The sequence below is a fragment of the Vigna unguiculata genome, chromosome 4 (genome assembly GCF_004118075.2).
Source record: "Vigna unguiculata cultivar IT97K-499-35 chromosome 4, ASM411807v1, whole genome shotgun sequence".
Classification (NCBI taxonomy): Eukaryota; Viridiplantae; Streptophyta; class Magnoliopsida; order Fabales; family Fabaceae; genus Vigna; species Vigna unguiculata.
Window position 1 is genome coordinate 6,477,952 of NC_040282.1, and position 72,089 is coordinate 6,550,040.

General features: G+C 33.2%; 2 protein-coding genes and 1 long non-coding RNA gene across 3 annotated transcripts; 1 reads left to right on the top strand and 2 right to left on the bottom strand.

Annotated features, from left to right (window-relative positions):
* Positions 1–2,176: 2,176 nt before the first annotated feature.
* Positions 2,177–3,471, top strand: LOC114180968. Its single transcript, XR_003603711.1, has 3 exons — positions 2,177–2,345; positions 3,142–3,208; positions 3,386–3,471. It is a non-coding gene; the product is annotated as an uncharacterized LOC114180968 (long non-coding RNA).
* A 6,205-nt stretch (positions 3,472–9,676) lies between these two features.
* Positions 9,677–12,113, bottom strand: LOC114182122 (receptor-like protein kinase FERONIA). Its single transcript, XM_028068900.1, has one exon. It carries the CDS (start codon positions 11,819–11,821, stop codon positions 9,839–9,841), a length of 1,983 nt encoding a protein of 660 aa, XP_027924701.1. The 5' UTR covers positions 11,822–12,113; the 3' UTR covers positions 9,677–9,838.
* Positions 12,114–17,390: 5,277 nt separating this feature from the next.
* On the bottom strand, positions 17,391–20,213 carry LOC114182121 (receptor-like protein kinase FERONIA). The gene has a single exon (XM_028068899.1). It carries the CDS (start codon positions 20,027–20,029, stop codon positions 17,567–17,569), a length of 2,463 nt encoding a protein of 820 aa, XP_027924700.1. The 5' UTR covers positions 20,030–20,213; the 3' UTR covers positions 17,391–17,566.
* Positions 20,214–72,089: the final 51,876 nt, after the last annotated feature.

Here is a 72,089-nt window from a genome sequence, read left to right on the forward strand (position 1 = left end):
AAAAGCCATAATTAGGTTATATGCATGAATTCCCTAATCAAACAATTCATGATTGTTTAGACTAGGGATGACAACGGGTCGGGTCGGGCACGGATAGTGCCTACCCGCAACCCGACCCGCCAAAAAAAAAATCCGCTTAAAAAATACCCGCGAATATTTTTAAAACTCACGGGTACCCGTGGATACCCGATACTCGCAAATATTTAAAAAATTATATATTTAAAAAAAATAATATAAAATTATAAAAATAAAATTTAAATTAAATTAAATTATAATTATAATTAAATTTGACATAATAAAATATACTGTTAATTTTAATTTTAGTTAAATTTAACTTAATAAAATATAAATTAAATTTTAATTTTAATTTTTTACAGGTAACAGGTATCCGCGGGTACGGATAGTATGATACCTGTACCCGACACGTTTATAAGCGGGTATTAAAATACCCGCTACCCGCGGATAATAAATACCCGCGGGTAGTAACTATCCACCGCGGATTTTATCCACAGATATCCGCGGGCGCGGATATTTTTGTCATCCCTAGTTTAGACTAACCTATGAGTAACAAAAACAACAAGTTGATCCCGAATTCCTCTAGCAACAAGCTTCTCCAATAGCACAAAACTAATCTCCCTGCAAATTTCAAAATAAACAAGTATATGAACTACAAAACAGAGAGGCGAGCCCGGATCTCTACTAGTTTTTTGGATATTGTTCTCTGTTGAGCATTAAAAATATATTGTGTTAGTACTTTAAATATTTTTTTAATATATTTTGCAACGTTAAAATTAGTGATAATCAGTGTATTATGAAGGTACAATAAAAGAACAATAAAAAAAAAAAAAAAACTCAGTAGAGAATCCAAATTCCCTCATAGTTGTAGTTGGTAAGTGAAAGGAAAGCAGTGGTATGGATGCAAGATAAATTGTCAACTGCAACCATATGTAAGGAGGAATTTAAGTATTTGATTATAGATCTATAAGTGTAAAGTCTTAGAGAATTTTAAGAGCTGTGATAGTGCTCATAATATTCTAACCAGAAACAAGAAAATATGAAACTAATAATGAAGAAAAAAAAAAAGATATAGAGCTAAAGAAACATTCTCACAACTGCTTCACTCAAATCACAGTAAATTGTTTAGATCTTCATCCACAAAATCAGTATCACCTGGTAACAGTTCATATAAGCACAACCGTTTTTATTTATTCTAAAAATTAAATTTTCTATATTATATTTTTATATAAATATAAATATACAATACTATCCTAATTTAAATAATTGACACTTACAAATTAAATTTTAATTATTAATTATAATAGAATAATATAACATATAAATATAATAATTATTTTAGATTATCTAATTAAAAATATTAATTAATCAATTAAATGCGTAAAAAATATTTATATATATATATATATATATATATATATATATATATATAAAATTGGAGCTACCCATATTTCCTTTACCCATGCATATGAAAAATGATTATATGTATAAAGAACCTTTGTTCACTCAATTGAAGTAACTTGCCATTATGTAAATTTAATATACTTGTTTTCGTTTATATAAATCAAAATTACTATTCAATGTCATAAAATTTATTCAAGGCATATTAGCATTTCTCATTTTATATTAGAAAAATGATATTTTATCAATTAAATTTTAACAATTTCATTTTACTAATTATCTTTTTAAGTGATTTTGAAATACAGATAAAATAAAAAATAAAAAATAGAAAATCATCTAAAAATGGCATATAAGAAAAAGTTATCTAGTTGTTAAAAATTTAATTTTCTTTTCATATTATTTGTTCATGGCCGAGAAGTAAGGAAGTTAATCTCTTCCATTTATGCAAATTCTAAGAAATCATAACATTTATGCTGGTTCGGTTGTTTAAATTGCACATAAGACTTCAATTACAATATCAGGTTGAACTAACTAACACTTGCTTCTTGTTCTGGTGTTTCAGTGGCCAGAGACTTTGAGGAGGAGCAAGGTCTACTTTGACAAGCTACATTAGGAGTTTCTCCTTACACTCTCAACCTTTCTCCTGTACTTCCAATTACGTTTTTCTCCCTCATAAATTTACGTGTCCTTAGTGGTTGAAAATAATGAAACCAAAATTTACTGCGTTACCGGTCCTTTAATCTGTGCTTCAGCCTGCACTCCAACTCTCCTCCCACGTTTCGTTCTCGTGATGACTGTACCGTTGCTGCAGTAACGGGGATAAGAAGAGGAGGAAGTGACACGAATGGACGATCGAGGCGGTTCCTTCGTAGCTGTGAGGAGGATTTCACAGGCTCTTGATCGAGGCAACGCGTGCCATTCAACTTCTGGTAGACTTTTCTCGTGGTTTTGTAATTTTCAACGTCTGATTCCTTGTTTTTTTTTTCGGTTTTTTGTTTTATTACTCTCGCTCACTCTCGCAATAGTCTTTGAATCGAGATTGAACTCAGGTTACCAGTGCTTTGTGAATGTAACCAAATACTCACCCATTACAAACCCTTTTCTTAGAATCTGTTAATCTGTTTTAAAATAGTTTTTCTGTTTTTATTCTGCTGTTACTTATTTTTCATTTTCTGTATACAAGGAACTTCGTTCCTCTAAAACTATAAGCTCTGTAACCATCTTTTTCATACACCAATAGAGATCTTTTTCTTACTTTATATCAAAATATAATACAAATTCTAAAAGAATCTAAAAAAAGTATTTACACAAATTGAATATCGGAGATAGAGTTATTGAAATGTAAAAAAACTTCTAAAATATCCGAGAAAAGTCTAGGATAGAAAGAAAAATCAAGAACATTCAACTATCTAGAAAACTCTAGAAGTATTTACACAAATTGAATACTAACAGTTTATGCTTTCGCTTTCTTTGGTCACCATTCTGCTATAACGATCTTCTGCCAGCACTTTGCTGTTTTCTTCCTCTTACGTTTCAGCTATGAGAATCATGCAGTCTAATATCTTTTGAGGTAGGTAATGTTGTGCAGCAAATGGACATTTCTACCAAATTAATTATAACTTTGTTAATGCTGAAAATGATTAATGTTTAATTATAACTTTGTTAATGCTGAAAATGATTAATGTTTTGTATTGATGGGATTGGTCATGTTTTCTTAAATTGCAGATAGAGTCTTTGCATCCCATGGACATGATCTCATTGTTGATTTTGAATTGGAGCTTAATTATGGAAGGTTTGTTATCCTTGCCCTTACTTGTCCACATGTGATGCATTGCATCTTTATCATCGATTGTGATTGCGGCTGCACATGTTTGTTTATGTAATTATTTTTCTAGAATCTATGCCATTTTGTTTTTTAGTTTTGTAGGCTTGCTAACTTTGTTTGAGAAATCATGGTTGATGGTTCTAGGATGATGGAGGTGATGAGTTCCTGGAACATGTTTATGAGCGATTGGATGCCTTAGACGCAGCAACTGCAGAAAAACGTGCTGCGGAAATCTTATATGGTCTTGGCATTGACAAGCAAATGCAGGCAAAAAAGTCGTGTGATTTTTCTGGTGGTTGGAGAATGAGATTTGCATTAACTCGAGCTCTATTTATGAACCCAACCATTCTTCTTTGACTGTTTTTCAGGGTGCACTTTTACTTCTTTTTTTTTTACCGTGAACAAAACTGGAAATAACTAAAGTAAGATTTGGAGATATAGGAGAAACCGTTGCGGGTAGAGGATTAGGGGGCTTCTCCCTCCACCCCCAATAATTTGTCCTGTACTCCAAAATACTTTTTAATTCCAATTTTATCCTTGCAGTAAAAAGTAAATATTAAACGGTAAATTTTTTTCTTTATACTTTCCAGTCCACCTCCTGCACCTACCCTAATCAAATGTAGGCTTTAGGATTGGAAGAAAGGACCACTAAAAATATTGACTTTACCGAATAATTTAGCATGTTATTATGGCTCATTCACTAGCTCAATGTCTTTTTGTAGTGTGATCAAACGTTCTTTTCTTTTGTTCGTGTAACATGTCAGAACTTTTTCTTCTTCCATATCTCAATTGTGATGGATCTTGCGAGAAAATTGGAGAGCTATTTGGTGTTTCATGAGAAAATATGAAACTCAAGAACAACATTGAGAATAAATTTCACTTCTTTCTTGATATGGCTTTTCCTTATGCCATTTTAACTACCCTTATCACCTTGATTTGTTTAACTAGGTGCTTCTGCTGATGATGCCAATAAGCCATAGCAATCCCTTTGTTTCCAGCTGAAACAAGGATAATAGTTCTTGGCCCATTTAGCTGAAATTCTTCAACTATTTCCGTTGAAGAGAATGCTCATAGCCTCTCTGCAGATAATACCAGAAAAATTATGATATCACTTTTACATGAAAAATATGCATACTTTTGTTCTGTACATCTCAAACAAGTGCAACTTAAATACAGAGAGCCATAGCAAAATTGACAGAGAAGCAAAAACTGGTGTCACTTTAGACCCAACAGGGTTCGTGGTGTTTCATGCTATGTGAAGACTGCTGAAGAAGATGTCATTGGCCTCAACGAGTTTTGGATCTTTGCATGCCAACCCGTTCACCAACACTGCCATAATATTCATCAAAAACCATGGTGAACATAAACTTCAAAGTAATATTATTACTATATACCTTTTTGTGGGTCTGCCACACAGAAATCTTGGAATGTACTGGTAGCAGCTGCTAGAATAACTGAAAGTGAAAGAGCCAAAACTGTCAGAAAAATATGAGGGAATAGCCATTTGAGAATAGCACAAAAGCACTATACTCGTCGAGCTCCACTTTGACGGCGAGGAGTGACTGCTGCTGCTCCGGGTAACCGCGACGCGAAGAAAGGAGGGGGAGGCGAGCAGCGTTGCCACGACGTGAAGAAAGGAGGGGCAGAAGCTAACACCACTAAGAGTGATAAGTGGCGGTGAAGGAATTGTACCTACCCAAGGGCTCAACCTCAGTTTCACAAAATTGAGAAATGGATCTCAAGATCCGTTTTAGCTTCTTTTTTTTTCGTTTTTTCTTTAAACGGATTTTGCAAATCCTTTTCACAAAAACCAAAAACGAATTTCAATTTCCGTTTTGTTGTTTTTTTTATTGTTTTTAATAAGTGTGTGTTTTCACTGAAACGGATGTTGAAATCCGTTTCAGAGAAGTGTGAAACGGATCTTGAAATCCGTTTCATTAAATTTTCAAAAATATTTAGTGAAACGGACGTCGAAATCCGTTTCACACTTCTTTGAAACGGATTTGGACATCCGTTTGGTAAAAAAAGCCATATAAAACAGAAACGAAACGGATTTCAACATCCGTTTCAGTGAAAAACCCAAAAAATGACTAAATCTGTTTCGCATTTTATTGAACATCAATCATCATCACAAAATGAAATATAACTCCATGCAACAGAGAAAGATTCCAAAAGACCATTAATAAAAAACGAATACTAACCTGGAACGTGCAAAGAACGAGGAAAGCTTTAAAAGATTTGAACCACGTGTGGATGACCTTGGAGAGTTTGGAGCACCTAAAGCAGGACCCAGTTCACACAGAATGAAACCAGGGACCACTACCACTGCAAAAGAACTTTCAAATGAAAATGAAAGAGAGAAAGCTGGGACCACTGCTCTGAGAATAATAATGAGACCGGAGGAAGGAGAAGAAAGAACACGGAGGAAGAAGAAAGAGAACGAGAAGGAAAAATACATGAATTGGAGGTGCAACACCTCGTAAATACCAATTAATCACAGTAAATTTTGTTTAATTATCTCAACCACCGAGACATGTAAAAAATTAATTAGGGATACTGAAGAATCTTTGGGGTGCAGAGAGAAGCCCCTACATTAGTCTTAATCCTCCTTATGCAAGACCTATTTACGTTTTTTGTAAATTAGTAACATTTTTTTAATGAGATATTAATTTTGCCTCAGTTGTTTGTAAGTTTACTGTATGGAATGAAATAAAGATTGGAAGTTTCTCCTAGTATATATTTATATAATTTGCATTGTAAAATCAAACATCATATTGACTCAATAAATTTATTTCTCAACATGATCCGGTGCACGCATTATGCATTTTGCTCTGTTGGAATCATATGTTATTATCACTATACACAAATCAGTTAAAATCCTTAGCCACCTTTTTTTTATATATGTGTAGAAAATTAGTTATATGCAAATTATATGCAAGGTTATAATACATAATTATCAAAAATCTAAAATCCTTTTATATATATATTTATTTTAGAATCTATATATTATTAAAAAATACAAAAGAAACAAAAAGAAACTCTTAATGAAAAATATTTAAAGTTGAGTTTAGACATAATATAGATTTCTGACAACATCCGGGTTTCAAACTCGGAGCAGTATCAAAAATTTCAAGAGAGCTTCTCCCTGCACCTCCAATAAACTCTCCTGTACCCCCAAAACCTTCTTTATTTCCAACGTTGCCCCTGGTTAAAAAAAAAGTTACTGTGTCTGTTTTCTCAATTTACTGCGTACCCCCCAAATACCCCTGCACCCCTCACACCCCTCACCACACTGCACCCCCAAAACCCCTCTACCCGCACCCCAATAAAAAAAAGCAGATTCTCTCCCTCTCCCTCTGCACGCTGCACACACTGCACACACTCTTGAGAATCTTTGACCTACCTCCCCACCCCCACAAAGCTTCCTTCTCCCCTTCTCCCCCACTGCACCCCACAAAGCATCCTTCTCCCCCACTCCCCTTCTCCCCCACTGCACCCCACAAAGCATCCTTCTCCCCCACTGCACTGATTCATTCTCCCTCTTCTCCAACAAATCATTGTCGCCGCCACGCCATCCTTTTCTCCTTTTCTCCTCCACACACCATTCTTCTCCCCACCGTCGGCAACCACCTTTGATCCTTTCCCGCGGCTTCTCATTTGCAGGTAAGTCATACTCGTTTTTTGTTTTTTAAAATTATACAGTGTATATTTTTATTTGAATGCATGTGTATATTTTTATTTGAATTGATTTTATATGTAGGTTTTTACATGTTGTTAAATCTGGAACGGTGGGTTGGGTTGATTAGTGGTGTGCATTAGAGAGGAAGGGTGTGGTGTTTTTATTTTTTTTAAGGAAACAAATTGCGGAATCCGTTTCCCCATTTTTCAATTTTTTTTTCAAAACGGATTCTGGAATCTGTTTTTATTTAATTTTTTTTTTGGAAATGGATTGTGTAATCCGTTTCCTTTTTTTTTTTTACAAAACGGATTTTGGAATCCGTTTCGTTATTTTTTTTTTAAACGGATTGTGTAATCCGTTTCAATTTTTTTTTTTAAAAAAACGGATTTTGGAATCCGTTTGACGTTTATTTTTTTTTTTTGAAACGGATTGTGTAATCCGTTTCAATTTTTTTTTTAAAAAACGGATTTTGGAATCCGTTTGACGTTTATTTTTTTTTTTGAAACGGATTGTGTAATCCGTTTCAATTTTTTTTTTTTTTTAAAAAATGGATTTTGGAATCCGTTTCACGTTTATTTTATTTTTTTTCAAAATCCGTTTCTGTTTGTTTTTTTTATGCGTTTAATGTTTTTTATATAAAAATTCGTTTGATAAAAATTCACCAATAACACAATATACACACCAACACACAAAATCAAATTATGAAACGGAATACCATGAAACGGAATAGTTATTCCGTTTCACATCTTTAACACACGGATTATGTAATCCGTTTTAGAAAAACAAAATTTTGGTTTCTATTTCATGTTCAAGTGTGTGGACTTCAAGTGTATGATGTGTTGGACAAAACATCCATACAAATAAGGAGCGGAAATTTTAACCAAATAAGTTATTCAATTCTGATACATATGCAATGATACAAAATCATAATTTATACGAAACGGAATACAGAATCCATTTCATACAGTATGAAACGGATTCTGTATTCCGTTTCATAAAATAATTTAATTTTTTTATGAAACGGAATACAAAATCCGTTTCATACAGTTTGAAACGGATTTTGTATTCCGTTTCATAAAAAAAGGTTTAGGTAAATATCTAATGCGTTCCCCGACTGGAGAAGTTATTTTTGGCGGAGAAACTATGCGTTTTTGGGATTTGCGTGCTCCTTGGTTAGAACCTCTAAGGGGTCCTAATGGTTTAGACTTGAGTAGACTGAAAAAAGATATACAGCCTTGGCAAGAACGTCGTTCTGCGGAATATATGACTCATGCTCCTTTAGGTTCATTAAATTCCGTGGGTGGCGTAGCTACAGAGATTAATGCAGTCAATTATGTTTCTCCTAGAAGTTGGTTAGCTACTTCTCATTTTGTTTTAGGATTCTTTCTATTTGTAGGCCATTTATGGCACGCGGGAAGAGCTCGCGCAGCTGCCGTAGGATTTGAAAAAGGAATTGATCGCGATTTTGAACCTGTTCTTTCCATGACTCCTCTTAATTGAGACGTGAGATCCAATGAAGTAGAAATCCCTTTTTTTTACTATAAATATTTGGTTGAGTAGAGCGAGTCGTAAAGAAGAATTTATTTTCCTATTTTCTTAGTTTCTATCGAACGGATTTTGTATTCCGTTTCATAAAAAAATTAAATTATTTTATGAAACGGAATACAGAATCCGTTTCATACTGTATGAAATGGATTCTGTATTCCGTTTCATAAAAAAAAAATTTTATGAAACGGAATACAGAATCCGTTAAATTTTTTTATGAAACGGAATACAGAATCCGTTTCATACAGTATGAAACGGATTCTGTATTCCGTTTCCCATACATTTTCAATTCCAAACAATCCTTCAAACAAACAATCCTTCAAACAAATTCAATTTACAAAGTATGAAGGCTAACCTAACGGAAATACCACTTGGAGGAGCTAATGTAGTTACTTAGAAGAACTTCCTTCAAAGAATCAACCTTCAATCACAATAATAATCACAATAATGCACTCAGTGTGTGACAGAATGAACAAAACAATAATCAAATGCATGAATAAACAAACGAGGATACAAACCTCTTTCAGGGACCACCAACGAACGAAGACACGAGGGACCACTGCAGAGAATGAAGGGCTGAAGCACTGCAAAGGGCTGAAGCATGAGAGGGACCACTGCACAGAATGAAGGTCTGAAGAAGCACGAATGAAGGGATGAAGTACGTATACTAACGTTTTGGGGATGCAGCGAGGTTGACGCAGTAAATGAAATTTACTGCGTCCGTACCACTTTCAACCATTCTCAACCATTCTCACAGAATATTAAATAAGGGCAGAAATATAAATTTTGGGATATAGGAGATTTATTGGAAGTGCAGGGAGAAGGCCCCAATTTCAAACCCTGGGTAGTACCAGAATTTTGTAAATCGCCAGTCAGTTGCGATATTTTAGGAATTACTAAAAATTTTAGATAATCTATTAACTATTAACGACGCTATTCTTTTAAGAAAATAACAAACCGTGAAAAATATCCGAAACTAAAAGCCATAAACACCAAGTATAATCATAGCTAAAAATAATTATTTTTATAATGCGAGATATTTATAATATTGCAAATTCAATTTACAATACATCTTATCAAGCATTTATATGTTGTATTATTAAATATGTGGATAAGTATACAACACTTAATCCAATTTGTTTTCTTTTAAATACGACATGTTTAAACTATGAACATAGAGACAAAAATGCTCAAGTCTAACTTTAGTACGCAGGTCCTTTTAAAGAAATGATAAGTTTTTTTACTACTTTCATATAATACAAGTTAATTTAAATTACAAATTATTTTTAAGGTGGTAAAAAAAAGTGTTCTCTCAACCTATCATTTCTCTGGTTTTTATTGTCCTTCTGGTGAGGTGCGTTAATTTGATTGGGTCAACGCGGCTTTGGATCAATAATTTCGGAGAAAGGAGTCCAAGACGACACCGTATCATTACTATAGCTATTGTCTTCACTGGTCGAAGTCGTAGTAGTCACGTTCAAGTCAGTAGTAGAAAAGCTATCCTCACTAATTTTCTCTCCTTTTTCAATTGCCGGTTGCTCTGCACTTTCTTGTAGCCGGAGCGTAAACTCCAGCATTGCAACCACATCCTTCATGCGCGGCCTCTGCGTTCCATCTTCCAACAAACAATTCATCCCAATCTCACAAAACTTCTTCAGGCACTCAGGCGCAATCTTTGTCTTTATCGTGGGATCCACAATCTCTGCTATGCTCCCATTTCGATCACAATGTTTCACCCAATTAGAAAGCGACACCTGTTGCGTCTCCGCACTGTGAATCAAAGCTGGACGACCACACAGTATCTCAAAGAGCACAACCCCGAACGAGAAAACATCAGACTTTTCCGTTAAGCGAAATCGTTTGTAATACTCGGGATCTATGTAGCCAAAGCTTCCCTTCACATGGGTACTCACGTGGGACTTGTCTGTGTCTGTAGGCCCAATTCTTGAAAGACCAAAGTCTGAAACCTTCGCCATCCACTTATCATCTAACAAGATGTTCGTCGTTTTGACATCGCGGTGGATGATCGTGTGCTTCCCGCCTGTGTGGAGATAGTGCAGCCCACGCGCGGCGCCGATGCATATCTGCAAGCGCTGCTTCCACGAGAGAGGGGGGTTATCGGTGTTGTAGAGATGATCGCGTAGGGTGCCACGCGCCATGAAATCGTAGACCAGTATCATCTCGTTCATCTCGTTGCAGTATCCGATTAGGGAAACTAGATGAAGATGGCGGAGCTGCGATAACATCTCGATCTCGTTCAAGAACTCGTGCACACCCTGCTGAGAACCCGGTTTCAGGCGCTTGATTGCGACCGGGGTGAAACCGTCGTCGATGTAACCCTTGTACACGTGACCGAATCCCCCGACGCCAACGATGAAGACATCGTCGAAGTTATTGGTGGCAGCTTCGATCTCATCCAGGGAGAAGTGGCGGCAGAGATCGGACGGTAGGAAAACCTTCTGTGTGGCTGTGATCGACTTGGATTTGTAATCCTTGGAATTCCTTTCGGTGACTCTCTTGCATCTCAAGACAACAACCAAAATCACAAGGGAGATAAAAACGACCCCGATTCCAACCCCTACGACGACATCAATTATCGTCGTTCTGCTTTCTCTGCCGGGCTTTCCGGGGATGCTGTTCTCTGGAGTCTGGACCGGGTCCGGGTTGGGTCCGGCGAGGTTGTTTGTATTGATTTTGAAGATCTCGAGACCGTTCAGGAAGGCGTCTGCGTATTTCGAATCGACACTGCTTCCGTAAGGGTGCATTTGAAGCGAGAGATTAAACTTTTTCTGAGTCCCATTGTTGGGAATCAAAACTGCGTAGTTTCTGAGCACAGCTAGACCTTTTTGTTTCTGACTCCATTTCATTACATCTGCACGGTCGTCAGCCAACATGCTTGCTATGTAAATGTGGAACTGCCTGTTACCGATGTCATTAATATTGGGATCAAGCTCGCAGAAGTGGAGCCTGAGAACGTAAGTGAAGCCAGCATCAACGGGGAACTCCCAAGTGAGGTTGCTCATTTTGTTCAGAGTGGCGTTTCTGCCCATGCTACGCGCTGTTCTGAACAGTTCCTTTGGTGCCAAGTAATCGGGATTCACTGTTATGTTCATTTTCCCATCCAAGTCAGCTGGTAGATCATCATTCCTTGGATTGTGTTTGATAAAATAGCCTTGTTCGTCAGCCCAACCCCTGAACAAACCGGTGTCGTTTTGTGGTGGGATTTCTTGTCCTCCGGCTTTAATACGATACACTGTTTCCATGGCAGTGCTGCTTTGGACGCTGAATTGCGTACCATGTCCCACGAGCGTGAATCCTACATCATCTAGTGGCGTGTAATATAAATCGGTTGGCATGGAAAGCACCTCGATTCCATTGATGAAAGCGTAGGAGTTTGGATGGGAGGGAGTGAAGGTAAGGATAAGACTCTCGCCGTCTTTGACGTTGACCACATATTCTTTGAAGATATTGTCGGTGGCTTGAGCGTCGGCGTTAAGGGAGGCGTTGAAAGCTTGAAGAAGAGTGAATTGGTTGGATTGAACGGTGAAAGATGCGTGGGTGCGTGGAAAGGAAGGGTAATCGGCAGGGTAGAAGAAGAGGCGAAGGAATTTGGCGCCTGCGGAGACTGGAAAGGAGTAATTGAATTGGGAACGGGACAAGCGTGCAGTGGAGAAAGGGATTTGATTGGTGGAAGAAGACTGTGTAGTTGCCTTGCCTGAAACGGTGGAGACTTGGGGAGAGATGTATTTTGTGTCTGCGTCGCCGGTCCACGTTCTTTGACCGTCGGAGAACTTCCCGGTGGAACCGCAATTGATAGTGAAAATTTCCTCCGGGGTATAAGCATGGAGGTAGGTGAATAAGTGTTGAAGGAAGAAGAGTAGTGTGAAGGAGGAGGTGAAAGTGAAGAACGTCATGGTTTGCGGTTAACAAGGGAGTGGAGTTATGAGATGGCTTAGTACTGTAGTACTATAGAATGATTGGTGCTGTAATTGGGAAGCAGAGGAAGAAAGGATCATAAATTGTTTGTTAGTGATAGACTTGAACCAGTCAAAGCACAATATATGTGGAGTTGAAAGAATTACATATTTCTAACAAAAATGATTTTATCGACAAAATTGTCAAAATTACTGAATATAATAATTTTTTATTTTTTATATGAAGGTTACAAACATAAAATAATAAAATTTTAAGATTTTTTTTTATCAAAAACAGTTATTTATTAAAGTTTATAAAAAAAAAAAACTTTGTCATATCATTTTCCTATTTCTAATTTCTACAGAATATTCTACTACTGACTTGTAAAATATGAGATTATATTACCTCCTTATATCTTTAAAATAAAACCAAATTGTATTTCCAAGCAAAACATATGATGTTATCATGCTAATGGTTAAAAATTCTTGACCCATGAAATAAAGTACACATTTATCTACTTTTGAAAATGAATATTAAGGATTAACAATATCAATTTGAAATTTAGGAAGAATACAGTTTGAAAATTGATAGAAACTACAGTTAAAATTTACGAATATTATGAGAACTACAATAGTATTTTCAAATTTTTAATAGCAAAAAAAAAAAGTTATAAACGCTGGTGTAGAATTTTATGGGAATTTTTCTGTGAATTTTTTATTAAAAATTGGGAAAATCAGTGAATGTTTTTGTGAATTTTAATCTACAGATAATTTGTCCATTATCCATGGATAATAAATTTGACAGAACTTTCAAATTTGCAATAAATCTCCTGTATAAATTATCTGTCAAAGAATTTTGTAAAAATATTTCCTATAAAATATTCTGTTCAAAATGTACAATATCATTTTTTTTCAAAATTTTAGATATGCAGGTAAGTTTTCAACAAATCTTAAACCCATAAGTAAATTTTTTGTAAATTTTAAAGTTAAATTCATAATTTGTAGATGTACCGTCCAGAGAATGGCTGACCCCAACATGTTCATTTGTATTCCGACTCGATAAATATTTATCATAAAATAACGAGTTTCAGTCACAGGCCTAGGTGACAAGCATTTGGGCCGAGGTGGCCGAAGTGACAAGCAAATATCCCTGGATTTTAGGAATAACCACCCCCATGCGAGATTTCAGGAGAGTATAGTGGAAAAGTGGGTAGGTTGGTTGGCTAAAGATCTGGCAGTAAGATAGCAGTTTTAAGACTCAAAGACCCTATATATACATGAAGGACGGGTGAAAGGGAGGAGAGATTCTTGGACGGCAGAGTTGATTCTCAGTTCTGGTTCGGTCCTTAATTCAGACCGGATCAGTAGATAATTTGATGCTAATTTAGTATGCAAAACAGTCGCCAAGAAAATTGTGCAAATTAAAAAAATTAACAAATAAATTATATTTGACAATTTATCTATACAAATTTAATTAATTAAAAAGTATTAATAAATTTACATTTATTTAAAAAATAAGTTTTTAAACTACAAATTCTTTTTAAAAAAATTTTATAACGACCAAAAATGGATGAAAATCTATCCATAGGGTCCGTATATTTTATGATTAAAGTTGTAAATTTGGTCCACCCACTAGAATTCGGTCTTGACTTTCGGACAAAAAAATTCACAAGAACAAAAAGTCTCTAATTAAAAAAAGGTGATAAGGTTAAAAAGTTTTGTAAGTCAGATCATATCCCATGAGCTTCTTTTTTAAACATGAAAATATATTATATTTTTTATATATATTATTAAACTTTCGGTTTAAGTCGCATGTCTAGACTATAGACCTTAGACCATCTATATAGTCAATCGGCCCAATCCGACAAATATCGGTCATCGGATTGGCCTATCTTGGCTGCCAGCCAGTATTAGTCAACGCTCGGGCCTGTCGATCTCTTTAGAAGACCCGTCTTTACCACCGACCGTGGCCGATCCAACTATGTCGTCTGCCCGGGACAACAAGTCTTGATCATAAGCTAGGACTAGGCCATCTTGGTTGTCGGCCCGACCCAAATTGTCTTAGTCATCGGCCTAGGCCGACCCGTAATGGTCGTGGGCTCGTCTTAACCGTTAGTCCAAACTGTTTCAATCATTAGTTTGAGACAGGCTTTAGCCCGTCTCGATCATCGGCATGGGTTGACCCGTATCTACTTGTCTCATCTGTCGGGTTCGATCAACCCGTCTCATCCATCAGCCCTAGTTGGCCTATGTTAGTTGTCGTCATTGATCAGCCTATCTCAATCGTGGGTCTAGGTTGACCTGTCTCGTCCATCGATCTTGGTTGGCCCATTTTTTCATCACCCCGATCGAGACAACCCATTTTAGCGTTCATCCTAGGGCAGCCCGTCTTGGTCCTTTCTTTGGCCTGGTCCGATCATCTAGTCTCAACCTTCGATCCAGGTTGGCCCGAAAAGGCTTAACCCTATCTTTGTCTCAAGCTCAAATATTATTTTTAAGAATTAGTTAAAGTATTTTAGTGGACCAAACCCATCTTGGCCCTGGGCGTAACCCACTTTATAGGAGGCTTTGGGGACTAAGACTTTTTTCAGACCCCTTATTTGGGGGCCCCCTCAAAGGGGAGCTTAACAAGGAGTGGACTACAGTAAATAAATATCATAATTTTACCTTCCTAGACCAAGGACGTCGTTAGTTTACCAAGGTATGTGAAAAAACTATCATACAAGGATGTCTCCTTAGGATCGACACCTCCCCTCGTGTAGTGGTTGGAGCGGAGAAGAACGGTGCAGTGTTCAGAAAATTACTTCGTGGCACAATGGCGAAAGGGCGAAGACCCAACGGTTGATGCTTATGGCCACGGCGAATGAGGGTTTCGACGCCCAAAAACGAGCTCCAGACAGACATCGTAAATGTTGCTATGGAAGGGGATTCATGTTGACGATGACAGGTCTCGAAAGCAGTGGAATAAGGATGGCTAGGACAGATTGGATGGTGTTGGGGAAAGCTTATGGTCCACATGCTTATGATCAGTTTGCATTTTGGAGTGGCAATTTGGGGTTCGCTGGCGCGTTTTGTGGCGGCGTGGGGAGGTGATGCAAATCTGCTTTCATGGTTGACGATGTTGCAGCATTCCCTGGTGATGGGTTTGGGTGGAACGTCCTCTTGAGCGTGATTGGTGTGATTTTCCACCTCTAGATCAAGGTTTCTCACCATCGTGTGGTCACTTTGTTTATTGACAGGCCTAGGAATTTGTTTTACCGAGAGCTCATGGTCGACACTAATTGTTCCGGCAAAAAATTGAATATCTTTTATCTATCGAAAACAAAATTTTAAGAATTTTTTTGACTTAACTTGAACTAAGAGCACACTAAGGCCAGAAAAAATAGTTTCCCCAGGCCTTGAGGGTTAATCTCTTATTTATAGGCTAAACAGTAACAAATATCATAACCGACTAACTAAAATATCTCATATAAAACATATCTTAATAAAATATCAACTAAGCCCAAACTCCTAAGCCCATAGACTTTCATGAATCGGGTCGGGCCTTGGACGACCATCATGGTACACTTATTATTTTATTTTATTTAAACTAGTAATATTCGGCCAGGATGTTACATATCATTCTCTTGAAATATCAGCGGATGATGACGTTGTAGAAATCATTAATTGTAAGCGGTGGAAATACTTAGTCTTCTACAACCAACTCCCTTATCCTCTTCCACAATCCCAAACCCTATCCCACATTCACCAGCAAAGTTATATATAAAGGACTTTATAGACAGGCAAGAATCACAGATAGCCTATATGGTTTGGGCTATACTTTAGATCAAACGCTAGTGTTACCATGTTAATCCCCACAATTTCACCTTCAATGAGCTTTTACAAAAAATAACCCAGAGAATACATTATGGGGACCGTTTCGTAGTAACTCATATTGACTACCTTCGTCCCATCAAGGTAGGGTAGTTAACAACAAACTTATTTGTGAAACGTTTGAAATCAAAACAGATGATAATATTACATAAATAATCAAGCGATGGAAAGAAGTTCAACATATGAACTCATCTATGGAACATCTTGACACTTGACAATATATTGAATTGTTCATCAAGATAAGTTATACACGTCCACCTCATGTATATGAAATAAGACAATATTTGAATCTTTGATTAAATACAGATCCATGAATACAAAATTTAAATATCCATTTTGGTTATAGACAATTCATTTTATTTTTAATTATGTACGTAATATGACTTTCATTCAAAAAAAATATATTTCCTATTCATGTATACTTTATAAATTTCAATTCTACATATTCTATACATTCTATAATTATTAAATATAATGCAAAAAAGTAAACCACAAACAAACAAATTAATACAAACTATATTTAGTTTTTCATATATTACTTAAAAATATTCACTTGTACACTTTTCAATTCTTAATTTTTATTTTCATGTTCTATTATATAATTAATCAAACTAAAATTCATTAATCATTAATTATACAATAGGATATGAGAATAAAAATTAAAAAAATATATAAGTCAATATTTTAAAATAATATATTATTTTAGAATCTATTATTTATTAGTATTTTCAAAACACAATTTTTAACTGTAATTTCAAGTTATAAAAAAAGTAATTTATATCAAAATATTGATAAACATTATTCGATATTTAATTATTTCCAAAAAAATCTATATTAACTTTAACTTGTTATAAAAGAATCAAATTAGAGAAATAAATCAATTGTTTATTTCTTTATTTTCAAAATACAAATTTTGATAATCTATACATCCAAAAATGTTTTAAAATAAATCAATTTTAAAAACCCAACTCAGAATTCAGTTTTCAGGCAAAAAAAATAAAATTAGAAATGCACGGAAACCGAATTCTGCCCTTAAAAAAAACTGTACAAAATTTGTAAATATAAACTTCAGTACGCTATGGTATTATTTTTCGAAAAGTATCCTAAAGTGCAAAACAAAAAAAAAAGTCTGTAATAGTAATATTAGGAAGAATGTACGGAGTATTATTGAGTGGAAGGCATTAGACTATTTAATAGCCCATACACAGCTAAGAAAAACAAGAAAAAAAAAAAAAGCCTATAATTAAGGAGTAGACTTATACCCTAATAAAATGTGATTTGATTGGTCCACCCCCTGACAATTATTGGGTTACTTCAACGAGGCTTCGTGTCGACGATCTCAGAAAAAAGCTCCAACATAAACTTATCGTTGTCCTTGTAACTATTGCGGTGCTCTCCGGCATCAAACACACGGTCAATATCTTCCTCTGTTTCGTATTCGTCGGCACTCTCTTGCAGTTTCAGTACAGACTCCAGCATCAAAACGACATCGTTCATGGAAGGCCTCTGCATCCCCTCTTGTGACAAACAACACACCCCAATCTCACAGAATTTGGTTAAACAATCGGGAGCGATCTTCCCCTTTAATATGGGATCCACAATCTCCGCCACTATCCCATTTTGGCAGCAATATCTGGCCCAATTAGCTAGTGACACCTGTTCGGTTTCTTCGCTATGGATCAGAGGAGAACGGGCACAGAGTACCTCAAATAACACCACCCCAAAAGAGTACACGTCAGATTTTTCCGTCAACCGCTGCCGAATGTAATACTCCGGATCCAAATACCCAAAGCTGCCTTTCACGGCGGTGCTCACGTGGGCCTTCGACATTTCATTCGGCCCCATTTTGGATAGCCCAAAATCTGAAACCTTCGCCACCCACTTCTCATCCAACAAGATGTTCGTTGTTTTCACGTCACGGTGGATAATCATGTGCTTGGCGCCACTGTGAAGATAGCTTAGCCCGCGCGCGGCGCCAATGCAAATCTTCAAGCGCTGCTTCCACGACAGACAGGGATTATCTGTGCCGTAGAGATGTTCGCGGAGGTTTCCACGTCCCATGAACTCGTAAACGAGGATCATCTCTTTGTTGTCGCAGCAGTATCCGATGAGAGAGACGAGATGGCGGTGTCGGAGCTGCGAGAGCATCTGGATCTCGTTCACGAACTCGCTAGCCCCCTGCTGGGAACCCTGTCTAAGGCGCTTGATAGCCACGGGGACTGAGTTGTCGTCGATGTAGCCCTTGTACACGTGTCCAAATCCTCCGTCGCCGACGATGAAGGCGTTGTCGAAGTTTTTGGTGGCGGCTTTGATCTCGACGAAGGAAAACCGACGGCATTGATCAGATGGCAGAGAAAAATTGTGGTATTTGGTTGACTTGGTCATTGGGAACAACAGTGCACTCCACTTAAAATTGGTCGACAAGAGGACAAAGGAAACGACAAGCGATATGAAAACGACACCGGATACTGTCCCCGCCGTGATACCAATTATCCGCCCTCTGTTTCTTCTATTTCCCTTTTCCTGTGGAGTCTCAATCGGGTTAGGTCCGGCGAGGTTGTTAGACCTAGGGTCGCTGATTTTAAAAATCTCGAGACCGTTCAAAAAGGCGGAGCTGTATTTCGTCTCATCACCGTAAGGATGCATTTGGAGGGAGAGATTAACCTTTTTCTGATAATCATTCTTGGAAATGAAAACGGCGTAGTCTTTATACACACCGAAACCTTTCCGTTTCTCGCTCCACATCATAACATCTGCGCGTCTCTCCGCTAACTGGCTTGCTATGTAAATGAAGAAGACCCTGTCACCCACCTCCTTAATATCGGGCTCAAACTCGCAGAAGTGGAGTCTGAGGAGGTAAGTGAAGCCAGAATCAACGGGAAACTCCCATGTGAGGTTGCTGATTTGGTTCAGAGTGGCGTTTGTGCCCATGCTACGCGATGTTCTGTACAGTGCCTCCGGTGCCACGTAGTCAGGACTCACTGTTATGTTCATCTTAGTATCCGCCACTGCTGATAGACCAGGATTTTGTTTAACGAAATAAGTTTCGTCGTCACCGGCCCATTTTCTGAACAAACCGGTGTCGTTTTGTGGTGATATTTCTTGTCCTCCCACTTCGATTCTGTACTCGGTCTGCATAGCAAAGCCGGTTGCAAGGACGTAGGGCGTGGTATTTCCCACGTTGGTGAAGCCCGTGTCATTTGCTGAGGTGTAATATAAATTGTTTGGCATGGAGAGTACCTCGATTCCGTTGATGAAAGCGTAGGAGTTTGACTGCGAGGGAGTGAAGATGAGGATAAGACTCTGACCCTCCTCCACGAAGACTATGTATTCTTTGAAGATGACTTCCTTGTTCTCAGCGTCGGCGTTGAGAGAGGCGTTGAAATCTTGGAGGAGGATGAATTGGTTTGAGTGAACAGAGAAGGATGCGTGAGTGCGTGGAAAGGAAGGGTAAGAAGCGGGGAAGAAGAAGAGGCGAAGGAATTTTGGGCCTCCGGTGGAGAAAGAGAATGAGTAACTGAATTGGGAATGAGAAAGGCGAGCTGTGGCGTAGGGGACCTGGTTGGTCGAAGGAGATTGCGTTGTTGTGGCTTTGGCTGAAACGGTGGCGTCTTCGTTTGTTAAGAGCACTGAACCTGTGTCCCCGGTCCATGTCCTTTGGCCATCGTAGGATGTTCCGGAGGAACCGCAACTGATGGTGAAATTGTCCACTGGGGTGTACGCTTGGAGGTGTGAGAATAAGTGGAGAAGGAAGAAGATGACTGCTTTGAACCTCATGGTTTGCGGTGAGAGTGACAGAACCCAGACTTATTATCATCCTTGATAAGTTGCAGTTGCTTGGAAGCTCGCCTGAAAGAAAGTTCACAGTCAAAGATGACTACTCTACTGCTACCTAGCACAGGTTGTAAAGAAAAATTATAATCATATATCTTTCAATTTTTTACATTTTTTAATATTTAATAAAAAAAATCTTCATTTGTCGCAATTTATGTATATTTTAAAATAAAAATATTTTTTAATGTTCATAATTGTAAAATAAAAAATATCAAATTAGTGTACCATCCATAACAAAAATATTAGATCTTACATACCGTCATAATTAAAATTAATGTTTTATTGTTTGTTATACGGTACATGTATATAAAATTATATTCTTCTACAAATTGATACAAAAAGGTCATTTGAAAAGCCAACAGATGTCTCTCTGGTCAAAAAATTAATTTAACATAAGTCAAACAAATACTACACTTGTTATTTTATATTTTTTTATGTAATATTTATCAAAGATATATTTACGATATATATATATATATATATATATATATAATATATATATATATATATATATATATATATATATATATATAAAAAGTACTAATGAAAATTTAGTGTATACATTAAATTTATTTGTTGTATTATCTCAATAACCTGTAATAACTTATTTTATTAATTATATAATTCAACCATTACAAACTACTTGTTTCATTCTAGGATAGGAAGTCGCTTCTATATTTAAGTTTTTAAATACGTAGTAGTATATAAAAAATATTGGCTATATTGAAATTTATTATGATTTTTTTCTTTTTATGAAATTAATGTAAGATGTCTTTATAATATTTTTTGCAAGAAAAAAAAATCCTTATCTCAACAATACTTTGTTTGGAGGTAGTTACTCTTCAATTTTCTTGTTGTGTTTATTTAACCTTTGTTGAGTGTACTGCATCTAGGCGGCCTAACACAACTATACGGTCAGACCCGCCTACATAAAGCCCCGCAAGCATTCAAGCAGTTATCAAATAAATCAAGCAGACAAGAGTAAGCGGCCTAAGCCGCCTACTTCAGAAGACAAAACATGACCTAATGACCCTTACAGACTTAAAGTAGTACTAACAAAGCCCCTAAGGCCAACAATGATCGAACTAGGGGGCCTGGGCTAGGCCCAAGCCCACTTGCAGCCCAAACAAGGGCCTAGTCCATGACGTGGCCATACATAATTAATAAACTATAAATATGTGTGGACCCTAACAATTTAAAGGTATACATTCATTAATCCCTTAATCACGAGATTTGACTTTCTGAGAATCTTTTGGCTGACTTATCGTCGGAGTCTTCTTCGTAGGTAACCCCTCATGGGTCCAAGCCGTGATACCAGCAGATGACAAATGCGAGCCGAGAAGAAGCCAAATAGAGAGGTTACAGATTAAGGTAAGGTGATATTCGTGTCTAACTTCTCTTGTTCTTCGCAGGAACATTGAGTTTTTAACGAACATTAGTATTCTTACCAAAATTTAATCGAGCTTGATTTGACGTGAGTTGAGGTTAGTTTATGAGTATTTGAGTTTTTATTATCAAAAGGGTTTTTTTTTTTAAAAAAAAAGGTTCCTTTGATGTTAAATTTGTAAAATAGGTTCATTTGATGCAAAATTTGTAAAATAGGGTTCTTTGAATTTTTTTTTTTTTGTAAAACATGGTCCATTTAATGATAAATTTGTAAAATAGGGTCCGTTGAAATTTTTTTTGCCAAATAGGATCAAGTTATCAAGGTGGAGGACGACATTACAAGTGAAGTCGTCCTCCACCCAACCGATTTTTATTTATTTTTTTCAAAAAAGCAAAGTCGTCCTCATACATGACGACTTCACTTTTCCTTTTTTTGTACAGTTTCATTTTTTTCAATTTTTTCTCTGTTCGTGATTCTTATTGTACACATATGAATCATAGTCATAAATCCAAGAAATGTGTCATTCTTCCCCATTTGAGAGAAGAAAAAGCAATAAAAAAATCTATGTCCTCTTTGGGGACTTGAATATCTCATTTCTTCATTCCAGTTGTTAACGTTGATACTATTGATGAATTTACAATGAAGGATCATGAGTATCATTGCTCTGTAATTATTTGCTAATGCAAATGTGTTATTTTAATGGATTATACACAAACATGATTTCATTTTATGAAATCCAACAAACAATTGAATCGGTATATGGTTGAATTCTTCCCTCCATTTTGAGAGCCTAACTTGTTATATGTACAATGAATAATTCAGAAACTCGGGAGCCAAGTGTGAAGATCCTTAGCCTTGCAATTAAGGTTGCTGATAGACCTAATGTTTACGTAAAAAAAAAAGAAGGAAAGGTGAACTCTTCATGTATGAGGACGACTTCACTTTCCATGTAATCAGAAATTGTTCTCACATAGGACGACTTTGCTTTTTTGAAAAGGAAAACAAAAACAATATGTTTTGGATCCCAATGCTTATTGAGCTGATTTGGACTTAACAACAACAATATGTTTTGGATCGGGTAGGTATAGTTAGTGTTGTATTTGTATTCGTGCATGTATTGTAGCCAATAAAAGAAGTGAAAAAAAATTGTATGCATGTGGACCTATGCATGTAATTCTCTCATAAGCCCAACATAGAAAGAGAATCATATATCCTCCAATATTATTTTGGCTGAGGTGAATGTCGTGATCTAGGCCACGATACAGATATGCTAAAATAGCAAAACTCCAATTATAATTTGCAACAATATTCAAGTCAGCTAGCTTCAATAAGTACATCACATACACCATACCTAATTTCATTTCAAACATATGTCGTAGGGCACTGGGAAGACCTTCAACTACTCTTATCAACGATGAATGGATCAACCCACTCCTAATAAATAAAATAAATGTTCATATTGTAGAAATGAAGGACATCACATGGGCAATTGTCCCTTCATCAGTAGTTTTTGCTATATCTAGTTTTTCAATATGTTATATTATGAAATTCCCATCTTGCTTGTAATTTTCCATTATTTAATATAATGATCTTAATATTTATACTTTTATGAAAAATATCCCAAATTTTTATTTCTAACAAACTCCGACTACAATTTATAAATTTCCATAAATTATTTGCTAAGTTTATATTTTACCTGCACCTCTCAATATATTAAAAAAAATTAACTAAAACTAAATAAAATTCAACATAACTAAAGTCGTTGCTAGTTAGGACGACTTCAGTTCAACCAATATTACAAAGAAATTGTCATGATGTGTGACGACTTTCTCTTTTTCAAAAATTACAAAGAAACTATTCATATACCTAATCAACTTAAATTTAGAAGTCGTCCTCCTTCTTACCGACTTTATCTATATTTGTAATTTAAGGGTCAACTAACCCTTTCTTGTAATTTAAGGCTGAAAGAAACCCATATTTAAAGAAACCCATATTTACCAAGCTTTCACACTTATTTTCAAACTGTCAAACTAAATCTTTGTTATCGTTTCATTGCAAACTTAGAGTAGACTATAGATTATTAATTTATCAAACCAAATCCATGTGGATACGAACTTGTTGTGCTACAATCAAACTGATGCACTTGCTGGATAAGTTACATCCTCAATCGGGAGTCAACAACTCTCTCAACCATAGGAGAATTTTTGGATTTGAATACTAAATTATTTGAATGCTTTAACTCTCACCCATTTTGTTCTACTTATGGGTAACATTTAACCTAAGAAACAAGTTTTATCTCCTACAAGATATAAGACACAAAATACTATGATAAACTAATTAAAATTTACTAACAAATCACCACTTATCTTGCCGAAATAATTTATCATAAAGTTAACTATATTATATCTATATACATATAATAATATATATCTATATTCTCATAATATATTATATATTAGCTCTATACTATATAGATATTTGTACCATCCCAATCGTTCAAAATTTAACTCGATACTCAAAGATGGAAGAGACATCCAAAAACTGACCTAAAATATATGGATGTAGGAATTGAGTCTAAGTTCGTCTTGTGACTAATTAAGATTTTATTAATAAATATCATTGTATAAGAGATATTTGATATTTATTTATTGTCTTTCTATTTTGTTATTATTTTTTGTATTTAAAATATTCTCTTATTATAAAGAGGATAGACGATTTGTAGCCGTTTTGTTTAAAAATAGCAAGAGACAAAACTATTTTAACTTAAAGTAATTATTAATTTTAACTTAAAGTAATTATTAACTTTGACTTAGGAAGTTCACTTTATTTTTGTTCTTCGATTTAAGATACTAGATTTTTAGCAAAACAATATCATTAAAGTATTATTTTATAATATTTCAGAAATCTAAATTTTGAATATTTAGAAAAATAAGCACATATTTTAACAATATTTCTAATTTTAATCTATTATATATATATATATATATATTATATATATTAGTAATCAAATTTTATTTCCTTATTTATATAAATAATATAATAAATTAAATAATAAAAGAATAAATATTTTCTATTATTTTTATTTAATTATTACATTCATCTTTACGGATAAAATGGTAATTACCTAAATTTGTATATTAAGACATTTTTTTAAAATTTATCTTCACACCTCATTATACACAAACTCTCACAAAGTTTTCTTCAAATATCTTTGTCCATCCTTCAAATCTCTTAATCCAAACAGGATCACAATCTCCTTTGATCCTCTCAAATTCATCATAAGCTTTATTAATTTATTCTTGTAACTTCCATAAAAAAATAAAATAAAAAATTATACTTTGACAGAGTTTTGTTTGACAAACTTTAACAAACAACCATATTTAATAAAAAATAACTCTTAAAACTTTATTACTTTATTTTTAACTTCCATACAAAAATAAAAAGAAAATACTCTATTCAGTAATTTTGTCAACTTTATCACCAAAGTGTTTGTCAAAAAATTAATTTTAAAAAATAAAATAGTATTCTATTTAATAACTTTGTCAATCTTATCAACAAAATATTTGTCAAAAAATATTTTTGTTTTAGAAGCAAGGGAGATAGACGAGAAAATTAGAGAAGTTAACTATTTTTACTTTTTGACTACTAAATTTTGACAACTTTTTCTTACCACTCTAAGTGTCATCTTCTTAGTGATTTTCCATTTTTTCTTTTTCTTATTTTTAATATTCAAAAAGCATTTAAAAGATGACATGTGTTGTAAGAGAAAATTATCAAAATTTAATAGTCAAAAATATCATTGTTCTTTTACTATCTCTCCCGGTCTTAGCATGAATAGTTTTAAATTTACACATAATTATTTTTCTAGTATTAAGAAAATTGTAGAAGTTAATTCTTACAAATATAATTATTCTTTTAAAGATGTAAACTTATGAGAGAATATCTAACCGGCTCTGCCAGATTTATATTCTCATAATCTTACATATCTTCTGCTTCCAATAGAGAATATCTAACCATGATGTAAACTTATGAGAGAATATCTAACCGGCTCTGCCAGATTTATATATAATCTTACATATCTTCTTCTTCCATGATGTAAACTTATGAGAGAATATCTAACCATGATGTAAACTTATGAGAAAATATCTAACCGACTCTGCCAGATTTATATTCTCATAATCTTACTCATAATCTTACATATCTTCTTCTTCCATGATGTAAACTTATGAGAGAATATCTAACCATGATGTAAACTTATGAGAGAATATCTAACCGGCTCTGCCAGATTTATATTCTCATAATCTTACATATCTTCTGCTTCCATGGTATCAGAGCGAGAAATCCTTGGATACCTTCTGAATATTTGTGTAATTGAAGTGGCTTGTATTCGCTAGGATACCCTTTGTAGATCGGGCAGGTTATGGCCAGAAGAGCCAACAGAGCCATAAGTCCCATCTGATCTGTCTCTGAGGGTTGAGGAATACTTTGCATATTGCGACACTCTATAGGATAAATCTCACCTATAATGTCTCCATAAAAGAGGTCTACAACCTCGGATGTCACTATAGGGCAACCAAATGTCCTACCCAAATCTTTGTGGGTCTCATCTCTCCAGGTTTAATGGCTAAAAGACGCGACAATTACACTCCCCTAGGTTACTTCAATCTCTGACATCCTAACACCTATTTATGAAGTCTCATTGTCGCTTCGCTCCTAAAGGTAGGGGGACTACTATACCTGTAAGGATGAGGTGGCAAAAGAACATACATTTTCTTTGCATATCATATAGGTATTGTTGACATCTTGAAGACTCTGTTATAACATCGAGTTCGGGGCTATTGTACTATATATATAACCGAGACCATATTGAATGCCTAAACCGAGATCATCTATACCTATATTGTTATAAACGCACAACTCAATATTCATATTTGGAAAAAAACCAAGAGGGGAGTGAATTAGTTTATTAATAAAAATTGTACTTTTAAAAAGTTTTCCATTTTTAATATCAAAGTTTAATTAAAATCCTTTCATTTTTCATAACAACAGATAATTAAAGAGAGTATGGAAAGAGAAGATTGCACAAGGTATTTTATATTGGTTCGGATCAAAAGACCCTACATGTAGTTGTTAATTTCTTTAAAGAGGGATTAACTCAAACAATAAATAAACCGTACTTACAATCACAGAAGAAAAATTTTAAGGATTAGAAAACACCTCTCGAAGACAAAAAAGATGAAAGACACCTTCCTTGATTCACACAAGGAATGAACCACTTTTGAGTTGCACAAAGGATAAACAACTTTTTCCAGCAACAAAAGAACCACTTAATCCCTAAAGACCCCACTTGGTGAAAATTATCGTTCGACCTATAATAGGTTTTTCAAAGTTCGTTTTCACAAACATAGAGAGTTTCCCTAGCAGTCACAACTTTAAACCTCTAAATGAAAAAGTTATTTTCGAAATAGGTTTTTCTAAACATATATAGAATTTCTCTTTCAAAAATTAGGTCAAGAACCTGAAGAGTCAAGTTACAATTGCTATTGATAATCAATTGTTTCAAGAGAAAATCAATTATCACATAAGTTTTTTTAAAAAGATTTTCTCATTGTGATAATCGATTATTAGGAGTGGATAATCTATTATTATAGAATCATTTTTGAAAATCTTAAATTTATTTGGATAATCGATTATCATTAGTATTAATCAATTATCATAGAGCTTTTATGAAAAATAAAGTCTTCCTTGAGTTGATCTTTATGCATGTTGCTTTGTGACTCTTTATGCTAAGTCCTATGCACAAATTTTCACTAATATGGAACTTATTTCAAAGGCATAATATAAAATACAAGTCTTCCAATATTTATGGTCATCACTTGAAGTCTTTGGACTTGCTTTTATCATCATCAAAATTTTCTCCAAAAGAATGTTCTCCTTCATCTTCTTCTTTTACCAACAATCTCCCTTTTGTGATGATGATCAAAATTTGTTTTTAAAGCCTTTAGTAATAACCTACATATACACAACTTCACAAAGAAAACATTAAATAGTTCTATGCTTTAAACTTTTCTCCCCCTTTTTTATCCTAAACAAAAACTGAACTCATGAGATAGTCTCTGTAAATAAAATAAAATAATATAATTGAACTCCCCCTTAATTTGACAACCTTTAGAATTCAAAGTTCCTATCATCATTTTCATCACCAAAATAATTATCAAATTTCTATTCTACGTGAGAAATCTAGTGTCTAAATTCCTAATTAAATTACACACTTCTTCATGCCTAGAACCTTGAAGAGTGTGCATTTCTTCCATCCTTCTACACACATTAGCATTATTTTCTTCCATGGAGAAGGAAGACCCAACAACAACACTGGAATAACCAATAATAGGAGCAACCTCTGGCATTTTTTGGTCATCCTCAAAGTCTTCAGTTGGCCCATCTCCTTTGGAAATGTAACTATCTCCATGAGGAATAAATCCCATTTGTTTGATAGCGCTTTTTCCAATTTTGTTTAATTCAAGAGTGTGTTGAATAAGTTATCCAGTAGTACTTATATATTTGTATTCACAGATTCTTGAATAAGAAATGAATAGTGGAGAGGGTATGCAAGATTTTTCAATTGAGCATTGTATTAACTATAAGACTTGACCAATCAATAATGATATGATTTTAGTAGTTCATAGATGATTAGAATATCTACTTCAATGCACTGTGCATGATTTGCAGCTCTTGGGCATAAAATCCAAATAATTAAGTAATGCATAAGCCTTTCATCTAACTTTAATCCTCCTACCAAGAGTTATTTTTTAACTTGCTGCTGAGGATTTTTCAAAAAAGATCTAAATGGTGGCAACATGTTGAATCCTTCAATTCCAATGAGCAGATTAATAACATCTTCTCTGATGGAAAGCTTTGCAACATTTTCTCAAATGTCATTGTCAACTAAATAAAAAAAATGATTTTGAAAAGATTTTAATTTTTTTGAAGGTGAACCTGACAAGGACTTGGTCTTGCTTCTACGTATTTCCATTCAAAATGGAAAATCAAGGATCACGTAGTTCTAGATGAAAACAATATTGTAAAAGATGTGATTTTTGGAAGGTAAACCCGACAAGGATTGATCTTGCTCCTACGTATCTCCAATTAGAATGGAGAATCAGGGATCACGTAATTCTAGATGAAAAAAAAATATTGTAAAAGATGTGATTTTGGGAAGGTGAATCCGACAAGGATTGACCTTGCTCCTATGTATCTCCAATCGGAATAGAGAATCAGGGATCACGTAGTTCTAGATGAAAAGAACTATTTAAAAGAGATGGAAGGGTTTGTAAGCATGTAGAGTTTGTAAATTTGTAAATTTTTAGAGAAATTTTGTATGTTGTATAAAGTAGTTATCAAGCAAGTCCAGGACCCAAAAAGATAATTAAAAGTATAAAAACTAATGATTATCAAGCGAGTACGAGACCCGACATGATAATTAATGTTATGAAAAATAATGATTATCAAGCGAGTTTGAAACTCCACATGATAATTAATGTTATGAAAATAATGGTTATCAAGCGAGTCCGAGACTCGACAAGATAATTAAAGTTATGAAAATTAATTATTATCAAGCAAGTCTAAGACTCAACATGATAATTAAATTATGAAATAATTTTTATCAAGCGAGTTCGGTACTTGACATGATATTTAAAGTTATGAAAAATAATGATTATCAAGCGAGTTTGGGACTCAACAAGATAATTAAAATTATGAAAAATGATTATCAAGCAAGTTCAGAACTCAACATGATAATTAAAATTATGAAAAATAATGATTATCAAGCGAGTCTGGGACTCGACATGATAATTAAAGTTGTGAAAAATGATTATCAAGCAAGTCCGGAACTCGACATGATAATTAAAATTATGAAAAATAATTATTATCAAGTGAGTCTGGGACTCGACATGATAATTAAAGTTATGAAAAATAATGATTATCAAGCGAGTCTGAGACTCGACATGATAATTAAAGTTATAAAAAATAATTATCAAGTAAGTCTGGGACTCAACATGATAATTAAAATTATGAAAAAAAATATTATCAAGCGAGTCTGAGACTTGACATGATAATTAAAGTTATGAAAAATAATGATTATCAAGCGAGTCTGAGACTCGACATGATAATTAAAGTTATGAAAATTATGATTTATCAATCAAGGTTGAGACTCGACATGATAATCAAACTTTATTTAAGAAAAACATTTATCTATCAAGCAAATTCGAGAGTAGACATAATACATTAAGTGTTTTCAAAATTTTAATTTGTAACATTTTACTTTGTAATTTTGATATAAAATAAAGATACTTATTCATATGTAAAAACAAAACGAAACAAAACAAAACATGGAGTATTGAACAACAATAATAGGGGTATAAACGAGCAGCCAACCGAGTAAAGGTGTAACATGGAGGTGCATAAAGTAAATTGACTTAATCAAACTACAAAAGCAAGTGGTAAAAGGATGCAAATCTAAAATTGGACCCATAACGAAATTTTAGTTTCAATTTGTATCTGTTGTTATTTTACTTTACATATCTTTTTATTATTTTCATTTATTATTATTTTTTTAACCTAATAACATTAAAAGAACGCAAGAAGTCCTTCCTCTCTGAATCTTTATGCCAATGAAACCTTAACCTATGAAACCTTAAGAATGGTCTTATTCATATAATGGAATGTGAATGCCTAGACTAATCTCCTGCACTGCAAATTATGAAATTAAACTCATGCCATCGTGATCCACCCAACTTCTTTCACAGCCCTTTCTTATGCAAGCAGTACCAATTTTTGATCATCAATCCGAATATCAATCCAAATAAATTATAATCCAATAATTCACATATCAAGAACAATCCATGACTCTCGCAAACATCAACCGAAACACCAACACAATGATCAGTGCATTCAAACCCTCCCTATCAAGAACAAATTAAACCAAAAACGCACTAATCATCACAATCCTTCAACATAAAATTTCCAATATCAATACCAACAAGTTAATCAATAACCTCAATATCCACTCGAGTTTCAACAGATAATACCCAATCAGACTCAAACCCTAATCATTACAATATTGAATCAAAACAAATAACAACAAAAACAAGAGAACACAATAGGCAAAAAGAGATATAGGGTATTTACGCGGTTGACGCGCGGTGGAGATTCACCAGAAATGGCCGTGGCTACTTAGAGCAGAAATCTCACCAATGAGAAACAGTTGGCGTTTAGCAGCGGCGCGACAAATGCTGGACTCGTTCTCTCCAAAAAAAGGTTTTTCAGGTGGTCTCTTTTTGTGTTTGGTACCGTGTTGTGTGGTCCCTTAGTGTGAGTTGGTCTAGGATGATAGTTAACGAAGGGTGATGAGAGTGAGATCCAAAAATGATATTTTTGACCTGAAAAATGATTAGTTAACTACTTTTTCTTACTACTTCTCTTACCACCTAACGTGGATTGAACTTTTGCATTTTAATTTTAAATTTTAACTTACTTTTAAGCTGTAGAAGTGTCAGAGGAAATAAAAAAAGTCTATTCCGTGCGTGAGTAATCTTTTGGGCAGAAAATTTCCATTCTCTTAGAACCCATTTTTCTTCGTTGAACATTGCCATTCTGCAAGTTGTCATTTTTGGGACCTCATTTTTTCGCACCCACCAAGTCTCATAGAACCCATTTTTTCATTCTTCGCTGAACATTGCCAACCATAAGGTAAGAAAACGAAACCCCTTCCCTACTCTGCACATTGCAACCCATAAAGCTAGTGAATGAAGCCCCTCCCATTTTTGAACGAAGGAGATTTTGCACATAATAAAGTTGACAAATTTTGGAAGTCATGAGAACACACAATTCTCTCCCTTACAAAAAGGGTGAACCTTAGTTGTGCACACCAATACCAAACCTAATCCCACTTCTTCTAAACCAGGTGTAAGTTCATTTGAAAAAAAAACTAACCTGCAACATTTTTAAACTTATCTTGCAACCCAAGTGCAATTATGATGTAACCCATGAAGGAGTTTTTGCATAAAAAAAAGTTGACAAATATTGGAAGTGCATAAGAACACACAAATCTCTCCCCTACTAAAAGGGTGGACTTCAACTGTGCACACAAATACCAGACCCCATCCCACTTATTATAAACCAAGTGTAAGTTCCTTTGGGAAAAAAATAGTCTGCAACATTCTTAAATTTATCTATAACCCAAAAGCAATTAAGGTGTAACCCACGAAGGAGTTTTTGCATAAAGTAAAATTGACAGATTTTGGAAGTGTATGAGAACACACAATTTTCTCCCTTACTAAAAGGACGGACACCAGTTGTGCACACCAATACCAGACTCCATCCCACTTCTTCTAAACCATGTGTAAGTTCATTTAGGGAAAAACTAGCCTGCAACATTTTTAAACTTATGTTGCAATCCAAGAATAATTAAGGTGTAACCTACGAATGAGTTTTTGCACAAAATAAAATTGACAGATTTTGAAAGTGCATGAGAACACATAATTTTTTTTCCCTTACTAAAAGGGTGGACCCCAATTGTGCATACCAATACTAGACCCCATTCCACTTCTTCTAAACCAAGTGTAAGTTCATTTAAGGAAAAACTAGTCTGCAACATTTTTAAACTTATCTTGCAACCCAAGAGCAATTAAGGTGTAACCCACAAAGGAGTTTTTGCACAAAGTAAAATTGACAGATTTTGGAAGTGCATAAGAACACACAATTTTCTCCCTTACTAAAAGGGTGGACACCAATTGTGCACACCAATACTAGACTCTATCCCACTTCTTCTAAACTAGGTGTAAGTTCATTTAGGGAAAAAAACTAGTCTGCAACATTTTTAAACTTATGTTGCAACCTAAGAGCAATTAAGGTGTAACCTACAAAGGAGTTTTTGCACAAAATAAAATTGACAAATTCTGGAAGTGCATGAGAACACACAATTCTCTCTCTTACTAAAAGAGTTGACCCGAGCTGTGCACACAAATGCCAGACCCCATCCCATTTCTTCAAAACTGGGTGTAAGTTCATTTGGGTAAAAACTAGCCTGCAACATTTTTAAATTTATCTTGCAACCCAAGAGCAATTAAGATGTAACCCACGAAAGAGTTTTTGTACAAATTACAATTGATAGATTTTGGAATTACATAAGAACACACAATTCTCTCCCTTACTAAAAGGTTGGACCCCAACTATGCACACCAATACCAGACCCCATCCCATCTGTTCTAAACCAAGTGTAAGTTCATTTGGGGAAAAATTAGCTTGTAACATTTTAAAACTTATCTTACAACCTAAGCTTAGGTGACAAAGTAAATCAATAACAACATTCATCTCCGCAAAACCCTCAATGTCCTGTGCATTGGATGGACAAAAGTTACGACCAAAACCCTTCGTTTAGGGCTTGCAAAATTCAGTCCAAAGAAAAAAAAGGGAGAAAAGGCTAGAAAGGGTTATGGTTTGCAATGTAACGAGTACAACAAAAAGGGTTTCGTTCGCTAGCTTTATGGGTTGCAATGTTCAGATTAGAAGGGAAGGGGCTTTATTTTCTTACCTTATGGGTGACAATGTTCAAAGAAGAAGGGAAAAATGGGTTCTATGTGAAGCTTCTAGGAAACTTGGTGGGTGCAAAGAAATGGGTTCCGAAAATGGCAGCTTCTAGAAAGCCTAATATAATGGGGATTTTTTGTCCAAAAGATCACCCACGCGCGGAATGCACTTTTTTATTTCCTTTGTCACTTCAATAGCTTAAAAGTATATTAAAAGTTAAAATTAAAATGCATAAGATGAATCCACGTAAGGTGGTAAGAAAAAAGTAGTTAACTAATCATTTTCCTTTTGACCTTGGGAAAAGATGATCGTGGATAAAGGAGAAAATGTCTATGTATTGTGTGAAAACCTTCTCTTTAATGAAGTGGAGAAAGAAAGAAAAACTCGAGGAACGTGCCTAAGACTATGAGATTTTGAGACCTTTTTTTTAGCATTGTTTAAAATATTAACTGTGTGTGGAGGTTGAGAGAAACATGGAGATAATCTAGATTTTGAGAGTATTAGTAGGATGTAGTTGAGTAATGATAACATATAACCACTTATTTTGAAGTTTTCTTACTTTTTCTAATGTTAATTTTACTTCTTTCTTTAGTAAAAACTATATATGTCTTTTTATTATTCTTTTATTTTTTATTACTTTGTTTTATATACTTATTAGGCTAATATATTTTTTTTTAAACAATATTTTTATAGTTTTTTTTACTTTTACCTTTTTTTCATTTTTTTATAAATTCAAATATATTTTATAAAACTATTTTGATTATTTAAAAACTATTTTTCTATTTTTAATTTATTATTATTTTTTTATTATAAAACTTTTTTTTAATTCTTATTCTTAATCATTATTTTTATGTTTTTTTATTATCTTTTAAAAACTTATTTTCATTATAAAAGTTTTTCTTTTGTTATTTTCTATTTAGTTTATTTTTCTATTTTAAAACTTTTGGTTAGTTTACTACATATTTAAATTAGTTTTCTAGGAAATAAGAAAAGTAAGATTATTATTTGCTTCTCCGGAGAACAAGTAAGAAATATTAGGGAACACAAATAATGCCTTACCTCAATCCTTGACCTCTCGAGTCGACTCCTTCTTGGCGTGTACATGTCATCTTCCATCGTAGACGGTCTGGACCCTTAGGGGGTTACTTGCAGAGAAGGCTCCGACGATCAAGTCAGTAAAGAGTTTTTCAGAAGTCAAATCTTAGATTAGGAAATTAATGAAAGTGTACCTCTTAATTGCTGGAGTCCACGCGTATTTATAAAGTTATTAATTATGTTTTGCCATCTTTGTGGGTTGAGCCAATGTTTGGATCCTAGATGGGCTTGGGCTTGGCCCAAGCCCTGCATTAGCGTTTGTTGATACTAGGGGCCCTGTTTGTGACATTCTAAGTTTGGAGTCATCGACTTATTATGTTTTGTTCTTTGCAGTAGGCGGCCTGGGCCGCTATATGGTTCTGCTTGATTGGTTACTTGCTTACTAATTTTTATTTGTGGGGCTATGTCTAGGTGGGCTTGTCCATGTAGTTGCCTTAGTCCGCTAAGGTATAGTACATGAGTCCCCCAACCTTTGTCGGGACAGGTGTGGCGTTAAAGGCTTAGGGGTGTATGAGTCTTGTGTAAGCGACGAGTGGTGTTATTAGTTGTGGTATCCTTCTACAGTGGTGAATTCAGGAGACGTAGGTTACCGCGGTGATATGGCTATTGGTTCGTGTAGTTCTCGGCAAGAAAAATTACTTCTTGGTGAGGTGTGGTATGGTAGTCCCCCAGTCTTTAAGTGTTATGAATAGCGTTAAGACTAAGGCATAAGAAGCGATGATAGGTGAAGGGGTGCCAGATGTCAGAGGTCTAATCAGAGGGATTTGCACCGCCATTTTGAGTGTTATGACGTTTCACATTCATTATGACGCTTCATATGATCATTGGTTCTGGTGGGAAAAGTGACAACGGTTCAGATGTTGGTTATAAATACATTGGCTGAGAAAGATTTATCCACCTTGGTTCATTTGCAAGAAGTTTGAGAGAAGTCATTTGTGTGCATGAAAGTTGTTCGATATGTTCCTTATTTCTACCGTCATCTTGATATCTGAAAAAGGTATGTCAAGTGTTAGTGATAGTGTGTCATTGTCTAGTTAGGGTAGTGGGAGTGATCGTTCAGGGAGAGACGGGAGTAGTCAGTTAGGGAGTGGGAGTAGGGGTCAGTTGGTTGGGGAGTGAAGGATCCCAATGGAGACGACTACTGAAAAAAGAGAGGATCTACCAGAGGAGGTAGCAGAAAGTAATTGACCGACAAATACGGGGTACGTGTGGGTGCCCGAGGATGTGCAGACGCAACATTCTTTATTCAGATGGTCACGGAGTTAGTGTTATTGAGTGTGTGTGCCATGGTCAACAAAAGGCTTCTGAGAAATTTTTTTATATGTACATGTGCCACTTCTTGCAATTATACGTGAGGTTGTCATTCGATGACTTCACTATAGGGGTGCTACGTTTGCTGAATGTTGCTCCTACTCAGCTGCATCCGAATAGTTGGGCATATCTTAAAGCTTTCCGGGTGCTGTGCTAGTCTTTGTATATACAGTCATCCCCTCAATCATTTCTATATTTCTACGATACTCGGCCCAAGAGTCCAACAACATGGCTGTCGCTAATAAGTCGGCCAGAGATAAGCAGGTTGGATGCATTTACCCAGTCGTTTAAGAATTTTAAAGATGGTTTCTTCAAGGTGGTGGTGAAGGAGCCTGAGCGTTCATATTTCTATACTGATGATGGGAACACTAAGTTCCCCTTCAGTTGGACCGACAACCCTTGGCGATATAAGGATATGAAGAGGGAAAAGTTGTCACTAGCAGATGGGGAGGTGGTGGATACTCTGATAAAGTTTAATGATAAAATGCCCACTAAGGGCTTAGTTAGGGTTTATAATTCGATACACCCAATTGTTGATATAAAAGGTATCTTTTGTGTTTTAAATGGTATGATGTGTTTGAGTTAACTAGTCGGCGTTGTTGTTATTGTTATAGGTCATATGGCACATGTCGGCAAGAAAAATTTGAGTCTTTTTCAAGCACTTCGTAAGGAGAAAGCGGCGAAGGCCAGAAGTGCTGGGAATACTAAAGTTCCCAATCTAAAAGATCCATTGGTGGAAATTCACGTGCATGGCGGGTCCAAGAGGAAGGCGGAGGTTCCCGCCAAGCAGGATGGAGGTAAGGACGTGAAGAGGGTTATGGTCACCTTGTTGGGACTGGAATCCTCATCTGGTGCGAAGAAACCCAAGGTTGGGCTTATCGAGTTGCTAGAGACTACTGTTCGACGAGATATTGAGATTAACTTGTCGGAGTCTCTGGTTAATTCTATCGACAACATCGAGCCGAATGCCATGATCAAGGCTAGTTAGAGTTTAACAGCAAAGCCTTGATTTTCGGACGCAGAGTGGGTACTTTGTATCAGAGAGAATTGAAGGAGGGTAACCGGTCCAAGGTGAGGAGCTGTAAGTACAAGTTGATAAGCATGCCGAAGAGAAAGCGGCTTGGAAGAAGGAGAGAGGGGAAAGGGAAAGATTGGGGACTTGGAAAGTGCAATGTTTAGAATCTGAGAAAAAGACGAAGGAGAAGATTATGAATCTCGAGGCCGATTATAACGAACTTAAGGAGAAATATGCCGATCTCGAGACCGAGTTGGAAGATCTTAAAGGCTGCATTATCCAGGAGGACATCAATGGTTTCCATAAGGGCTTACGGCAGGCGATCTTCTTTCACAAAGATATTGATGCATCTGATGCTAGATTTGACGTGAACAAAGATGTGATTGATGGTCAACATATAAGTGAAGCAAAATCTAGCCCTAAGGAATAGGTAGAGAATATCGTAGCGGAATTGGATGCAAATCCTGATGAGGTCGTGGTGGCGAAGGTGGATGTCAATCAAACAACAACTTAGGATTATTGTTTTATATTTTCAATTTGATATTAATCCTAAGTTTGTAATAATTCTTACACTTTTTACTTCGTTCGTTAATATGATGAATTAGGGTTGCCATTCAATATCGATAGTATGTGTTGTAGGAGCACGTTTGTTGAATGATTATGTTGTTGCGAATTCGTTATAATTTGTTTGATATTTGCATCATAGACCGCTTACTTTGGTAAGTGGTATGGAAGTTTTTAGAAAATAACTTAAGGATTTTTATGCAAACGACGTAATAGTTATGGTGGTCGACTCAGGCCGCTTACTTGTTGTAATTGGTGGGGAATTTAAGAAATTTTACCAGATAAATAGTGTTCGACCCAAGCCGCTTACTTATGGTAAGTGGTGGGGAACTTAAGAATTTAACAAGATAAATAATGTTCGACCCAGGCCGCTTACTTGTGGTAAGTGGTGGGGAACTTAAATTTTTTTACTAGATAAATAGTGTTCGACCTAGGCCGCTTACTTATGGTAAGTGATGGGAAACTTAAGAATTTAACAAGATAAATAATGTTCAACCGAGGCCACTTACTTGTGGTAAGTGGTGGGGAACTTAAGAAATTAACAAGATAAATAGTGTTCGACCCAGACCACTTACTTGTGGTAAGTGGTGGGGAACTTAAGAAATTATCAAGTATATTTGTTGAGTATAGGATAAAGAACCCTTTGTTTTATTTATGAAGTTTGAGGTGCCTCGTTAAAAACTCCCTGGCCAAAACCCTCCGTAGGGAAAAAATGACAGGTGAGGAAAAAGAGTACACCTAGGGTTACAAGTGTTCATTACATTGATCAGGCTAACTAAAGTAAAATTTTAGATGAGATACATTCTACTTGTTCGGTATCTTTTCTCCTGATAGTTGCTCAAGCTTGTAAACGCCACCTCCTGCATCGACTCGTATCCGATATGGTCCGTCCAAGTTGGCTGAGAATTTGTTGTTCTTCTTTCTTGCATTACTGGCCATCTCCAGACTAGGTTGCCTCTTACGAATGACTGTGGACACAAGTTCGAGTTGTATTTCCTGGCCACCCTTTGTTTAACCGTTATGTTACGAATTTGCACTTTGTCTCTTAACTCAGTTAATAGATCTAGGTGGGTGCATAGATTCTATTGGTTCTTGTTTGGATCATATACTTGACAGCGTAGAAAGGTTCACCAATTTCAACCGGTATCATTGCTTTTGCACAATAGACCAAGCTAAAGGGAAATTCGTTAGTGGCGGATTGTGGGGTGCATCTGTAGGCCCATAATACTTCCAACAAATCTTCTGGCCAGCGACCTTTGATTCCATCTAATCATTTTTGCAACTCAATTAGTATTACCTTGTTGGCAGCTTCAGCTTGGCCAATGGTTTGTGGGTGTTCTACGAAGTTGGTGATGTGTTTGATTCCAAGACTGGTGTAAAATTTAGCGAGCTCTTTATCTATGAATTGTCGGTCATTATCGGTTATGATAGTATGCGATACTTCATAGTGGCATATAATGTCCTTCCATACGAACTGTTGGACCTGGTTTGCTGTGATTGTGACCAATGGCTTAGCTTTTATCCATTTCTTAAAGTAGTCGATGCGTACAATGAGGAATTTCACCAGTCCTTTTCCCGGGGTGAAGGGTCCTAGGATGTTCATTCCCCACTTCGCAAATGGCCATGGGGAGAGTATGGAATGCAGTTGTTCCTTTTTTGGTGAATTAGGTTACCATGTTTCTAACATGGTATGCATTTCTTGACTGCAGAGAACAAGTAAGAAATATTAGGGAACACAAATAATGTCTTACCTCAATCCTTGACTTCTCGAGCCAACTTCTTCTTGGATTGTACATGTCATCTTCCAACGTAGACGATCTGGACCCTTAGGGGATTACCTGTGGAGAGGGCTCCAACGATCAAGTCAGCAAAGAGTTCTTCAGAAGTCAAATCTTAGATTAGGGAATTAATGAAAGCGTACCTCTTAATTGTTGGGGGCCACGCGTATTTATAGAGTTATTAATTATGTCTTGCCATCTTTGTAGGCTAGGCCAATGTTTGGATCCTAGATGGGCCTGGGCTTGGCATAAGCCATGCATTGGCGTTTGTTGATACTAGGGGCCCTGTTTGTGACAATCCAAATTTGGAGTCATCGACTTATTATGTATTGTTCTTTGCAGTAGGCGGTCTGGGCCGCTATATGGTTCTGCTTGATTGGTTACCTGTGTACTATTTTTTATTTGTGGGGCTATGTCTAGGCGGGCTTGTCCGTGTAGTTGCCTTAGTCCGCCTAGGTATAGTACATTATTATTAAAAATTATTTTTATTTTATTTTATTTATTATTTAGTCACTCGGACGAAATTGGATGTTGACAATTGCCCCTCTTTACTTAACTTTTACGTGATGATATGAAAATATTTATTTTAATAGTGTCACAGTAAAAGATAAGGAAAGATAGAAACATAAATTTCATTCGGATTTAAGAAAAGAAAAACATAAAAGCTAGGTGTAACAACCTAAACAAAGTGTGGAAACCTTGACTTATAATGTAAGAGAGAGAGAGAGAGAGAAAGTGTAGAAATGACAGTCAGATGCTAGACTTTTAATGCAGGTGCCAGTGGGATTCTGGACTTTAGCAGAAAATAAACATGTTGGTGCTAGTCGGATGCTGGACTTTTAATGTAGATATCAGTCGGATGTTGAACTTTAACAGAAAATAAACATGTAGGTGCTAGTCGGATGCTAAGCTTTTAATGCAGATGTCAGTCGGATGTTGGACTTTTAATGTGGGTGTTAGTCCGATGTTGGACTTTAGAAGAAAATAAACATGTTGGTGTCAGTTCGATGTTGGACTTTTAATGTCAATGCTAGTCTGATGCTGGACTTTAGCATAAAATAAACATGCTGGTGCCAGTCGGATGTTGAGCTTTCATAGGGGGTGCTAGTCGGATGCTGGACTTTAGCAGAAAATAAACATGTTGGTGTCAGTCGAATGCTGTGCTTTTAATGTAGGTGCCAGTCGGATGTTGTGCTTTTAATGTAGGTGCCAGTCGGATGTTGGACTTTTAAAGCTGGTGTCAGTCAAATGCTGGACTTTAAATGCAAGTGCTAGTCGGATGCTGGACTTTAAATGCAAGTGTCAGTCGAATGCTGGACTTTAAATGCAGGTGCCAGTCGGATGCTGGACTTTTAAAGCTGAAGCCAGTCGGATGCTGAACTTTTAAAGCTAATGTCAGTTAGATGCTGGACTTTTAAAGTTGAAGCCAGTCGGATGTTGAACCTTTAAAGCTAATGTTAGTCGAATGATGGACTTTAAATGCAGGTGCCAATTGGATGCTAGACTTTTAAATGTAGGTAAAATTGTATAGACCAACACAAGCTAGGCTTTAACTGATAGTGAAAGTATGAATGCCAATAGAAGTTGAGGTTTAGCGAAAAGGTCAACTAAAAACTAGAGTTTAATAGAGAAATAAACATGAGTGACAATATATATATATATATATATATATATATATATATATATATATATATATATATATATATATATATATATATATATGAGACATGCTATGCATAAATGCATGAAATGAAAGGAGAAAATAAGATTATTTGTCCTATTTCATCTGGTTCCTTAGTTTTCTTTTTCTTATGTACAAAGGCATGTATTTTGGATCAATTATTTTCCATACAAACATCAAATTCGTGTAAGCTCATCATTTAAAAAAAAAACTCAATTGATCATTTTGAGAATAGAACACGGGAATATCATGATTCTTTTTTTTTAGCTAGTGCAATGATTGAGGCGTCATTAAATTGACTATTTTTTTCAAAAAGCTTAATTCACATGCATGCTCGAGTTGGCATTTTTGGAAACATAAGTAGTTAGATTGTGTGTGAATTGGTTCAAATGATTGCTTGGCTTTCGGGATAAAAACTTGAACTTTGTGGTATATTCATCAATGATCCCAAAAAAATGTAGTCACAAGAATATGAGAAAAATTTAGCCAAATACTCCTCAAAACTAGGGTAGATTCAATTTTTAAACAAGATCAAATTAATCAAACAAACATAAATCAATTATTAACAATCTTTCACGTCTTCAAAAACCTATGTTTAATATATCCATTTTCTTACCTCTAGAATTAAGCAAACAAAAAGATTGTTAAGATTAAACAAATTAACAAGAATTCCAATTAAAGAACAATATTTAATTACCAACACACATTCGAAAAAAATTCTCAGAGCATAGATTAGAACTAATAAAACAAACGATATAGCTGCACTTTGTCATCGAAAATAAAGAACAAACTTGAATTGCGCAAAATCTCATAATTCATTGTGAATTCAGAAAATCAACTAAAAATATTTACCCTTCCATGTGTAAGACAAAAAGAAGGGTGAAGTATGTTTTTAGCCCTTGAACTTTGATGTAAAAATGGAATTCATTCATATCCGAAACTTAGATACATTTTGGTCCACAAAACTCTATAAATGAATGAACATACCCTTTTAACTTAATTACGTTAAATATTTTTTACCTGTCAAACATGTTTTAATTGACATTGAAGTGAGAATGACACAACCTAATTATATCTACAAAAATCTAAAACATACCAATCTTTGGATGATTTCAGCAAGCTTTTTAACCCTATCAGCCTGTCTAAATAAATTGTAAAATGCTTGAGATAGTTTGTCCCATTTTTTTCTTAAGTCTTGTAGATTTAGAAGAAAGATATGAGAAAGGAATCATAATACTTTTCCTGACTTCAAAAATGGAAGAAAAAGTCTATAATGATGACATGGGAATTAAAATTGTTACTGAACAAAATCACGCTTGATTTGATGGAATGATGACATGGGAATGGTAATCAAATTTTTATTTCTATGTTTTGTTTGCTATGAAAAGAAATAAAACAATGACTTCATTCCTTCTTTTATGTTTCATATGCAATAGACTTTAAGAAAATTTAAAGTTTAAAACATAAAATAGCAACAAATCATAAAATTTATGTATTAAGTTTCTTTCTAATCATCATATTCTTCTTCAACTCGAACATAAATTATCTTCAATGTCATCATCCAATGGGGTATATCCCTCCTCCTCTTCCTCTTCTGAGAGACTCTTGTCAAAGTTAAATAATCTTTCAAACTCGGAATCAAAGTTATCATGCAATTCATTTTGAACTTGAATTTGAGTCCTCTCTTTACCCTTCTTAGGTTGTGTTGGAGTTGGAGTTGAAGTTGCACCTGAACCTTTCTTAGAAGCATGGGAAGATCCAATAACAATACCATCACTTGATGGTTGCTTTCTTTTATTAGTTGTTTGTCTCCTTGTATAAACTATTGGTTCTCCAATGCTTGAAGCTTCATAAACAATTGCCCAATTAAGAGTGGGATCATCATGAAAAACCAAATCATTAACCCCCTTCTTCATTATTGTTGTCATCATCAACTTCTCCCACTAACCACTAATTACATTCATCAATGTCATTCAATAGAATAGGGTCTATTTCATCCCTAATATTGTATCTTTGAGCAAGTTGTTGATTATACTTTATGTAAACCAAATCATGCAACCTTTTGTGGTTCAATCTATTCCTTTTCTTTGAATGAATCTACAATGTGAATAAGTAATATCTAAATTAATTTCTTTCTACAATTTACAAACTAAGATAATAATGAAATGAGTCATGTCTTATTACTTGCTCAAAAACACTCTAATTGCGCTCACATCTCGATGAACTACATGTCAAACTTAAAATCTTGATTGCTAGCTTTGGTAAGTTGGGAGTTGCATGCCCATAATTCTTCCACCATTGAGCTACACAAGCAACGAAAGTAGCTTAGAATGTAACCATTATATCTTAGAGCGATTTAAAAAGTGTTTACGTGTCTCACTTGGGGTTATGGTTTTCCTTGATTCTTTGACAAAATCATCACCAAAGAGTCCATTTGCACTCTTATAAAGAGGCAACTCAGTTAAATTTTTTTGCTACACATCTTTACTTGGCACCAACCTCCTAATGCAATCATATAATCCATTTGTAACTTCCAAATCATATTCCATGTCTGGGTTGGAATAAAAGAACTCTAGGTTCAAAAAGTGACTAGTAGCATCAATAATTGTAAATACATCATTGTATTTACTTTCATCGTTGTTGAATGACTTCATTATTGTTTCCTTGGCTTTCTCCATTGCTTCATATATATAACCCATAACTACTTTTCTTTCCCCATCCACTAGACGAAGCACATGAACAAGAGGAGCCATGTCTTTGAGAGTAAATACTACTTGATTCCAAAATGAAAGCATAAGAACAATTTTTGTAGCCTCCCTCCCCTTGGCTTCTTTAGATAGCTTGTCATTGCTCCATTCATTAGAGGTGAACATTTTTCTCAAATTTCCCTTCTCTTGATGCAACCTTTGTGATGATAAATAAGAGGTAGCAAACCTTGTAACGACGTATCTTACTAATTCCCTCTTGTTTGTAAATTGTCTCAACAAACTCAAGGTACTAGAATGACTATAGATAAAGCCAACAAGACTAACTCCTCTTTAATTGTCTTCTTTATCAAAGGAAGCTTTCCAATGTCTTCAAACATCAAATCTATACAATAGGCAGCACAAGGAGTCTAATGGAGATGGAGTCTTTTCTCTTCTAACAACTTACTAGCCAACACATAATTGCTCCCATTATCTGTTTTAATTTGAACAACATTTTCTTCCCCAATCTCCTCCACAAAGGAATCAAGCATCTCAAATAGTTTTTCTCTTGTCTTCAAAAAGTTTGAACCATCAATGGACTTGACAAACATTGTCCCTGTAGGGGAGCTCACCAAAAAGTAAATCAAGCATCGTTGCTTCGATCAGTCCATGCATCTGACATAATAGAACAACCATGTTTGCTCCATTGCAATTTATGATCTTGCAACAACTTTTCAGTGTACTCAACTTCCTTGTTAAGAAGTGGAACTTTGATTTCATGATAACTAGGAGCGTGTAAATTAGGTCCATAAGCATCTATGGCATCAATCATATCTTGAAAACTTTTCAACTTCACAACGTTAAATGACAAGCTCGCTTGGTACCAAAATCGAGCAATATATTGATGAACCGAGGCCTTTATATTGTTGTCACATGCCTCTTTGATGTTAGCTTGCCTTAGTTTTTCCTTTTTTTTCTCTTCTCTATTGCAACAGTTGGATTTCTACAAAACATATCCATTGCTCATTTTCTTCCACCGCTATTTCTCCCTTTATCATTACTAGTCGTGGAAATTTCAACCTCATCTTCACTCTCATGGTTATCATTGGTTGCAGTATATCTTGGATTGACAAAGGAGCTGTTTGTTTTTTCTTTGTATAATTTCCAAAGTTCTTCTCTCACTTTTTTTAGAGTTTTGGTGCAAGCAGCAACATTGCCCTTCTTTGCCATGAGATGTTATTTTGCTCTAGTAACTCCTCCTTTCATAAATTTTCCACAATAATTGCAAATAGTTGTATTTAAATTTGATTCATCCATCGGATGACAATGTTTCCATCCTTCCTATGAGATGTTCTTGAACGCTCATTATTATTGGCCATTATTGTTGCTGAAAAATAGGTCTATAAAATAATTATAGTGAAAGTAGACAAATGAAAAAAATAAATAAGAAAAATTGAAAAAAGCACAAAGTTGGCGGTGGCGGCCAACGACGGTTGACGGTGGGTGGCGGCAGGTGGCAGTGGCTAGTAGGGATGTTTTAGAAGCTTTTGCTTACAAAATTAAAAGAATAATAGATGTTGGTTTTGAATAAAATAATGGTTCTGAATAAAGTAACAGAGAATGAAGAAAGTTTTGCATATAGGTTAGGTTAACTATGTGTTTAGTGGGTCAGACTTGGGTTTTAAAGAATAAAAATGGTAATTAAAATTAGGGTAAAAAAGTAAAATAACAAGATAATAGCATTTTGCACACTATGTTAGATGGTTGAAGTTAAGGTAAAATAGTAAAGTAAGAGGGGAAAAATTTTTGCACGTTAGGGAAGTTGGCTAGGCCCAATTTTAAATGCATCAGACTATGCAATTAGATTTTGGAAGTCATCTTCTTCCTCCCACCAACATACGCTACCATTGTTGTTTTCTTTCTTCTCTTTTCATGTTGCTTTCTTTCTTCTCTTCTCCTCCATTTTTTTTATTCCGCCCGAGTTTTTCTCCACAACCGCTCTGCCACCGCCATCCGCCATGCCCAAAGCGGCCGCCATGGGTCGCCACGAAAAACACAATTCGCCCCTGCCTTGTTATGGCGGCTGGCTGAAAAACCGCTACCGGTTTCCGCCATGGCGGTGCCATGACCGATATTCAACAACACTGAAATGCCTACAAACCGAGACATTTGCCCTTAACATATTTCATAAGTAATTTTTTCAATAATTAAACTATTTGAATTCATAAGATCATAAAGAGATTAAAAGAGTAAAATGGTTTTATTAATAATTATTTACTCAACAAGAAACAAAAAGAGTGCACAAAACAACAACTAATAGAAAGCCAAAAAACAAATAAATATCTAATTGAAGAACAAATCTAGAAGCTAACGAAATTTTCATGTTCTTCTAAACTATAAATGCCATAAATAATCTGGATAAAAAAGTACAACATAAGCACAATGCAAGGAAATAATCTTATAACATAAGTTCAAACCAAAACTCCAATTCCACCTAAAGTTTTCTTTTCCTCTGTCATTCCTCCTAAAAATAAAATCTTTTTGCGTCAAAGAAAAAAAAATGGTAACATTGTTGAGGTTCCTCAAATCAATAAAAAACACTTCATAATTTATACGTTAACCAGTTTATATGTTGTTGCTAGAAAACTTCTTTACCAAATGTTAAAATCACTAGTTGATTCTCTATGATTGCAATTACTCAAATGCTCACTCAACTAACTTTACACTAGAACGCCAACACCCAAGGAATAATGCTTAATGATATTGGTAATTTAGTATTACAAGTATTGTTTCTAGAATACACTACTGTTAGAAAAACACACCCACTAGTAACACATTGAATACACTTTGCATTTGTTTATCAAATCAACAAAATCAACAATACAATGGATCCCAAGTTCCTCCACACGAAGACTGTAAGAGTCATTTCAGCAAATCCTTTCCAAATACCGTTTTTTAATTCGTAATTAAGCATAACATAATGTCTCCAATCAAAGCTTAGATATATAAATATTTCTCCATATCTAAAAGAGTGATAAATATAAATAGAGAGATGAAATCGAAAGAACGATGACACACTAAAAGTAGAGAACGAAATCGAAAGCAGATAGAGAAATGACGAAATCAAAAGATTGTGTTTATTACCTGATTTCAGGGGAAATGCTTGATGAAATCGAAAGAACGAACGTCTTCCTCTCAGAGCACGAGCCACAACTGCTTCAGGGAGATAAATGTAGAGGGAACAAAATGAAATCGAAAATCACTAAGATGATGAAATGAGGGAGATGATAGGTATGTGGTTTACCACGAGGAGGTAGTAAAACGAAAATGAAATTGAAGACCCAGATAATGAATGGAGCGAGATGAGAGGTAACACATAAGAAAACCCCAAAGTCCTGCTTCTTCTTCTTGATCCTGAATTTTCTAGCCAACGAGAATAGTAAGACACGAGAAACCCAAAATTTTAAAAAAATATAAAAGAGAAAATAAAAAAATTAGGTGAAAATAATTTTACTAGGATTTGTTAAAACAAAACCCTTATTTAAGGAGGGTTTTTAAAAACCCTACTATGTATATTTTTTATTAAAGGTTATTATATGCCCAAGTAATATACCCCAAGTAAATTCATATGTTTCATATATTTTTGTAGTGTTATATATAAATTAAATTCTTATAAACAAACTTTATACATTTAATAGTAATTGTTTACCTTTTTTGGGACCGGAAAATGTGAAGACCAAATTTCACTTATGAATTATTTGGATTTTTTTATTTTTAATTTATCCTATAATACTAGCTAGTATTAATATTTTATTTTCTATTAATTGTATTAAAGGAATTTCATGTGAATATTTTTTTTTTTATTCGAATTAGTTATGAATTTCCGAAGTTACTTTTGCTTTAGCGAAAAATGTGATTGTTTATTGAAGCTTGATTGGATATGTACTGGTGAATTATTATAAATATAAGTATGATTGTGTAATTACAAATAAGTATGGCTCTACGAGAAAGTATGCATTTAACAAGTGAAAGTCTATGTTAAATAATTGTTAGCGTTGAATTTGTATGAATGCTTTATGTGACTTTTTAAAATCATTAACACTAATACTTTAACATCAACTTTTAATATTGACTCTAACTAACATGAAGGTTATTATACTAAATTTAAAATTGATTTATTTATATTAAAATAATTTAACATCGGTTAAACCTACACTAACATATTTTTATTTTAAAATTTATTTAATTTAGCATTGACTTGGTGCTAATGACAATAGATTAAAAAGAATTCTCATATACTACTTTCATATTTCACACAAACAAACTAAAACAATAGAAAAGATATGTAAAGTGTTAAGAGATGAATGTGAATTGATGAAATTCGTATGAAGAAAAGAGATAAAGAGAAGAATGTGGATAAAGCAAAAGGAGAATAATATGAATGAAGAAAATAAGGAAAAAAATGTAGATAAATGTGTGTGGAGGAAAAAGATGAGTGTGGATGAAGGAGATGAATGTAAGTGAGGACGGAGTGTAGATAAAAAATACATGAGTGTGAGAATATTTATGAATGTGGATGAAGAAGATGAGTTTGATGAAATTTATATAGAAAATAAGGGAAAAAAATAATGGGTGAGGAGATTTGTCATCTTTAAATCAAAACCATTAAATTAAAAGTAATATACAATCCATATTTAATATAATGAACTCCTACATATTCCAAATAGATAAAACTTAAAATAAATATAAATATTAAAAATAAATGAGTTTTGTTATTTTTAAATCTGGACCATTAGATTAAAAATAATATGGTTCATATTTAGTATAAACAACTCGTACCAATTCAAAATATATAAATTGACAATAACTTAAAATATATATAAATATTAAAAATAAATAAGTTTTGTCATCTTTAAATTTTTAGACCATTAAATTAAAATAGTCTACCATATTCGATATAAAGAACTCATACTAATTCAAAATATATAAACATAAAAAAATATTAAACACAAATAAAGTTAGTATCTTATGCTCAAATTGACTTTATTTATTTTAGTTATTTTTTATAATTAGTATCGACCGAGCTGTATTAACTTAAATAAATAAAATGTTAAAATAAATAATATTAGCATTCACTAAATCAACATTAATTTTATTTTTTATATTTAATTTTCACTTAATCAACACTAACTCAAATAAATAAAATATTAAAATCAAAATAAGGTTAACGCTAAGCCGACACTAATAACCTTGTAAAAAAGTTAAATTTATGTGTTCTTGGAGTATGAATATTGTTATAATATTGTAATTGGGTTTAGTAGTCCGAGACAAAAGTGCCCACAAATTACAAAATATTCCAGGGTGCGCACTGCACTAGTGCATTAGATGTGTTCAATAAATCCGCTGAAAACTCGACAAGCACCGAGATGAGTTTAATAATTTATTATAATTAATTAAAATTTATTACATTAATCATTTACCGGCTTTGGCAGTTGAAGCTGTGGCAATTTTGTCTTTATGTTTTAAAAAAAGTTAAAGATGTGTAATTAAATTTATTACGCATGAATACGATACATGAGTATGACATGATATGTATCTAATATATTTATAATAAACAAACATATAACTATTTTTAAAAATATAATAAATATATAATTATTATTATCTGAATTTAAATTATTATCATTACAAAAATAATTAGTTATTTTAGTGATAAGTATAAAAAAAATATTTTAAAGCATTCCATGTAGAAACATTTGATGCATCATAAAATTAGATATTTTTTCACTTAGGCTTACGATGGAAATGGTTGACCTGCATAATTTGTAATTTTCTTTTATCATATTTTAATTTTTAAGGTAGACAACACTATTTTATTTCATTTTGTTATTCTTTTACTCTATGTTTCAATTCTAAGCTAATTTTCTTACTTGAATTTAATATTGATTAGGCCATAATTTTTATGAGAGAGACGAGACCACAAAAACTAGTCGATAATTTTCGGTAAGTGGACCAAAACCAAAACGGAGATCATCTTCTTGTCATCTACTTTTATTTCGACTAAGAGATATTGAACATTTCATAATCTAATTATTTATTATTACATTTTTCAATTTCCATACATTTTATCAATTAAAATTCTAAATATGCAACAAAAAATCAGTAAAATATAAAACAAGAAAAAATATTAAAAAAAAGTATAAATAAAATAACTATTTTTCTCTATTTTTCCAATAATCAATTTTATATATCCATCCCTTCCTTCAATACCAAAGCGTGAGACATTGTAAGTGTAGAATCCACAAAATTTAATTAATTAAATAAATAATTAATTAGTAAATGCGGGTAGGTAGAGTATTTATGACATTAAATATTGATAGGTATGATATGGAAAAGTACTAACTCAAATGATTAAAAGTATTTTGGTTATGTGAGAGGACTTGGGTTTAAGTCCTAGGTGTGCCAAATTGTGTGTTATTTAATTATTATTGTTTTAATAATATGTTGAAGCATGTTTAGTAAGATATGATATTTGAATTGTGTGAGTTAGCAAGAAACATGAGTTGATATTTGGTATTTCTCCTAGCAGGGGCTGAAAAACAATAATAATGGTCCTTGAATAGAAATAAAACCAATTTTGTTTTTTTTCATTAAACCCCTTTAAGACACCTTTAAAAGGCAATTTTAATAATATGTTGAAGCATGTTTAGTAAGATATGATATTTGAATTGTGTGAGTTAGCAAGAAACATGAGATGATATTTGGTATTTCTCCTAGCAGAAGGGTATTTGGTATTTCTCCTAGCAGAAGGGGCTGAAAAACAATAGTAATGGTCCTTGAATAGAAATAAAACCAGTTTCGTTTTTTTTCATTAAACCCCTTTAAGACACCTTTAAAAGGCAATTTTAATAATATGTTGAAGCATGTTTAGTAAGATATGATATTTGAATTGTGTGAGTTAGCAAGAAACATGAGTTGATATTTGGTATTTCTCCTAGCAGAAGGGGCTGAAAAACAATAGTAATGGTCCTTGAATAGAAATAAAACCAGTTTTGTTTTTTTTTCATTAAACCCCTTTAAGACACCTTTAAAAGGCAATTTTAGAGAGAGGAGAGAGGTTTCAGAGAGGAGAAATTGAAGTGGTGATAAGGCAAGTCATTGGAGATCAAAGGAACCTCCCAAATTCAAGTTTTAAACAAGGAAATTTCAGGTTAGGGGAGCTGAACCTGTAAAATTGTATAATTGGTTAATGTTGCATGATTGTGATGTTGTTCTGCCATGAATTTCATGCTTCACATGTGGTGAATTAGGGATTTCGGGTTTTGGTACTGTTTTATTGAATTTTTGGTCTAAATGCATGAATAGAATGGGGTTATGCACTGTATGTACTATGATTAAGCTAAGTTAGGCTTTTGGAGGCCTATTTTCGTGTCTAATTATACTCATATGCCAGATGAAATTTTTTTGAATGAATGGTATGAATTGGAGTGTATTTTGGGTTCAATTGTTGTTGTTGTGTGCGTAAAACAGTGCCAAAGTCTGCAATTCTCGCTCAAGCGAGCCAGACTCGCCTAGGCGAGAGTTGCAGGGACTCAGTTTCAGGTTCTGCTCGTACATCTCGCTTAGGCGGGGTAATTTGGTCTTGGGCGACAGGCCATCTCGCTTAGGCGAGTGTGCCTCGCCCAAGCTAGAATTTGTGGGTGTTTTGTGTGGTTTGGTTGCACATCTCGCGCAGGCGAGATTTATTGTTTTGAGCGAAAGTGTGTCTCGCTCAGGCGAGAGTCTCTCGCCTAAGCGAGATCTTAAGGGAAGGTTCGTGGTTTTGTTGAACTCGTCGCCTAGACGAGGCATTTTAATCCTGGGCGAGTTAGGGTCTCGCCCAAGCGAGAAGGAGCTCGCTTAAGCGAGACTTCATAGGATGCAGAGGTTCTAGAGGCTCGCTCAAGCTAGTGGGTCTAGCTTAAGCGAGATAGTCTGGAATGGTGGAATAAAGGCTTTTAGCCTAAGTGAACTATGGTGTTGTTAGGCGTTCAAAGCCAGTAATACTGTTGTACTAAATGGATGATATGGAAATTGTGAGGTGTGGTCTACAAGAAACGTATCTTTGAGTTGTGGCTCAGGATAGGGGTTAAGCACGTGGCATTCTATGGGTTGTGGCCCGGAATGACTTCCCTTGAGTTGTGGCTTGGGATAGCGGATGAACATGAGGAACCTTTGAGTTGTGGCTCAGGTTGGCGAGTGTTTTCGGTGTGAGTGTGTTGGTTGTGGCCAGTACGAATGGGTCCAGATGGATTGCCCTCCTTAGTGATTTGCTGACGAGTTTGGTAGTCCTGGGACGTTACGGACTATGTTCGTATTTGGGAACTCCACCCGGCGTTACGGTGTGTGATCCATAGCATGGTTCCCGCACGTGCTCTATCAGTTGTGGCCGATAGGTGTGGCAACAAGGCGCCTTGAGGTACTCACTAGAAGATGTAGAACACTGCTAGCATGGTTGTGGCCATGTGAAAGAACTGGAACAAGTCTCCTTGATCTGCACTGATATTACATGGTTGTGGCCATGTGGAAGAAAGGGAACAAGTCTTCCTTGATATGCAGTCATATTACAGGGTTGTGGCCATGTAATAGAAAAGGAGGAGGTTCTTTGGTGGTGAAATGATAATATACGTGGTTGTGGCGATGAGGAATTAAAAGAGAGGATTTTTCTTTTGATGAATTTCCTGTATATATATATATATATATATATATATTATTGTTTTATATATTCATGTGTCATTATAGCTTACCCTATCTACTTGTGTTTGGCGATGATCATGTACGCGATACACGTGAGCAGATGATGTTGCAAGTGTAGCTGGTGAGACTTAGCCGCGGAATGGGGGAAAGCCTGGGAGTTTTATATTATTTTTTATTTAAAATATTTTGTAAACTCTGATGAGAGGCTTTATTATGATGTTAGTTTTATACACTATGGATTATTGCTTTTATTGTACATTAATAAAAGATTTAATTTCCCGTGTTTTTGGGAAATGAGGTATTATTTTTTGAGTCTCTTTTTGAGATCTAAAATAATTATTACTAAAATAAAATTTTGAAACATAAGCAACTTCAACACTTTAAGATTAATAACTTATCTGATAGAGCAATACGTTGAGAAGTCACGACAATACAATAACATTATACAAGGCTCTTGTGTGTAATACAATTTTTAACATATATCTTATGTACTCTCTTTTCTCTTTCACATGCCTTTTTTCTTTTATGTAATTCCAATATCTCTATTTTCTGCATTGTCTTTATTTGCTAACTTTAATATTCTCCAACTTAATTATCATGCAACCACCTATTAGTTGCTTGAACACACAAAATTGTAAAATACATTTTCTTTCATCCATTTATTCCATCGTACCAAAAATAAAATTGTCCAATATATATTATAATTGTATCAATATAAAAGTGGGTTTATTAATATTTTACATTCATAATGTCCAAGTAACCATAATTAAATATTAATGTTGGATTGCCAAACAAGTAAGAATCCATATTAATAATTAATAAATAGTAAGATGTGGAAGTGATTGATTTGATTATTTGATGTGTATAAAAGGGAAGTGTATTGAATTGTGAAGTGTATTAAAAGTTAAATGGGGAGTGAGTGTAAGAAATGGATGATTTTTACTTTTGTGATTGCTATTTCTTTCTCAATTATCATGGAAGGAGCACTCGCAGCACGCCATCTCATGCAATCACCATTTGACATCAACAACTTCGTCTCAATATTCACTACACCACCACCAGGTTTAGCCACCAATGCCCCCTAACTTAAGGGATGCTTATGTCCTAATCTCCCATTCATCTCTCCTTCACGTCATCTCCTTTTTTTATGTTCAATAAATGATTAGGACAATCTAATAAATAATATATATTTCACCTATATCTTAATTATATGCTCTCTCTTATCTAATTCAAGTAATACATTGTCTTCATATGCTAACTTTAACATTCTCCAACTTTATTATCATGCAACCACTTATCAATACCCTCAACACACAAAATTCTAAAATGCATTAAAATCGTCTTATATATATTAAAATTGTATGCAATATAAAAATGGACTACTAATATTTTACATTTATAACATTAAACTAACAATAATTAAGAAAAACAATGCATATCTAGAATTTTAACAATGTATTATATTTTATATTACATAATTTTAGAATAACATATAAAATATTTAAAATATTCCCATATACATATATTTATATATTTTATATTATTATATGCATCTTATATTTAGTACATTATATTTTCTACACTAGGAGAAGTATTATTTATTTAACAAAAAAAATATGGTAGAGTTTTTGGTTTTGGAGTGTGATGCCCAATTTTTTTCCACTATTTCTCTATTATACTTATAAAATTTTAAATATTATTATAATAATAATTGTTATTATTATTATATTTCACTATTATATATTATTACTATTAGTATTATTAACATTATTAGTGGTAAAGTTATTACTCTTATTTGTAATATATAATATTATTATTATTATATATTTTTGTTAGTAATTACGTCTCAATTTTTATTAGGTTATGATAAATTATTTTTTTGTCTTAAACTTAAAAAAAAAAGGTATATTGATAAATATATGATTAGTTTAATGTCATTGTTGATGTTCATACCCATTCAAATTTGAAGGATTTGTCCACCATTATTGAATTATGTCAATCTTTGATAAAAACAAACAAATTAAAGATATTTTACTTGATTGATTGTCTAATTCATTTTATTTAACTCTTAATGTTTCATTTTCTACAACGAAGATTATCAAAACAAAATTTGGAATAAGATGAAAGATGAATTTCTTGAACACAATATGGTTATTTACATTCAAAAAGGAATAAATGGAGAATTTTATTCTGAATAAATTATTGATGAGTTCAAAATTTTTTACTATAAATTATTTTGGCTCCTCCAAAATTATTGGTCAAGATCCGTCACGGGTTATTATTAACTATAATTAATAATCATTATTACTATCAACTATAAATATTATTATCATTATTATTAGTTATAATTATTTTTATTATTATATTACTATTATTATTATTATTAATAAGAACTATAATTATTATAATAGTTATTATTATTATTATTGTTGTTTTTATTATTATTGTTAGATACACATCTTACTTTTACTTATTATGTAGGAATCATGTTTCGTTTACTTGTCATTTTTATTTGTTTTGTTGTTCCTTTATCTTTCAATTTGAACAATTATTTCAATTTAAAAAAAAAATTGATACTAAAATTAGTAAAATAATAAAACTGAAAAATAATTCTTTTATTATAAATAATTATTTAAATTTAAAATTTAATAATTAAGAGGATAAAATTGATAAAATAAAAAAGACATCAAAGATGTTTATCTCTTTATATATTAATTGTATTAATATTAATATTATTATTAGTAGTAGTAGTAGTATTAGTATTATTTTTTTTATCACTACACGATATTATTATTATTATTATAACTAGACACATATTTTACTTTTATTTACTACGAGATCATATTTTAATTACTTATTTTTTGTATTTGTTTTCTTATTCATTTTATCTCTATATCTTGGTATTTCTTGAATTGAAAAAAATAGTTACTAAAATTAGTAGAATGATATATATATATATATATATATATATATATATATATATATATATTAGTAAAAAACATTTTAGTCAAATTTTTTCTAAGTTGCACATCTTATCTTCTGTCTTCATTCTTCAAACTTCAAGTATTGGTACGTTATCTTCTTCCAAGTACACGCATTGACATTCTTCTCTTTCCTTTATTTGATATTTGAAATTGGGCATATACATCAAATCCTAGATAAATAATGACGTTTATGGTATGCTTGTTGTCAGATGATGAAATCAAAATAAGAATACTTGACACGTGGCAATTGAGGTTTATTATTTGTTTATTTTGATGGACTTTTTGATCAAGACACTAATTAAAGAATTTTAATTGTGTTGAATGTCATTTTATATTTACTTTTATAATTATTTGTACTTGTGTGAACTTGAGTTTATTTGAACTTTATTTAAAATTTATGACATTGATATATTTTATTTTATTTTATTTTATTTGAATTTATGATTAAATATTTGTTTTTTAAATAATTTTGTAAATACTCGCGGGTACCCGTGGATACCCGCGGATATGAAAAAAATAGGCGGATACCCGCATAATGGATACCCAACGGATATGGATACGGGTACGGGGCATATATTTATCTAGCTGGTAGGGTACGGGAGAGTTACTACATGTACCTTACCCACCTCGTTGACATCCCTAATCACTACCGCATATGTGTGTAGTCACTTTTTAAGTATATATGATATTAAGTGATGATATTATAATATTAATAAATTAATATATATATATATATATATATATATATATATATAAAGTAAATTTATATGTATTAAAAATAGGGTTAAATATGTTTTTGGTCTCTTAAGTTTAAGTAAATTTTTGAATTAGTTCTTCTTCAAAATTTTATATTAATTTAGTCCTTCATCTTTAGAAATGCGTGAATTTAGTCATTCTTACAAAATTTTGTTAAGTTTATTTGACATTTTAAACACATTTTATGATAATATTTGAGTTAACATTGAAGCTAAAATGTGTCATGGTGTAAACAATTCAAATACTATCATTAAATGCGTTGAAATGTCATATAAACTTAACAAAATTTGATTAAAAGAATTAAATTCACGCATTTTTAAAGTTAAAGGACTAAATTGATCAAACATTTTGAAAAGAGACTAATTCCAAATTTCACTAAAACTTGAGGGACTAAAAACATATTTAACCCTTAAAAATCAAGTGAAATAAACGAGTAAAAATAGATAAAATAACTATTAATGATTGAAGGAGAACGAAAATAACGGTTAAACTAGTTTTATAAAAAAAACATGTAAAAATAATTATTCTTCTTTAAATAAATAATTATTGTAAATTAGGAATAAGTAGATGTGTACAAAAAAGAGAAAATCTTCTTTATATATAACTAGTCTAAGCACAAGAGCTATCGTATCGGTGTGTATGCATTTTTTTTTAAATATATATGATATTATATTAGTAGATGATGATATTCTAATGATATTAAGTTAATATATAAACCAAATTTATATTTATTAAAACAAAGTGAAAAAAAGATGAAAAAATAACTGTCGATGAATAAGAAAAAAAGAAGAAGATATAAGATAGACAATTTGATAAAGAACATGTAAAAGTAATGGGTTAATGTTTAAAAATTTAACAAAATAATTATGTTGTAAAAGATAAAATTGAAATTATGAAATATAGATACAAAAGATGGAATCATGTTTATAAATTACTAGCGTAAACACACGTGCGAGTGTACACAATTTTTAAATATGAATCATATTATATTAGTAAGTTATCAACAAAATAAATTTATATTTATTAAAAATAAAGTGAAATGAATGAAAAAAAGATGAAAAAAATAATTGTTGAATAGGAAAAAAAGAGAAAGAAGATAGACAGTTGTATAGAAGACATGTAAAAATACAGTTGTATAGAAGACATATAAAAATAACTGTCAATTTTTAAAATTTAATAAATAATAATATAAAAAGGGTAAAATTGAAATTATGAAATGTGAACAAAAAAGAGACAATCATCTTTATATATGATTATAGATTATAGATATATAATTATAGATTATAGATAATAAAATAGTAATATATATATATATATATAAAAGAAAATTTGGTGTCATTTTCTTTTTCACTTTTACTTTTTAAATTACTGTTTTATTTAAATTTAACTAATTTTTTAAATTTAAGTATTTTTTTTTAAATTTAACTACTTTTTAAAATTAAATAAATAAAAATAAAAATTCATTTACTAAATAAATAAAAATCAATTGTAAAACAAATAAAAATATTTATAGTTAAATTGTAAAAGTTAGTTATATGTTTTTATAATTAGAATTTTATTATTTTTTGTTACAAAAAGGTGAACATACATGTGTGCATGTAATAGTCTATTACATCTATTACATATTAAGAAAAGAAGATACCACAAAAATTACTACATTACTCATTTGTTTTTATTGACACATGTCAAAAAAATTAGTTTTTTCGTCATTTTAAAACTCTGGTACAAAAGGACCCGGGTTCAAATCCTACAAAAGTCAATTTGTTTTTATTTTTTCATTTATTTATGATTTCAGCTATAATATTAATTATGTTATGAAATAAAGCGAATAACATAGAACATAGAGAATGACGACGACAAATAATAGAGAAGAGAAGAAACAAGAGAGAATAAAGAATGATAGAATAGGGAGCAACTCATGTGTGTATTATTATTGATAGGAAGAGTCATATTTATAGATACAACATGTAATCCATAAAGGAAACAAATCAACCAAGTTAATACAAATATTTACATAAAGAGTAATGAATCATATGAGTATCAATCATATGAAATCATATGAGTAAGTGTATCAAATCAATGGACAATCATTAATTCATAACAAATTATAAATAATATTATTATTTGTAATATTTTTATAAGTATTAGTATTTCTAATTATTAATAATATTATTATTATAAATATTATTTATAGTGATAGTAGTAAATTATAACAAATCTATTACATATTAAGAAAAGAAGATACCACCAAAATTACTACATTACTCATTTTCTTTTATTGACACGTGTCAAAAAAATCAGTTTTTTCGTCATTTTAAAACTCTGGTACAAAAGGACTGGGTTCAAATCCTACAAAAGTCAATTTGTTTTTATTTTTCATTTATTTATGATTTCAGCTATAATATTAATTATAACTAATATTATTATTTGTAATATTTTTATAAGTATTAGTATTTCTAATTATTAATAATATTATTATTATAAATATTATTTATAGTGATAGTAGTAAATTATAACAAATATTACATATAATTTTACAATAACATATAAAATACTTAAAATATTCACATATACATATATTTATATATTTTACACTACTATATGCATCTTATGTTTACATCATTTGGTACATTATATATTCTACACTAGAAGATGAAGAAGTATTATTTATTTACAGTTTTTCCCTCGTATATTGATCTTTAAACATTGCAGAAAAATGTTATGGATAGAGAATTCACTTGGACTATTGGGGTAAATAAAAAGTGACTTCAATCTGTTCTTCAAAGATAACCGGTGCATTTGGAGCATTTAGGAAGGTGATAGTGGAATTTCTTGTTCCCTGAAATGTCACATAATTATTTACTGCATTTATTTGCCAAGCATTTCCCGGAAAGACCGCCACAATGTCGGCGAAGAAATGGTCAGGCATGTTAGGGGCAACATCTACGATTAGATTATAAGATTTTGTTTTTCATACACAATAATAAAATAGGAAAGTGAGACAACTATCATATGAGAATATAACATATCTTAAAAAAATAAAATAAAATGAAAATTCTTTCAAATTCATAAAACTTGGATCTTTATATTACTTTATATAGATTTTGATTAATTTTGTAGTAACTAATCAAGGTAATTGAGTCTCATCATGACCAACAAAGTAACTGAAGAACATCTCATATTGAGTACTAACTACTCATTTAAATCCCCAAGGTCATACCTCCGACTACAATAATCAATATTTTATTTATTAAAGTTTTATTTTGATATTAAATCATATAATTGTATAAATAAATAAATAGGATCAGTGCATAATTCAAAATAAAGATGACCTCTTGAAAAAAAAATCAATTTTTTTACTCTTTAACATAATTTTTCTAATATGAATTTGTCACCTCTCACCTATTTAGGAAAATAAAAAATTATGAATACCACAACCTACTTCTCAAAACCAAAACTCAATATTTTAAGCAAATTAACAACTTCTAAATGATTATCTTCCCTTACCTTAAATAGATTCCTATTATTACTCTTTCCCCACACAAGCTCTTCCCTTACACAACTTCAAAACCTAAAATAACTCCATCAACACAAAGAAATTAGATCATGATTTTATTATCTGTAACAAATAAAGATCTGCCTATAATGTAGAAAAACCACATACAAGAGGAAAATATAGTGGTTCAAACAAAAAAAGATTAAAAAAAAATCAACTTACTCAAAAGAAAAAAATTTTCGGTCCAAAATGTTCCATAGCTCCTTAATTTCTTTTTGGTGCAATTTGATTTTGAAAAAGATGAGAGATTGAGGGTGAAAATTAAGATAGAAAGAAGATGTGAGAAAGAGATGTATAGAGAAGAGAGAAACCAAATAAAAGAGAACAAAAAATAATAAAAGAGAAAAAAAACATAGTTTTCAAATTAAAAAAATTAAACAAAATTAATATAAATAAGAAAATAATATATAAATATAATTTTAACATATATATAAATTTTTTAAACAAAAACATTGGGGTAGTCGTGACTGCAAGTCTATGATTATAACATTTTAATTTTTTAATTTTTTAAAGGATTAAGTATGTTTTTGGCTTTGAATTTTGATTTGAAATTCGAATTCGTCTATGTTTGAAACTTTAATAAATTTTGGTTCCCAAACTTAAAAAATGAGTGGATATATGTACTCCTTTTAACCTAATTACATTTAATTCTTTTGTCATGTCAAACATATTTCATGTTAGTATTTGAGTTATTTATATGTTAGCTAGAAAATGAGTTTGAATGTAAAAAAAAATAAAATAATGTAATCAGGTTAAAAGGAGTACACTCATTCATTTTTAATGTTTGGGGACCAAAATGTATCAAAATTTCGGATAAAGATAGCTAATTGTTCTTTCTAAAAAAATTCTTTGTACTTTGAGAGTTTAAACTATTAAGTCATTCATTTTGCTAATTGTTCTAGCTAAACAAGTGTAACTACTTACTCATTTCAATTATGTGTAATTATTTACTCAATTTTATGATTATTGTACATTTTTTAATTGTTATTTCACACTATTTTGAAAGTTATGGAATTATAATTTCTTCTTTGGAATTTAATATTAAAGAAAAAAATGTGTGTCCTTTTGACATTAAATCATTAATAATATCATGTTTTCTTTACTATGATTTTCATTTTTTATAAGAAAAGTATTTAATTAATTGATATTTGGGGATAATGCAAGTGTGAATATGGACATCGATACATATATACCTATTAGTCGATGGGGATAAGGATGTGAAACAAATTTCATAGTTAGTAAGGATGAGTATAAACATTTATTTTGAGGATAGGGATAAGTATAGTCAAACTCACACTTGATCCGGCTTACTATCCTTACAAGTTGGTATAAGAATTATTAGATAGTGAAATACATTGTTGGTTGAGTAAAGTGGGGAATATTAGTAAGTTAGGGTATATGTAGGGATCTATTATGTGATAGTATTGTGAAATTTGAGTATTGATATGAAATTTAAAAAAGGATTCATAATCAATTTTAGTGTATAAAGGGTATTAAAGATAGTTAAAATGAAGTGTAAAATAGTCATCATTGTCGTTTTCAATCAAATTAAAAGAGTAGATCGTCCAATATGTGGTTCTTGATCGACTATTACATAAAAAGTCAATAAAATGTAGATATAGATAAGGTTTGTCAAGCCAAAGTTATCTTCTAGCAAATTCGATTACAATTTGAGTAAACTAGGGTTAGCAAAAACATATATTAGAAAGAAGAGTAAAGTAGAAATAAAACAATTGTTGTTTTAAAAGATGTTCAAAGAATGAAAATGAAATAATTAAAGAAGGATCACTACAAGAATGCGCTTGATTAGAGTCAAAAATACTGTGTGGGTTTATCGTCGGATGTTATTTGAGTTGGTTAAAACGACGTTAGACCGACGAGAAAAATTATATAAATGCTATCGTCGGTCTAGCCGACGCAAAGGTAAACATTTTTCATAAAAAGAAATAATAAATGTTGTTAAAGTCTATCAGAGAGAGAAGATACTATCGTTATATCAAATTTTATAGTAAAAATGCAATACGCAACTTAAATATAAAAATGAAAAAAACAATAAAATATTATGAAGACTAAATAAAAACTAAAAAATAATATTATATCTTACGCTAAAGAAAAAAAAAATCAATATCATGACAAAATTTTTAAAGGAGATTACTTTAATTTTTCCCTTCTCTTAGCGACCCTTTTCACTTTACCCTTTTTCGTTCAAACCCTCTCCCTCCCATTTTCTCAACCCTCTTCTTCAATCAAGCCTAGATCTAGTCACAACTCAACTTTTTTTTTTATCGATTTGTGGAGTCATAAACAAGTTCCAAGCAATGCCCTGTTGATTGAGCCTTAGATGGCGACTTTTTCTTCTCGATTGGCTTTGTGTGTTGCTGCTTTGGATTGGAGGAGTCACTAATAACAATGGTGGTGGCGGTGGGCGTCAATAATGGAGTAACTCAATTGTTTGAGATGGCGATATTGACGACAAGAGCGGGAGATGGCTCATTTTCTTCTTCGACGTCTTCGTCGTCCTGGATATCTGCATCCTAATGCTCTGTGTGGTGGAGTTATTGCGACATCAACGTCAATTTCGTTGTGTATGCCCTGCATACGTCTTGTTATATATCCACCGTTGGGGATGATTCTCAAGCACTAATTTGGGATTTTGAGATTCTTAGAGTTTGATTATTCCTCTTCTCTTGTTATATGTTCTCTTGTGATTTGGGATTTTTAAATTTAGGGTTTGATTCTATCTCTGTGTCTTTATTGTTGAAATTGATTTTATCTTTGAAACTACCAAATCTGCCCCAGTTTTGACTTACCATGGTGAACTATAAGATTAAAGAATGGTGCACGAATATGAATTTTTCTAACTTAAGGGTAACATGATGTACAAGGACGAAGCCCTTGTTGGACAAACTACAATGGATATAACAACATGAGTGCAATGGTGGAACGAACACAAAAAAATGCCCCAGTTTTGACTCATTGAGGGTGAGGTTTCATGTTAAGGATTCCTTATTTTTAGAGGTGGCATAATGCGAAGGCATAAAAAATTGCCCCAACATGAGATTTTGTTTTAGTAATGACACAAAAAAATCGACAAGGAAGATTCTTTTGTTTTAGGAGATGAAGAAGGCTAAAGGATTTCAGGAGACATGCATGTGATTATTTGGAAGAAAACATCACGCTCTTTCTCCTCAATTAAAACATTAGGCTAAGAAGAAACATGACATTCCAAGACATTATTCTTTTTTTAACTTATCTATATTTTTTATTTTTTTTATAATGAATTTGATGATTTAAGATATAGAATTAACCCAACATACAATTTTTATTATTCTTTATTTTATTTTATTTTATGTACCTTTGTGACACCCTTCAGAACTCGATTCGACCAAGATCTTGTAGATCTCATTTCTATGAAAAATAAAGCTCCGAGAAGTCAAAATATATGACGTGAAATGTGTTCTATGAGACACGAGATTGATGGTATATATTGACCAATATACATTGGTATGATAGAAAGAAAGGCAACATATAACCACTTGGCTATGAAGCAAATTCAAGCAAATCCTGAGAATCAGGGACTTCTTTCAAGCGTTGTATTTCTTGACCACATCAGAATTGATTGGAAAAGGTAATTCTTCTCCGTTCATTTTGGCAAGAATCAAAGCTCCCCCAGAAAATGACTTCTTTACCACAAAAGGCCCTTTACAATTTGGAGTCAACTTTCCTCTATGATTGTTTTGAATAGGCGAGACTAAATCTCCCTTGTGAAAACCTTGAGAACAACCTTCGCTTTCTATGGCTCTCGATCTCTCTTCTAAGATCTCTAGCTTACTTATTGTATTGGAATCTTTAGTTGTTATCCATTGTACAAGAATATGAGATGTTGGTTTCACTTTAGAATCCTCTATTGTGGTTATATGCAAAGCCTTTTCCTTCCTAGTAGCTTGAGTTGCTTCAAGCTTATTTCCTTCTCCCTCACTAATTAAAGACATCTTGTCGGATGTGTGAACATGAATCTGAGTATGATCTTGAGCATTGACTTGGAAAATGGCCTTATTAGCATGATGAGCGGTAGGTATAGCTTGATTTTTACTACAATAACATGGAGGAAGACCATGTAAGGTAAAGGGTTGCACTTGGATTCCTCGTCGTTGTTGGTGTATGCTATGTTTCGCTATACATACCAAAAGGTTAGCATGAGTTCTAGGATAGAATCTTGGAGGATAAGAAAAGGTTTGCTCTTTGGTTTGAGAGGGGAAAGTATCATTCGTGGTCCTTAAATTTTTTAAGATCTCTAAAATTTGATTCACTTGGTCCTTTAATTGGTTTATATGAGCCTTCATTGCTGCTTGATCCTTTTTCCAATCTTCCATGATCCTTTGGTTAGCATGAGTCCTGTAAGGGTGTCGTAGTGGTTTTGCCATTATTTCAGTTTTTATTTTTATATTAGAATATGAAGGGAAAAAAAGATGATTTTGCCGTTATTTTTCTGTTTTTATTTTTATCTTAGGATATGAAGAGGAAAAAAATGAATGCAAGATGTTATGAACTTGAAAAACTACCTATATGCATGTGTACAGTGGATAAATATTAGGCATTATGTAAGAAAACATGAGAATGCAAGATGCTATTATGAATTTAGAAATTATGCCAATTCAAAGGGCCACCCATATGAATGCATGGTAGACATTATGGAATGTTAAATGTGAAAGCAAGGTGTTATAAATATGAAAAGGTATGTACGAAGTATCATTCATGAATGAAGACAAAATGTGTAATGCATGTTTGTGCCTCAAGAGGCACTTATTCACCTAATGTTGATGTAAATGTGACACATTTTAAAAGTGGTTTGCATGACATGCAATTAACTGATGCAATTATTTACATGATATGTTACTAAAATTGTGATACACTAAAAAAATGCATGGAATTTAATTATTTGATGTAATGAGGTGCTTGTCTACACCTCAAGAGGTGTATTTATTCACATGATGTGATGGTAAAATGGTCATGCACTCAATAAAAAACAAGAATGATATGCAACGTAAATGACATGCCTAAGTCAAATGTAAAATGCAATGGATGCTTGCACCTCAAAAGGTGTTTATTCATACAATATGTTGATACAAGCATGACGAATTTGAAAATTAATTATATGGTATCATGAATATACAAGAATAAAACGTTCTCCCATTGTGTCCTACAATAATGTAGATAAAACTTATGTTCTGGTCTATGGGCTTCTTAATTCCATAGGTAGCTCTAAATAATCTCACAAGCCTCTAGAGCTGAAGTCAACCTCAGGACATAATCCACAACGATAGGTGACCTAACAGATGTGACATGTTAAGAGGAAGCAAACTCTAGATGAAGTCTTCACAATAACCAAGTAGATACGAGATTTAACATGACAATCATTAGACCTCCACTCCCTATGACTCACTCAAACCTAGGTATAGGGCCCCAATATCACAACAATAGAACTAGCCTAAAAAGTGTAGTGTGTGAAGGGAGCAGCCTAAAACTACCAAATCCCCCACCTACAAAACAACCAGAAAACTTCCCAAGCATATATAGACAAATATAGAAATTTTCATCTACGCTAGGGTTCAATAATTTCAAAATATAATAAATCACGACATTAAAGCATATATAAATCACATCAAGCCAAATGAAGATAAATGTACATAAAGGAGAATAAAATAAAAAGGGGGAAACAAATATGTATAAACATATATTTTGCACGCTTAATTAATTAGGATTGACTGTCTAGAACAATCATAGTGGAGTTGCCATCTATCGTAACCGAGGTCACGACGAGACGGTGAAAAAATATTTTAAAATACAGAGGATTCGCCACCATAGTTTATTAAGGAAAACGATAGAAAAACCTTAAAAAGAATAGTCTTTGAAACCAAGTTTGTGTTCGAAAGTCAGTTACGTGTGGGGAAGATATTAGCACCTTACAACGTCCGTCCAAAGACGGTTCCCTTTATTAAGTGTGCAAAATTAATGTAATTTTTAAAATATTAGTTTTCCTCCAAAAAATCAAACAGACAAACAAATACAAATTGGTAAAAAAAATATTGTTTAAAATTTTAGTTGGCCCCGACAAGGATTGACCTTACTCCTACATATCTCCATTCACAATGGAGAAGCAGGGTTATGTAGTTTTTAAAAACTATTTGGAAATATATCTTAAAAACATTTCAAATTTTTGGGAGGTGAACCCGACAAGGACTTGGCCTCGCTCCTACGTATTTCCATTCAAAATGGAAAATTAGGGATCACGTAGTTCTAAATAAAAAAAATGATTTTGAAAAGATTTTAATTTTTTTGAAGGTGAACCCGACAAGGACTTAGCCTTGCTCGTACGTATTCCCATTCAAAACGGAAAATCAGGAATCACATAGTTCTAGATGAAAAAAAATATTGTAAAAGATGTGAATTTTGGAAGGTGAACCTGACAAGGATTGACCTTACTCCTACGTATCTCCAATCAGAATGGAGAATCAGGGATCACAAAGTTCTAGATGAAAATAAATATTGTAAAAGATGTGAATTTTGGAAGCTGAACCCGACAAGGATTGACCTTGCTCCTACGTATCTCCAATCAGAATGAAGAATCAAGGATCATGTAGTTCTAGATGAAAAGAACTATTTAAAAAAGATGGAAGGGTTTGTAAGCATGCAAGGTTTGTAAATTTGCAAATTTTTAGAGAAATTTTGTATGTTGTATAAAGTAGTTATCAAGTAAGTCCGAGACCCAAAAAGATAATTAAAAAATATAAAAACTAATGATTATCAAATGAGTACGAGACTTGACATGATAATTAATGTTATGAAAAATAATGATTATCAAGCGAGTTTGAAACTTCACATGATAATTAATGTTATGAAAATAATGGTTATCAAGCAAGTCCGAGAGTTGACATGATAATTAAAGTTATGAAAATTAATTATTATCAAGCGAGTATGAGACTCGACAAGATAATTAAAGTTATGAAAAATAATTATTATCAAGCGAGTCCAAGACTCGATATGATAATTAAAGTTATGAAAAATAATGATTATCAAGCGAGTTTGAAACTCCACATGATAATTAATGTTATGAAAATAATGATTATCAAGCAAGTCTGGGATTCGACATGATAATTAAAGTTATGAAAATTAATTATTATCAAGCGAGTCTGGGACTCGACATGATAATTAAAGTTATGAAAAATAATTATTATCAAGCGAGTTCGGGACTCGACATGATAATTAAAGTTATGAAAAATAATGATTATCAAGCGAGTCTGGGACTCGATATGATAATTAAAGTTATGAAAAATGATTATCAAGCAAGTCCACACTCGACATGATAATTAAAATTATGAAAAATAATGATTATCAAGCAAGTTCTGGACTCAACATGATAATTAAAATTATGAAAAAAAAATTATTATCAAGCGAGTCCGAGACTTGACATAATAATTAAAGTTATGAAAAATAATGATTATCAAGTGAGTCTGAGACTCAACATGATAATCAAACTTTATTTAAGAAAAGCATTTATCTATCAAACAAGTCCGAGACTAGACATGATAAATTAAGTGTTTTCAAAATTTTAATTTATAACATTTTACTTTGTAATTTTGATATAAAATAAAGAGAATTATTCATATGTAAAAACAAAACGAAACAAAACAAAAACATGGAGTATTGAACAACAATAATAGGGGTATAAACGAGCAGCCAACCGAGTAGAGGTGCAGCATGTGGAGGTGCACAAAGTAAATTGACTTAATCAAACTACAAAAGCAAGTGGTAAAAGGATGTGAATCTAAAACTGGAACCATAACGAAATTTTAATTTTCATTTGTATCTGTTGTTATTTTACTTTACATATCTTTTTATTATCTTCATTTATTATTATTTTTTTAACCTAATAACATTACAAGAAAGCTAGAAGTCCTTCCTCCTTGAATCTTTATGCCAACGAAACCTTAACCCATGAAACCTTAAGAATGGTTTTATTCATACAATGCAATGTGAATGCCTAGACTAATCTCCTGCACTACAAATTAACGAAACGCAAGGTCCAAACAATTATGAAATTAAACTCATGTCATCGTGATCCACCCAGCTTCTTTCGCAGCCCTTTCCTCACAAAGGTCATACAAGCAGTACCAATTTTTGATCATCAATCCGAATATCAATCCAAATAAATTATAATCCAATAATTCACATATGAAGAACAATCCATGACTCTCGCAAACATCAACCGAAGCACCAACACAGTGATCGGTGCATTCAAACCCTCCCTATCAAGAACAAATTAAACAAAAAATGCACCAATCATCACAATCCTTCAACATAAAATATCCAATATCAATACCAACAAGTTAATCAATAACCTCAATACCCACTCGGGTTTCAATAGATAATATCCAATCAGACTCAAACCCTAATCATTACAATATTGAATCAAAACAAACAACAACAAAAACAAGAGAACATAGTAGGAAAAGAGAGATATAGGGTATTTACGCGGCTAACGCGTGGTGGAGATTCACCAGAAATGGCCACGGTTACTTAGAGCAGAAATCTCACCAATGAGTCTTAGATAACCATAACAAAAGAGAGAAGAAGAGAACTGAACAAAATGACTTTATGGAGAACAAAAAAAACTAACTTGTATCATGTGCATTTAGAGTATTTATAGGTAAGTGGTTCTATAACCACACCTTTACAATTGTCAACATATGTAAACATATTACAGTATAAAACATATAGTTGTACAAAATATATTATTTTATTCTAATACTCTAATAGCTCCCTTAAACTTAAGTTGAAGATTTTTCAGCAGAAAAATGCTTCACATTAAGTTTGGTGCGAAAAACAACAAAGCATGTAGAAGATAGGGTCTTGGTGAACACATCAGCCTACTGATCAAGAGCTGGAACATGTGAAACAGTCAATTGTTGAGCCAAAATCGTCTCTCGGACAAAGAAAACATCAATCTCTATGTGTTTAGTACAATTGTGAAAAACAAGATTATGTATTATAGCTACTGCACTTTGATTGTCACATAATAGTTTAGGTGTCTGAAAAGAAACTTGTAGTTTAGTAAGTAATCGAGTTATCCATGTGAGTTCAGCAGATGTTTGAGCCAAGCTTTTGAACTCAGCTTCAGTGCTGGATATAGCTGTTCCAGATGTAGACCTTCTGTCATCCACATCCGATGCCCAATCAGCATCACAAAATGTTGTTAAGGGAATTGGATGAGATAACACAGCAGGTTAAAAATGAAGACCATGAAACAAAGTGCCTTTAAGATACCTCAAGATACACTTTACTACAACCTAATGAGAATCTAAATGGTTAGCCATGAATTGACACACTTTATTGACAGCAAAGGCAATTTCTAGTCTAGTGAGAGTAGCAAAGTTAGGTCAGAGAATAAATATGCACCTTGTTTAAACAATTTACAATTGGATACCATAGGAGAAGAGATGGGATGAGTTTCTGCCATGTTTATTTTATGAAGTAAATCACAAATATATTTGGTTTGAGTCATGAGAATAGAGCCATCCATTAAATGTTTGACCTCAAGACCAAGAAAGTAGTCCAACTGACCGAGCTGTTTCAGAGAAAAGTTTGCATGAAGTTTAGCAGTGATAGTTTGAATCAGACTTAGAGAGCTGCCAGTGACAAGAATGTCATCAACATACACCAGAAGATAGATAACATCAGATTTGTGCTGATAAATGAACAAAGATGTGTCACAAGAGCTAGAGACAAAACCCAATTGCTGGAGAGTATGTTGCAGTTGTGTAAACCATTGTCTTGGAGCTTGCTTTAGGCCATAAAGAGCCTTATTCACTTTGCAAACCAAGGATTTATCAGACGCCTCAAATCCTGGTGGTTGTTGCATGTAAATTGTTTCATCGAAGATCCTATTGAGAAAGGCATTATTAACATCAAGATGAAACAATTTTCACCTATGATAAACAACAACTGTGAGAATAACACATATAGTAACCAATTTAATGACTGGAGAAAAAGTTTCATGAAAATCAAACCCATGAATTTGATGAAACCCTTTAGCGACAAGACAGGCTTTATATTTATTGATGGAGCCATCAACATTTTCCTTTACTCTAAACACCCATTTACAGCCAATCATTTTTCTGCCAGGAGGGAGAGAAACCAAATCCCAGGTTTTCTGTTTGAGTAAAGCTTCATACTTACATTGCATTGCTGTTGCCCAATTAGCATAACTAAGAGCTTGGTTAACTGTCTTTGTCTTAGAATGAGAAAGCAATAGAGAAGGATGAATTTGATGTTGATGGGCAGCTGTTTTAGATCGAGTTTGCATAGGATGAATGTTTTTACAAAGTGCAGGAATAAAATCTGAACCAGGATGTGCCTCAGGAGAAGAAACAAATTCAGCCTCCAAAGAGATAATTGAGCTGAATAGGGAGGTTCTGTCAGTAGAAACCTGAATCAGAGAAGCCATAACAGGAGACATAGAAGATTCGGGTGGTGACAAGTTAGGTTGTAGTATAAAATACTGATTCATATCTTTAAAAAATTTAGGAGATTGAGGAAACAACCCAGAATAAGGAAACCTCTGTTCATCAAATAAAACATCTTTAGAGATAAAGATGCGCCCACTAGAAGCCAGACACTTGTATCCCTTGTGAAGATGTGAATAACCAAGAAACAGACACTCTTCAATTCTGAAGTCAAGTTTGTGACTTTTATAAGGTCATAACAAAGGAAAACATGAGCAGCCAAAATTTTTAAGAAAATGATAATCTGGATTTTATGAAACAAGATAGAAAAGGGAACAACAAACTGAAGAGATACAGTGAGTAATCTATTGATAAGATAGACTGTAGTAGTAAATGCATAATCCTAAAAATGCATAGGAAGAGATGCTTGATGTAATAAGGTAATACCTAACTCAATAATGTGTCTATGTTTGCGTTCAATGACACCATTTTGATGATGAGCATGAGGACACATGAGTCTATGAACAATACCATGATGAGATAAATAATTGGTGAAAGGACAAAACTCACCACCCTAGTCAGATTGAACTTGTTTAATTTTACAATTAAGCTACAATTCAACTACTTGTTTAAAAGTCTGGAAAACTGACAGAGTCATGAGAGCAGTAATGTGAGCAGGTCCCCATAACTCAGTAAAAATTAATTCTAAAGGAGAATAAACATATTTAGAGTCATGAGAAGTTAACCTATGAGATTTACCCGCACAACAAGATTGACAAAAAATAGAATCAACTTTATTAAGGAATGAAAGATTATAATATTGGAATACGATATGCATAATATGGCTGTTAGGATGACCTAATCTTGTGTGCCAAAATGAACACTAGTATTGTCAGAAACAACTTTATTTACATGATTTAAAGTAGTAGAAAAAGAAGGGGACACAACAAAGAGAAGAGATGGTGATTATCGATGGTTTGATTGAGAGAAAAGATGAATATTATGGAAGGAGTAAAGTCCATCTGGTCCAACACCTCCATGAAGAAGAACCTTATTCGATCCTTGAGATTTTACAAGACATTTATTAGAATGGAACTCAAAGAAAACAAAGTTATCTTTGGCAAATCGACTGACACTCAACAAAATTTTAGTTACAGAGGGAACATGCAACAAATGATTGAGTTTAAAAAGAACACGAGAATTAAAAGGAGATTCAAACATAGAAGATCCAACACTAGAAATACTCAAACATGCACCATTGCCTATGAAAATCTTGAGAATCAAACTGGACAACCATGGCACTAGGGCCAGTAGAAGGAGTGGATGTCGTGTTTGTATTTGTAGATGTCGTGTTTGGATTTGTCCAAGTATGAGAGGCTTTATAAGAACCTGCAGAGTAAGGGATGGACTGCTGTGCAGTGGGATCAATGAACATTAGAGATTTAGGAGGCTGATATGAGGAATCAAACCGAAAGTGACACACATTTATCATATGACAAAATTTGAGACAAATTTGGCACTAAAAGTTGGCAAACTTGCCACCACGACCTCGTCTAGAATTATTTCCTCCACGAGAACCACAAAAACCACCGCGTTGATGAGTACCACGGGAGTAGGAGCCTTAAGTGTAATGAAGAGAAGGAGTGACTAAGGACTGTCTGTCCTGAACATATTTGTTTAACCGAGTCTCATGACCGCATAACAAGGCTTCAATTTCTACTATAGAAGGGACATGTTTCTTGCTTTCAATGACAGAAACTACTGGTGCATAATCAGAAGGGAGACCTTCCAGAATAGCATCAACATGCTTTTCATGACAACAGGAGCACCTACACTAGCAAGCTCATCCACGTAGTTTTTAATCTTCAACAAGTATTCATCCATAGACTTAGAATCAAGTTTAACAGCTCTCATAGATATACGTAACTGTTTGGCACGAGACTTGGTTTGGAGGTTGAAATACTCATGAATCTTCGCCCAAACTTATACGAGTGAGTGTAACCAAGCATGTGGGACAACACAAACTTAAAAAGAGTAGACTGTAACCAGACCAATAGAGTTTGATCTTGGACCTCCCAAGCTTCATAGTCAAGATTAACCAGGCCATCTAAATGATCGGATTTCGTAAGAAAATGCGCAGGAACAACAAGATTAACCATAAACCTCTGTAACTTGTGTGATTTTATGACTAGTTCAACATACTAATGCCAGTGTAAGTAATTAGAATCATCAAGTTTTCTCGCGATTGACGTCAGAAACGAAGGTGAAGCTATGAGAAGAGAACACGTAAGCAAAACAGAGAGTCAAAACATCGTCAACCACCGATTTAAAACGCGAAGTAAGACGAGCGCGAGAAGAATACCTA

Coding starts and splice junctions, on each gene's coding strand:
- LOC114182122 (XM_028068900.1), bottom strand. CDS start 11,821: ATGCCAACCGATTTATATTACACGCCACTAGATGATGTAGGATTCACG.
- LOC114182121 (XM_028068899.1), bottom strand. CDS start 20,029: ATGAGGTTCAAAGCAGTCATCTTCTTCCTTCTCCACTTATTCTCACAC.